The sequence below is a fragment of the Mytilus edulis genome, chromosome 2 (assembly GCF_963676685.1).
Source record: "Mytilus edulis chromosome 2, xbMytEdul2.2, whole genome shotgun sequence".
Lineage (NCBI taxonomy): Eukaryota > Metazoa > Mollusca > Bivalvia > Mytilida > Mytilidae > Mytilus > Mytilus edulis.
Genome location: NC_092345.1, coordinates 90,663,731 through 90,735,819, shown reverse-complemented (window position 1 = coordinate 90,735,819; position 72,089 = coordinate 90,663,731). Strand labels below are relative to the sequence as shown.

Genomic DNA, 72,089 nt, shown 5'->3' with positions numbered 1-72,089 from the left:
GGATGTCTAACTCAGTAAAACTTTAGCATTTTCCAAATTAAGTAAAAATTCTATTATATTAGGAGAAGGAGTTACTGGTTTTTTGTTAAGATCTTTAAAATATTCAACCCACTCTGTGCAAACATGAAGTTTTTTTTTTAAATTTAGCAATAGTTTATAGTTGGACAACTTACATTTCTATAATCAATAGTAATCAATAAATAAAACATATGTTATAAACGTGTAAATGCGTAATTAATGTCACAAACTTGTTTTTCTATATATAATGTTATGTAGAAACAGGTGTACATTCTGTTATTAACGTTAACATACTTATTTGTCGTAACTCATACAGGTAAGATACTTTCAAATTTCTTTTTTTCTTTTTTCCTAAAAAATAAAACCAACTATATTAGAAAAAAATCTCATCGTCAGCAAAATCTCTTTTATTAAATTTCAGAAGGACTGAGACAATTATTTCCAGAAAGGATAAATATATAAATAGAACTGCTATTGGCGATTTGCGGTCTCTTTAGCTTTAAAACGTATATAACAAGTTTTTATCAATAGTTTTCAGCAATATAATTATTAACATTGGAACATTTAAAATCAAATCCTATAAAAGAGTAATCTTATCTACGAAAATTAATTCAGATCTTACATAGTATGCAGCCAACGGATATGTCGGGTTTAATATAAGACATTTTACATAACTTATAATATAAATTGAAATTTTCAGGCATTTTCGTTTAATTTAAAAGAGGTATTTTGGGAAGTTTATAATAGAGTAGCTTGGTTGTGAATAATGGGTTTTAGTCCTTTGTATGTAATATGCGAGATGTTGGTCAAGAATGTCTTCTATCTCCGTTTTTATTTTAAAATTTTGGTCAACAAAAATTCTTACCATACACATACTCACATGTAACATAAATACCACACAGAGGCTGATAGATAGTAAACATATACATTAAAAACTAACAACCAGCTGATGAATGAACAATTTTTGTTTAGGTTAACTTAAATGATTAGGTTAAAAAAAGCTAAACATATTTTAAAAATCTTTGTAAAGATGATTGAAACCTTGCTTTCTTAAACTGAATCTCTCCTGATTGGTAGGAATACATTTAACAGAAATGTTAATGAAGCAATAAAATTCAGACTTTTTGATCTATATTTTGACAAATTGTAAATATGAGACATCTGTCTTTCAAATATTTGTTCTTTAATATATATTCCCTCGACATATCAAAATGGTTAACGGCACATTATCATGACATTAATGTAGCCCCGATTTTCAAATTTGTGTTTCGTTCTGTAAGTAGGTGGTTAGCTTATTGATAAAAAGTCTATGATTGCTTTTTTATTTGATTTTTTTATTTGAATTTTTAATGTTTTTTGGTGTTTTCAACTTTACAAAATATTTTCTAGATAGGTTAAAGCGGAAGGTTATATGTATGTTCACTGGTTCAATCCCATCAAGTTTGTCCCGCTTATTTTCGAAACTAATTTTTATTTTCGTCACAAGACACTTGTTGAATCTGTCTAACTTAGATATTATGAATATCCAGAGACGAATGTGTTTTATAGATATTTTTCAGATGTTACTCATGTCAGGGACATGGTGGTTTACTGTTTTCATGTCTGAAAAGATTTTGTCAGATAATGGTTTACTGTATTAATATCAGATGCTTGATTACACTAATTAGTTGAGTGAATTCGCGTCTGAGGAGGTTTTGTTAGATGTTAGTTTAGTGCATTCATCTCAGTGGCATTGTGGTTTAGTGTATTCATGTCAGTGGCATTGTGGTGTAGTATATTAATGTCATAGAGAGTTTTATAAGATTTTGGTGTACTGTATTCCTGTCAAAAAGAGATTTTAAGGTGTTGATGAACTGCGTATTCCTACCTTATAAAAAAATGTCAGATGTTTAAAATTTAGAAAAGAAATGGGGAATGTGTCAAAGAGACAACAACCCGACCAAAGAGCAGAACACAGCCAAAGGCCACCAATGGGTCTTCAAAACAGCGAGCAAATCCCGTTTGTTTACATTCATGTTAGATACTGGTTTACTGTTTTCATGTCTTAAATTTATGCGTTTGACTGTCCCTTTGGTATCTTTCGTCCCTCTTTTATAACCACTGGGTCGATGTCTCTGCTGGTGGACATTTTGTCCCCGAGGACATCATTCGTCCAGTAGCAAAACTACAATTGCATGAATTTACGAAGATCTAACAGGAAACTGGCTCGGACGTCGCCCAGTATCAAAAGGTCCGAAACAGACGTCATCATGGACACGGTGTCATCTGATACGGTAGGTGTCCCCAGACATGACAAATATCACAAACATGACTCATTCAGATCATCGTCCTAGTGACAACAGCAATATTACACATATACAGGCATGTTCAGTTCTCCTTAAAGACATTTTGGTTTTTGATGACACAGTACAACACTGTCGCATTTCGAAATGTGAGACCAAAGGCTGCAAAACTTGTGCAATTTTAATTACAGATGCTGAATTCACTAGCAATTTGACCAAGAAGTCATATTTTACCAGAAGTTACGATGATCTGAATTGTAAATCGATAAATGTCGTCTACGGATTAGAGTGCAACCTTTGCGGATTGGTATACGTCGGTGAAACGAAAGGAAGGCTAAACAAACGTATGCGCGGTCATAGATCAGACATTATCCTCAATGCTAACGACATTCTACACCAGCATTTCAATCAGCCCGATCATTCCATCGTTTCCATGACAGTTCGCATTATCGAAAAGATATACCATAGCTCTAACAATCCTAATCTTTCAACAACTCTCCGTAGACAAAAAGAGGACTACTGGATTAGACAATAGGGAACTGCGACACCTTATGGTTGCAATGACAAAATTGATGGTATAGGTATTCTATCTAGTCCTTCGTGTAACTCGGTGAATGTGATGAATATTTTCAACTCGACTCCTCGACGTAGACGCAGTCATGGTCATCGTCATTATACATCACCTTCTCTGATGTATCTATTAATGACTTGCTGCCATTTATACAAAAGCCGTTAGGTATTCATCTCATTCGCACGAAACTTTATTCATTACCCCTTTCAAAACTTCATTCTCTATTCAATTTATGTTTGGAATCCACTGTTACAAACCCTCATTCAAACCATTACAAAATTACAGCTATAATTTCGGATATTGCAAGTCACAGACTTTTCAAGCCAGTCCGCATTGGCAAAGATGAAAAAGAGAAAAGATCTTTCCTTAATCTTTCCTTTGCCAACAAAGGTATCGATGGCGTCAACTTAGGCAATATCCTTCATCATAACTTAGTTCAATCGAAAATACCTTCTTATTTCAAAGACCAGTCTGTACCAATCATTTCTTATACCTATACCAAACCTATTGCAACTAAAATTTTCAATTACAAACACGTTTTGCAGGATCTCGATATTGACGACTTCAAGTCTAAACCTCCTGATTGCACTTGTGCTAGTTCCCAATTCACATATAATCCTGCTGGCCACGTTATTACCGTTGACCTCAACATTGTTAATAACACTCCTCTACGAAATGTGTTATCGAAAGGTTCGAAATATCGTGAGCCTAAATCCATCAATTGGAAATACAACTTTAAAATTTTGATGGATTCAGTTGAGAATTATGCCAGGCAATGGGCTAAGCGCGAGAAGGAAGACGTAGACACTCTTTCCGAATGGATTAAGGCAGTGAGGTCGTTGATACAAATCAGAATTAAGAAACTGAATGGGTCTATCAATGCCCATGCTACGTCAATCTTTAAAGACCCAAATGTTGCAAAACACCTATCCTACCTCCATGACAAATATGTTGTTGTCCCCGCAGATAAAGCCCCAAACAACATCGTGTTTGTATGTAAAACTCATTACATTAACTGCTTGATAAACGAATTAGATATTGACAATTCACTTGGAAACTCAACATATACCCTCACGACACTTACCAAAGAGGAAATCCTAGATAATCATAGGTCTGTTCTGTGTTCCTTTGGAATTTCAACCAAAGATGAAGAACTGGATCTGCCATCACTGTATTGGATACCTAAACTACATAAGTGTCCTTACAAACAACGGTATATTGCTGGGTCTTCCAAGTGCTCCACGAAACCTCTTTCTAAATTATTAACATCTATTTTATCAGCAATCAAAGACGGGCTTCAAAGTTATTGTGAAACTACCTATTCTAAAGGGGGCGTGAATCAGATGTGGATACTTAAAAATTCCAAAGATCTTTTAGAGTACATACAATCTAACTCTCTTTCATCTTGTAACAGCATTAAAAACATTTGACTTTTCTACTCTGTACCCTAGTATTCCACATTCCAAACTAAAAGACAAATCGAAAGAGTTGGTATTGTTTTGCTTCGTAAAAAAGAATGGGCAACGTAGATACAAGTATCTTGTCTTAGGGAGGGATAAATCCTACTTTGTAAAGGATCACTCTGATTCGAACAAAAAATTCTCTGAAACTGATATTATCAAGATGCTTGATTTCTTGATAGACAACATATTTGTTACATTCGGAGGACGTGTTTTTCAACAGACTGTCGGCATTCCAATAGGAACAAATTGTGCCCCTCTACTTGCCGACTTGTTTCTTTATTATTATGAGGCTGACTTCATACAGGAACTTCGTAGGAAGAAAGATAAGAAGTTAGCAATATCCTTTAACTCTACTTTTCGCTATATAGATGATGTTCTTTCACTAAATAATTCAAAATTTGGTGACTATGTGGAACACACATCTATCCAATCGAGCTAGAGATAAAGGATACTACAGATGCAGTTAAGTCGGCCTCATATCTTGACTTACATCTAGAAATTTACAATGAGGGTAGGTTGAAAACAAAACTTTACGACAAAAGAGATGATTTCAGCTTTCCAATTGTGAACTTTCCATTTCTAAGTAGCAACATTCAAGCAGCACCTGCATACGGGGTATATATTTCCCAATTAATAAGATAAAGATAGAGTTATTACTGGCCTTCTTGTACTTATGCACAGTTAACCATTACATCGATATGATTGAAATACAGAAATTTGGTGATCTTGACTAATCTTGTCAAAGCAAAGGGTTATCTATGTTACTGTGCAAAATATGTCTTCGCAGTCATATATCTGGTCTAAATTTTAACGTTGAATCTGATGCCATGTATTGGCCAAGTGGCTGGATATTTCCGTCTGAAAGAACACCAGTCTAGTAATCTAAGTCATTTATGAACAGACATGAAGGTTAAAGATAAGGTTTGTTTTTAAATTTATCGATAATTTATGGTTGAACAACTTACATTTCTATAACCAATAATAATCAATAAATAAAACATGTCTGGAACGTGTAAATGCGTACTTAAGGGGGTACAGAACATATAAGGGAGCTAACTCTTTAAACTCAGCTGAGTGTTTAAATCAGATACTATTTATAAGGAGAAATCAAGCTTTTCAACGATCAAAATTAGTGTTATTCAAACTGCTATATAGCCAACCACATTATTCCTATTAATTGAACGGTTCCAATTTTTAGAACTTTTCATATTTTTGTAAACAGGTCAAAGAAAATATGTTGTAAAAACTTTATGAAAATTAAAAGAGCCAAATCTATTTTAGTCAAAGTGTTGGGTATCCCCTTAATGCCACAAACTTGTTTTTCAATATATAATGTTATGTAGAAACAGGTGTACACTCCATTAGTAACTTTAACATCCTTATTTGTTTCAGCGTACCTTACACAGGTAAGATATATTTTTTTCCTCAAGAAATGAAACATATATTTCATATTTCTTTTGTTTTTCTTTGTAAGAGTACTTGTATCTTTGAGAATAAAATAAATCAGATTTTTTATGGTTTGTAGCCAACGGATATAAAGTGTTTAATGTAAGACATTTTACATTACTAACTATATAGATTGAATTTTCAGGCATTTTTGTTTAATTTTGATGAAGTATTTTAGGAAGTTGATATTTGAGGAGCTTGGTTGTAAATAATGAGTTTTAGTCCTTTGCATTTGATGTACGAAATGTTTGTCGAGGATATTCGCTATCTCCTTATTTTTATAAAAACAAAATGGTCAACAGAAATTCTTACGATTCACATACTCATATGTAATATAGATAACACTCAGATATCCGATAGATAGAAGACATATAAATTAAAAACTAACAACCAGCTGATGAACAAACATTTTTGGTTTAGGTTAAGATTCTGTTGAAAATACTCTAAAATACATCTGAAGAGATGATATAAACATGATAGTTCGATAGAAACCTTGACTTTTTTTTCAAAATGAATCCGTCCTGATTGGTAGGAATAAATTTTAGGTCTATATATTGACATTTTTGAATATGAGACAAATGTCCATCAAATATTAGTTCTTTTAAAATCCTTGGATATATCAATCTGTTTTAAGGCACATTATTATAATATTAATATAGCACCGATTTTCAAATTTGTGTTCCCTTCTGTAAGTTAGCTTATTTATAACGTGTTTGAATGTTGTGGTTTTTTTGTTTTGTTTTTGGTGTGTTAAACTTTACAAAATATTGTCTAGAAGGTTGTAGATATGTTTACTGGTATCAATTCCATCTCATTTGTCAGGGTAACTTTCAAACTGATTGTCTATTTCTGTCTTTTTTAATAGGAAGATTCTGGTATTGTCGGTTGTTTCTGCTATTTGAATGTCCAATATTTTTGGTAATTTTTTATTTTGGTGTATGAAGTTTTTATGTCCGGTACAAGAAACTTCATGAAGCATTGTCTTATACCTATCGTTTATAAGTAAAATGTGGATTTGTTTAATTTGTCGATCTTAGATTTTATTAATATCCAGGTAGAATGTGTATACATATATTTCAGATGGTATTCATGTCAAATATATGGCGGTTTACTGTATTTTTGTCTGTGCGAGTTTTACACAATGTCATGTTTGTTTACTGTATTTATGTCTGAAAAAGTTTTGTCAGATAATGATTTACTGTATTCATATAAGATCCTGGTTAACTTTAATCATGTCTCCGATGGTTTTATAATATGTAAGTCACTATAGTCGTGTCAGATGTTGGTTTATTGTTATGATATTCTGAGAGGTGTCAGATGTTTGTTTACCAAATTCATGTAAGATATAAGTTTGCTGCATTTATGTCATACTGTATGTTAGTTAAATGTATTCATCTCAGATGTTGGGTTTATAAATATTTATATCAGAATAAAGTGGGTTTTTTTCATGTCATATGCTGGTTTACTAAATTCATGTCAAATGTTTTTTATTGTTTTCATGTCTCAGAGAATTTTGGCAGTTGTTGGTTTACTATAGTCATATCAAATATTGTTTTGCTGTATTCATGTAAGATGTGTTTATGTCAGATGATAGTGTAATGTATTCACTTCAGATGATGGTTCAGTGCATTCACGTCATGTGTTAGTTTAGTATATTCATGTAAGATGATAGTGTAATGTATTCACCTCAGATGATGGTTCAGTTTATTCACGTCATGTGTTAGTTTAGTGTATTCATGTCAGATGATGGTTTAGTGCATTAATGTCAAACTTGAGTTACTGCATATAATTCAGTATTCATAATAAATGTTGTTTTACTGTATTTACTGTATTCGTGTCAGATGTTGGTGTACCAAGTCAGGAATATGACATTTATTATCATTTTGTTAAATGTGTTTCCGTTTTAAATTTTTTTTGTTCTATTACCTTAGATGTATCTATGTCAGTATTTGAATTACTGTAGTTACTGTATTTATGGCAGAAGCCGGTTTACTGTATGTATGGCAGAAGCTGGTTAACTGTATTCATGTCAGGTGATTGTTTACTGTAAACATGTCAGATGTCAATTGCCTGCTTTCATTTACTGTATTCTTTTCAGAGAATTTTATCAGAATATGGTGTACTGTCAGATAGAGGTTTGTCAGATGTTGGTTAAGTGCTTTGGTGCCAGAGAAAGTTTTGACAAATTTTGTATATTGAATTCGTGTGAGAGGCATGTTGGTCCTGTCAGAAAGAGTTTTGTAAATTGTTAATGTACTGTATTCTAAGCCAGTCAGAAAGAATTTTGTCAGATGCAAGTGTTATGCATTCCTGACAGAAATAGTTATCTCAGATGCAAGGGGGCTGTATCCCTGTCAGAAATAAATTTGTTTGATGTTGGTTTAGATTCATGTCAGATGACGATCAACTGTATTTATGTATAAAATAGTTTTGTCAGACGTTGGTTTACTGTCTTCTTGTCTGAGAAAGTCCTGTCAGATGCAGATTAACTGTACTCGACATGTCAGAATAAATTAATGCAAAACGACTTTGTGATACTATAAATTGAATTTTGAATCATTTTATACTTTGATAATTATTTTAAAAATAAAAAGATCAGCGTAGTCGGATTATAAAATATGTTACGTGATTAATTGGGTTGTTAAAACACACCATCACAAGTTGGAAGTTGACCGTTGAGTTAAGTGCATCATATCATACTTTGTTTTCTAAAAGTGTACCTAGATCAATTAAGGTAAAGCAAACAGTTATCTTGTAAACACAGATACATGTTCTATATTAATTCCCCATGAGTTAATATATATTTATCATTAGCCTTCTTGAAATCATGTACAATTTATCAGTTAATCGATTACTGAAACATATGATTAAAACGTATTAAAAATCAGTACTTCCCGCATGTCATGATACATACCTATTAATATTTCATGTACCATGTGTACACATAATTTGTTATTTTGACCGAAAACTAGATTCGGTGAAAGGTAACCAACATCAGAAGGCAGATATTGCATGATTTCCAATCAAACACCTATCCTCAAATAGACCCAAGAACTATGGCGTAAACAAGCTTTAAAACCCCGATTAACAAAATTATGGAAACATGCAGCAATAAAAACTCATGATTTACCACTAACGTGTAAACCTTTAAACGGTTCAACATATGGCAGCAAACGACGATTCCTAGACCAAAGATGTATGGTCTTGGACAGGTACACAAAACATGTGAATGGGCTAAACAATGGTGTACCTCAGTGAAGTAGCAATCAATACACCTGAAATAGGTTTATTGTAAATACATTATAATCAGCTTGAAATAATGATATGTTCATTTCATCCAAAGATTTTAAGTATTAGCAGCATATAGGGTCATAGATACATGTATCAATATTCGGACATAAAAAATTCTCTATGTAATGTATCAAATCTCCGGCAACAAAACCAATGTAATATCATCAACAACGTCAACACCCTCAAATATCTCAACACAATGTGAAGTTGTAAACAGGTACGATACTTTATTGTTTCTTTAAGAAATGGCAAATGCTCTTTATTTATTCTAAAGTTATTATAACATTGTCTACGTTCTCAACTTGAAGTGGATGATGACGAAAAACAACACCACAAACATCGATTTCATCTAAAACAGACCGAAAAGGTTTTCAATTTTTCAATATAAGTAATATAATAAATCTATGTACATGTCTGTATTTCCAAACTTTTTTCCTTTCTTGTAGAAATCGTAGTCCGAAAGTCCGAAATATGTGTGGTAAACAGTATATTTTGCTGATCCTTGTAATGTCTGGAGTTCTATCAGGTAACACAAACTCTAGATAATTATACATAATTTGTCTAATGGCATGCAAACTAATTAAATACCGCAAAACAGTATCCCAAGTAAGAATAAACAAAATGTTCTCAGAATAAGGTTTCCCTGTTTATGTAATATCGTCAAGTGAAGAGAATGACCATAGAAACAGAAGGCAGAGAATATGGAATTGCACTTGGAAAAGTTTAGAAAGTTTCTACATCTAAATAATTAGGCATATTGCATTTCTAAACTTAAAGAAACGAAAACTCGCAAAACTAAAAACTTAAAATTATGGAAAAAGGTGGTATTAATGTTGAACTTTTTTTTACAAATGACCTAAATAAGCGAATTAATGAAACCAAGAAGTATATAGTTTTCTGTTTGATACTTTTGATTGATTTGAGTCCTAATTTGACCACCACTTACTTTTCTGCTATTTAGTATTCCATGTTGTTTTCCAAGTAAAAAATGTGGTATCATTTCATCACTTCACGATTATACTGGGTTTTTTTAACGAGTGTTAATTTGACCATTAATTTATTGAATTATCATCAACCAGCATGTATTTTACTGTATGTTCTTGACTATTTAGAATGACGGTGACTTTAATAATATTTTTGCGTTCAATTCGAAGTTTACAATCCTTGACTTGTATTTTTTTATATTTTATTTTCACTTTTAGTATTCCTGATGATGGCTCTTTGTACGCTTACATTTTATTAAGTGTTATTTTCATTTTCTTCTGTGTTTTTTTGTTTTTGTTTTTGTTTTTTTTTAACTTTTTTACCAATTGTAGAATCAAAGCGTCCTTCTTGTCGAAGAATGGGAGGAACCTGTATGAAATCTTGCAGTGGTAATTATATACTTCTACCCGGCGGAACATGTGGTGGTAAAAAAGTATGTTGCACCGAGACATGCTCTAGTGAGTATACCGTAGTGCTTTTCGAAATTTTATACAATAACTGTCTTTTGGTGAGGTAAATTTGTGGTTTTATTGACTTTTGAAAATTTGATATTCACTGAGGCCAACGGTTAAAATGTATATCAAGTCAATGAAACTAAATACTTACCAAAACAAACTACAGTAATTGTTTTATTTTATTTTCTGAAAAAAAACCCTTATATGTATCTAATGACAATTATTTACCAAAACCAATTAAAATAAAATTGAGAATGGAAATAGGGAATTTGTCAAAGAGATAACAAAAGGCAATAGTAGTATACTGCTGTTTGAATCCCATAAATCAATAAGGAAAAAAAGAAATCCGGGTTACAAAAACTGAACTGAGGGAAACGCATCAAATATAAGAGGAGAAAAACGACACAACAGAAACACAACATTAAAATGTAACACACACAGAAACGAACTATAATATAACAATGGTCATTTTCCTGACAATCCGACCAAAACAGCCGGCTTTTCAACACAGCGATAAATTCTGCACCGGGAGACGTGCTTCAGCTGACTTCTTAACTAAAAGTGTGAAGTAGCATGTGACGTTTAATGCAGAAAATATCACCCTTCTTCTGGTGAATATGCTGTTTTAGTATGAAAAAAAAAGGATTCGTAACAATACAAAATGATGGTAAAGGTATATGATGAATTAAAAGTTAACACACACACAAAAAAAGGTTGTCACTATTGATTTGTCAAAAATTAGTGGCCAAAGTTCATTATTCAAAATATGTGCAATATATTTTTCTTTTCTGAATGACCAAGACCATTTATAACCAACCGTAAAAATAAAACCAAAACTCATTTTCAAACTGTCAAAGCGTTCAAATTGTATGTTTTATATGTGTGCAGTTCACAATATTTAGCATATATTGTGTATCTTCACGTAAAAAAATACAAGTAAGTAGAGTTTTTCCGAACCAAAACCAATGTTTAATCGAAAGCAAACCTTTGTTTTCAACAACAATATTATGTGCAATGAATAAGTTCTTGGAACTCTATAATGTTTTTTTTAGTTGAATATTTGGACCCTGAAATTTTGCCATATCTCTTTTCACAATTCACAAAAATTTCATTTCAGATGTAGGCACAGACTGCGAGGTGGCTAATTCAGAAAGGCAATGTGCCAGTAGGCCGGAAGATTGTCCTAACGGTTTTTCTGCGGAAGATGCAACCGGAGATACATTGGGATGCTGCTCAAGTACATTATTCCCGTACTGCTGTGTCCCACAAAATAAATGAGAACGTCAGAAGTCGGAAATAAACACATTGATTTAAAATAAGTTGTTTGCATGATATATATTTATTGTTACACGGTACTAAACCCCTGACAGGAGGGATTATGATTGATTGTCATATGATGAAGACATTAGTTTTAGTGTAATTGAGGTTTGGAGCTGGCATGTCAGTAACTAGTAGTAAGCTTTTGTTAATTTGTGTTTTAACATAATTGTCATTTTTCTTAGTTTCTTCTGTTACTTACTTATTCTAATATCAGACTCGGACTTCTTTTAGAATGGAGTTTGCTCTGCGTATTGCTGTATATTTTGTTTATTCCACATTTGCTAATCTTAATGTGTGTTTAACAAAAATGTTCATTTCTATGTTTCGGAGTTAAGTGTTGCATCCATTGCGCGGAACTAGTATGCATTATTGTTTAGGGTCCAGCTCATGTCCGCCTCTATGTGCAGGATTTCCCATCTGTGTTGATGACCCATTGGTGGCATGGGTTGGTGTCTCTTTTGACACGTTCTGTGTTTCCATTCTCAATTCTATGACATAATGTTTTTCTATTTCTATTTTCTCTTTTAATTTTAGTATTCATTGTCAAAGTCATTTTTTTTTTGTGTTATAGTTTGTTTGATTTTGGTGATCACATAAGGGTTAACGAAGGGCTCAAATGTTTTGGCAAATATTTCTTCTTTACACCCAGAAATATTCATGATATTAGTATTGACACAATATAATTTTTTTATGGTTTCAAAACTAAGATGGATCGGTTGAGCAACACAGGCTTGCTGGGAGCCTCCATGTAGCTAGTTAATTTTTATTACAATTTTGTTTCCAATAGCATGGCATGCATTGATATGTGAATTATCTAAATACTAAATATCTTTATCAGAGGTGATTCAAAGGAAAATTGTTTAACAATAAATAGCCTAAAATTTAATTTTAAAGCTTGCCTAGTAAATCTATAGCACCTATCATCATAAGTAAGGAAGTTAGTATGACTCTGTGTTTTATATTTGTGTAACGTCAGTTTTGTTATAATTTTCCTGTATTTAGTTCATTTACATTAACCATCATGAATCCCTGATCCTTTATTTTTTTGTGTTTTTTTTAATTCAATATTAACCATGGCACATTTTACATGTTTAGTTTACAGAACATTTCGCATTGTAAATTACGGCCACGGAAATCTCTAAAATGGTTTTCTAGAAGAAGATATTTGTATAAATTTCATATAGAGTTTATTGAGCGTTTTTAAGAAGACATTTGTATATTTTTCCAATTGCAGCCGTCTTGGTTGATACAAATTAACACTACTTGGTCAGCACCTCATAAGAAACATTCATGCCATGTTTGGTTTCATTCCATTTAGTGGTTCTCTAAAAGAAAATATTTGTATGTATTGTCTACAGGGTCTTATATTAAACGAAGTCCCCCGCTGGCGGACATTTTTGATGATGCATCGACTTCAAAGTTACAACACTCATAAGGAAATGTCAAGCCATGTTTGGTGTCATACCATTGAGTGGTTCTCTAAAAAAGGCATTTGTATGTATTGTCCATATAGTTTTATGTTAAAAATAAGTCCCCCACTGGCGGCCATCTTGGATAATTGATCGCCTACAAAGTTACAACATGTGGTCAGCACCTCATTAGGAACATTCATGTCATGTTTTATATCATTACATTGAGCGGATCTCTCAAAGAAGACATTTGTATTTATTGTCCATATAGTCCTATGTTAGGGGTTCGTGTTGCTTATTCATTTGTTTTCTTTAGTGTCATGTGTTCTATTGTTTGTCTGTTTGTCTTCTTTTATTTTTAGCCAGGCGTTGTCAGTTTATTTTCGATTAATGAGTTTGACTGTCCCTTTGGTATCTTTCGTCCCTCTTTTAAATGATGTCAACCACTGACGTCCATCTTGGATGATAGATAAGCTACAAAGTAACAACACCAGGTCAGCATCTCAAGGAACATTCACGTCATGTTTGATTTCATTTCAGTTGTTTAACCAGGTGCTCCGCAGGGCGCAGCTTTATTTGACCGCAGAGGTCGAACCCTGAACAGTTGGTGCAAGTATGGACAAAACATTCAAGCGTGATACAGCTCTGAATTTGGATTGTGATAAAATTTTTGACATTATATGTTTTTTTTTTTACACAAAACAAATGTCAAGATTTTACAAATCAATTAAAGATTTCTTCTTCAAACTTTTTTAAATCTAAAATTAAACAGTTGACACAGCATAGGTTTCTGAAACAGAATGAATGTGGTCTAATGAACTTAAAAATTTTTTTGCCTTTGAGCAATTCACTTTGCTATTGAATATTAATCCTCTCAAAAAAATGTTTGAAGAAATTTTCTTTTTATTTATGAAATCTGAAATGAGAAAAATTTAACCCCCCCCCATTTTTTTTTCACATCCCCCTTTCCCTTTTTCCAAAACTGATATCAATTCAAATTTCTAATGGAGTTTGCAACAATAACTACTCTTAAATACATCATAAAATATTAAAATGAAAAATAAAATGCTTGTTATCACTGAATGGTAATGATTGGTTGGTAGTTAAAGTGAATATAAATTGTATATTGTATAAAACAATGATTTAAGTTGATTCAACTACTATTCTGAACAAAGAAAGATAACTCTAATTGAAAACTTCTTGCTATTGCACAATATAGTGCAATTAGATATTTCTTGCTATTGCGCAATACTGTGCAATTGAAAATATTTGCTATTGCACAATACTGTGCAATTGAAGATTTCTTGCTTTTGCGCAATACTGTACAATTGAAAATGTCTTGCTATTGTACAATACTGTGCAATTGAAGATTTCTTGCTATTGCTGAATACTGTGCAATTGAAAATATCTTGCTATTGCACAATACGTAATATAATAATTTTGGATCCTGATTTGAACCAACTTGAAAACTGGGTCCATAATCAAAAATCTAAGTACATGTTTAGTTTCAGCATATCAAAAAAGCCCAAGAATTCAGTTTTTGTTACAATCAAACTTAGTTTAATTTTGGACCCTTTGAAAACTTGACCAATAATCAAAAATCTAAGTACATTTTTATATTCAGCATATCAAAAAACCCCAAGGATTCAATTTTTGTTAAAATCGAACGAAGTTTAATTTTGGACCCTTTGGACCTTAATGTAGACCAATTTGAAAACGGGACCAAAACTTAAGAATCTACATACACAGTTAGATTCGGCATATCAAAGAACCCCAATTATTCAATTTTTGATAAAATCAAACAAAGTTCAATTTTGGACCCTTTGGGCCCCTTGTTCCTAAACTGTTTGAACTAAAACTCCCAAAATCAAACTCAACCTTCCTTTTATGGTCATAAACCTTGTGTTAAAATTTCATAGATTTCTATTTACTTATACTAAAGTTATGGTGAGAAAACCAAGAATGATGCTTATTTAGGCCCCTTTTTGACCCCTAATTCCTAAACTGTTGGGACCTCAACTCCCAAAATCAATCCCAACCTCCTTTTGTGGTCATAAACCTTGTGTTTACATTTCATTGATTTCTATTTACTTATACTAAAGTTATTGTGCGAAAACCAAAAATACTGCTTATTTGGGCCCTTTTTTGGCCCCTTATTCCTAAACTGTTGAAACAAAACATCCCAAAATCAATCCCAACCTTCCTTTTGTGGTCATAAACCTTGTGTTTACATTTCATTGATTTCTATTTACTTATACTAAAGTTATTGTGCGAAAACCAAGAATACTGCTTATTTGGGCCCTTTTTGGCCCCTTATTCCTAAACTGTTATAACAAAACATCCCAAAATCAATCCCAACCTTCCTTTTGTGGTCATAAACCTTGTGTAAAAATTTCATAGATTTCTATTAATTTTTACTAAAGTTAGAGTGCGAAAACTAAAAGTATTCGGACGACGACGCAGACGACGACGCCAACATCATACCAATATACGACCAAAAAATTTTCAATTTTTGCGGTCGTATAAAAATGTTAAAAAAGATAACGACCACTACGACGATAGACAACGGCGGAGGACGACAACAGATGACGGACGCCAAGTCCTTTGGCCTTTCAAAATGAAAAAAAAGCAAGAAATAATCAAAAAAATGAAAAATGGTCAATAAATGACAACTAAAATTAGGAGTCGACTTTCGATTTCTGCTACATTTGACTTATTTGTAAATCTTTTCTTGCTGCTCAATTTTGCTGGAAAACTTTTTCTCTCTCTAATAGTTTTCTAGAAGAAAACGTTTTCTAGAAGCAAACTTGATAAACGTCATATATGTTATTTAAAGCCAACAATTCTTATAAGAAGTCGTCTGGCACAACTGGTGTGATAAAAAAGGTAAAATCACACAAATACTGAACTCCGAGGAAAATTCAAAAACGGAAAGTCCTTAACAATAACAAAATCTTAATGAAACTTAAAGGACAAAACACATCAAACGAATGGACAGCAACTGTCATATTTCTGTCTAGGAACAGACATTTTAAAATGTAGGAAATGGTGGATTAAACCTGGTTTTATAGCTCTTAACCTCTCGCTGGTATGACAGTCGCATCAAACTCAATTACATTTACAACGACGCGTGAACAAAACAGACATAACAGGTAAAATTGTCAAAACAGGGGTACATCAGTCATCACTGTGTCACAGTCTCAATTAATACAAAAATTTAACAAAGAAGCACAAAAGGCTTCTATCAAATTTAACAACCATATTCATTGCTAAGAGTCGCGATTTTGGCGTCAGAATGTAAACGTCAAAACTAAATAATTTTGTCGTTCAAAGTAATTTCAATAATTTCACATGGGGAATGGTGGTAATTTATACAGGGTTGAAAAATCAAAAGTTTTGTTAGAACTTAATTCAGAAAAAGACCGAGATTTGAAATTATGCAAAAGTTCTTCACAATTTTAAAGAATCCACATATGGTTAATACCATTACACGAGTAAACTAATTTTGTCATTGAAAGTATTTTCAAAATCATAACAACATTATGGCATTATAATAGAACAATTAACAAAATAGCGGCATATTTAAAAGTACTGACCCACGTCATATGCACCAACAAAAAAAACCCACAATAAAGTCACAGGTACCAAACACACCAGCAAAAATAAAAGATAATACAACCAACACATTAAAGGGACGTATAAGTACTGAACCACGTCTAGTTGATATCACAGAAAACAGACCAATCAGTAAAAGTAACATTAGTAATAGAACAAGGACAAATAAAGGAACATTTTAACACGTTTGTAAGATGATAAATAACTACAGTACGCAAACAGAAGGTAGATCTCAACATTCTGAACTTAATTGATCTGCTTGATTTATTTCTCTGACAACAGCAGTTTTCAAGATAATATCCAAACATGCATTGTATCCCTATATTCTATTTTGAGCCATGTCGTCAATGTAAGTTTTGAAGTTGGATTTTTGGAAGGTTTTTTGTTACCTTAACACCCCAATAATGATTGAGGCTATGTTTGGATCAATTCGGACAAGAAGTGCAAGAGGAGAACATTTTTTAAGGCATACGAAAGACGACGATGGACGACTCACGTAGGAAATAAAGTGACGAGATAGCTCATATCTATTTTTACAAAACTGTTTTCAAGGATGCCATTGACCCAGGAATTTTACATGATGCTTTCATCAAATTAATTGTGTAATAAAAAATCCAGCATCGGTTTATTTCTCTCATGTTCTGTATTTAGTTGGTAATCAACGCATTAATAAAATACACTAATATTCAATCAAAATGTATTTAGTTTATAGATTCAAAACAGTGTATACGAGTACATAAATACAAATAATAAATAAAACAATATCACAAAATGAAATAGGACTGATTCGATACACTTTCAATAAAAGTATCCTGGAATGATGATTGTTTGATGAGATCCAGGAAACTTAGTTGTTCGATTATGGAAAAGAATATAGAAAATCGAATACATAAAGCAAGCAGGGGGCTAGTTACCGATAAAGACCTTAATTTTTACGACTACTTTTGCAGTCATTTTGTTGGTAGACAATCTGCTTAAATGATTGACCACACCAGGTTTGCGATAATTAATGTTATTGTTATCAGAATTTTGGTAGCCTAAATTATGATCATTAAAACATTGACTTGTTTGTTCGGGGTTATCGTACGATAATTATCGTGAAATGAGAACCGAAAGATCGACCAAAAGTGGTTTCCTATTTGCATTGTTTGTGTCTTGTAGAGTTTCTATCTACGTACTATTCACTTTTATTTACACACAAATCTATTGCATCTTACGGCATTAAATTAGTTTAGGATAATGTAATTTATTCGTTGTTAACTGAACTTGACAATTTGGAAAAATCTTCAAAGTAAAGGCTATGATAAAGAGTGACTTTGTGTGTACTCAACTCCTTCAGTTTTAATCCTAAACGTTTGGTGAAAATAATCACATTTGTACATTTTATATTACATGAATATCATTTTTTAATTTGTATCTCTGTCAACATGTTGAATTTATGCAACTTATTTTATTGGTGAATTGATAGATATGCACAATATAAAGGGCAGTCAATTTTTTCTTAACGAAATATATAAAATTTCTGTATTTTGTGAAACCATTATTTGTATGTCATCGTTTTGGAACAAGAAATGTTTACAGCTCAGTAAACACTTTTGCATATTTCGATATCATTTTTTTAATTAAAACACATTCCTTAAAAGAAATAAAATTAAAACTTGGAAAACGTAAGAAATATAAAACATTCTAAAAACAACTACATGTATATTAAAGGATATACAAGTGACACACTAAATAACGAATAAGGAAATACACAATTAATCCTGAGGGTATATATATCAACTTCTTTGAACACGGGCTTTTTACAGTTTTGTCTTGTTTTTAATTTTTTTTAACAACAAACCCACCAGATTTACCTAAAATTGAACACATCCATTTTGTCTTCTAGAAGCTACATTGCAATTAATTGTTTTGGGTATAATTATCCGATTTCAAAACTGTTCAGACTAGTGTCAATGGCATAATTGTATAAAATAGAGTTTTTAAAAGCAAAGACCAATTTGCGTAAAGTGGGTATCACTATTTGCAGTATAAATCTACACGAATTAATCATTTCAAAATATTTTTTCTTCTTCTTTTAATTTTAATAATCTATATCTCAAAAATAATTCTTTTGCAATACTATATAGTTACGTGAAAATAAAACGAACGCATTTTACACATTTATGTAACTGATTTTTGCTTAAAATTCCTAGAGTTGATGAAAGATGAGACACGAAAATCTTTTACGGAGAAATGTTCTCCCTATGTCAACGACATTACATGGTATCAATATTAATCATTAACAGAAAGGGGATCACGACAAATAATGTCGAGTCACTGCGATATACAACAAAATATGTATCAATTCAGCTTAACCGCCTGAGAGAAATAATGAATTTTCAATTTTCAAGTATCGTCAACAGGAAGTGTAAATGCTAGATCTCACGTCACAAGTAATCACTGGCAAACCACAGACCAAATATGAATTCTATTTGGAAATTAGTGACATAAATATGAACACCATTCAGCATATTGAACAAATCAAAGTATGGACGCTTGTTCTCCGAGTCCTAAGTATAGTTTGGTAAGCTCAACCATTACATCTTACTACTTAAGTATTATTCAGTATAACGTAAAAATAAGGGTGACGAATTGTTTTTGGACGAACGGACGGACAGACATGGTGATTACACTATAGACTCTCTCTTATAAAGGAGTAAACTATGATTACTTTCATTCCATTGTTGATAACAAACTAACAGATCTACAATCCTCATTAGCCTGCATTGCTACACGATCTGTCAGTATACTTAGTCTTTTCTGGTTCTGGTTTTGGCTGTTACTTTCAGACTGTGATTGTCATATCTAGATGTCGCAGCATATTGTCGCCACATAGTTTTTCTCGTCCGAACACATAAATAAATACACTACTTAAATCACATAGTTCATCCGTTTGGTCTGTTAATATGATGTTCTGAATTACTTAAATGATGCTCAATCATTGGCTGGTATTCATCTTGCCAATTAACGTGACCGTTTGTTTTATGATTTTCATTTGGATCGTTATGAACACTTTTATTAGTTAATGGTTTAAGCTCATATTCTGATAATTTTCTTATGTCCCGCTGTTCGGCTTCTGAATTTGAATTTGAGGCAAGTGATCCTCTACCACGTGATACATATGACATCATTGTATCTCGATGTCCATTCAGTGAAGCATGCCCATGCGTGAGTCTAAATCTTCTCCATGTTTTTATTATTTCAGTTTGCACCTGCAATATTAAACGTGTTTTAAGTTAAGTTTGTCATGTTGTTACACCAAGTATCATTTTAACTTTTCACTATATGATCAAATAAAATAAATCACTTTATTTGAAAGCGTACTGCTTGTCATAGTACCCATAGTAGAATTTAAAGTATTAGATGTTGTATTACCTTTTATTCGACAATTGAAACGAATACTTTATATATACAACAAATCTGTGTGCAACATTCAGTCACGATTTGTTTTTTTTATGTGAGTTTTTGCATTTAAAAAATCTATTTAGATACTATGACTTTATTTCAGGACCATAAAATTATTATTTCATACATTAACTGTTTGTAAAAGTACGAATTATTCGAAATGCAATGATTTTTTTATCCCAGGCATAGATTATTTTTATTTGAAAATAAATGTTTTTAAAATTAATTCCGTTCTAAAAGGTGTTTTGATACAATGTTTAGTATATACATACCTCGCCATTTAAAAAGCAAAATAACAAAGTCACAACGAAGCCCTGTAAATTATAAATGAAAAAAATATATCAAGTTTTTATAGCCTAATATATGGATCCGTTTTATTTTTGTCAAAACCATATAGATAATGATATCCTTTTTAGAATCACATTAATGGTACACATGTTCACTTTTTTTTTAAACACGATCAATTACTTACTCACCGAGGTATATTCATTTTGATATAGAAACATATATTGGTATGTTTGATGACCATTGCCTTTTAAGCTAGTTTTATAAACATCAGTCGTTATTGCATTACGGCATAAGTTTAATGTCTAACTTGCGAAGTACACGACAATGTATTATAATTGTTTTTGACAAATTATTTTGATAAATAAATTTTCGTAGTATTTTGCCATTAAACTATTAAGTAGTCACATAAACTACCTAAGCCGTATTTGGAACAATTTTTTGGCATTTTGGGTCCCCTAGGCTCTTCAACTTTATACTGGTTTGTCTTTCTATCTATTTTCATATGAGCGTCACCGATGAGTCCTATGTATGAAAAAAAGCGTCTGCCGAATCAAATTAAAAGTCTGGTGTACTGTTAATGCGTCAGAGCGTATTATGAAGCCATACTTTAGTTACTGTATACATGTTTAATATATTTTTTCTAAGATTTTAAAATTTGACAGAAAGAAAGACAAAATTGATCATTAACCTTGAACATTACAGTCCAACAAAGAGAACAAAGAATCAAAATTAAAAACATTCCTCTCGGCGAAGAAGAAACATAAATCTAGTGTAAGAATTACACAATAAAGATGTATTACACCAAGCCAATGGAAGCAGAACAATAAAGAAAGAAAACAACCGACAAGTAGCAGTTCACAATGACAAGATATAAAATTAACCCACGAGTAGGAATTCACAAAGAGACCTATAGTACACAATAAAGAGATAGAACACTGACCCTATGGTAGCAGAACAAATGGCAATATTCTTTATCATCAACACACAGGTATTACTCAATTTATTTCACTTGACTGGGCGGAGTTTAACCGGTTCGCTCATAATAAACCAGTCCATCTATAGATAGGTGTTTTAGGATAAACTCATCTATGAAGTGTCCAGTCATTCTTTTGTAAATTTCTTTGATGACACTGATAGGTGATTAGAAATCAGTAATAATTATAACGGCAATCATCCTAAACACACACACATCTTCAAGTAGACTGTCCATATGCAAATTAAAACGTAAGCTCCGCCTGATCAGTTGAAATAACATTGGTAATACTAGTACCTAATGAAAGGATATACCACCAACACATAGGTAAAAATTTAAAAATGCAAAGATATTACACCTACTCAATACTAGATATATACAATTGTAGGATAAAACACCGAACTCATGGGAGATGTACAAAAATGTTAAACACCAATCCTTAGGTAGTAGTGTAAATTGTTGAAATATAACACAAATATAGACACAAAGGTATAAGTGCACAACGAGGAGATATCACACCGACCTTGTGGTAGAATATACCATAGTGAGAAATTACACAGAACCACTGGTAGAAGTACAAATAAAAAGATTTAACACCTACTCAATGGTAGTAGTATAAATAGTTAAATATAGCACCGACACACAGTTAGAAGTAAATAATGAAGATATGATGCACTGATCCTATAGTAGAAATAAACACAATATGAATTTACATCAACCCATACGTAGAAGAACACAACGAAGAGTTGTCACACCGACCCAATGGTAGAAATATAAATTACATCAATTAACATCAACCGACACGTATTAGAACACTCTAAAGAGTTGTCACACCGACCCAATGATAGAAATAAAAATTATAGGAATTAACATCAACCCATACGTAGTAGAACACCAGGAAGAGTCGTCACACCGACCCAATAGTAGAAATAAGAATTACATGAATTAACATCAACCCACACGAGGTAAAACACTTTGAAGAGATGTCACACCGACCCAACGGTAGAAATACAAATAACACGAATTAACATCAACCCACACGAAGTAGAACAATATGAAGAGTTGTCACACCGACCCAAATGGTAGAAATAAGAATTACATGAATTAATATCAACCTACACGTAGTAGAACACTATGAAAAGTTGTCACACCGACCCAATGGTAGAAATATAAGTAACACGAATTAACATCAACCCATGTGTAGTAGAACACAATGAAGAGTTGTCACACCTACCCAATGGTAGAAATACAAATAACACGAATTAACATCAACCCTCACGTAAACTAAAAACACAATAAAGAGTTGTTACACCGACCCAATGGTAAAAAAACCCCACAGGAATTAACAGCAACCAATACGAAGTAGAACACAATAAAGAGTTGTCACACCTACCCAATGGTAGAAATAAAAATTACACGAATTTATATCAACCCACACATAGTAGAACACAATTAGATTTGTCCCACCGACTCAATGGTAGAAATACAAATAACACGAATTTACACCAAGCCACGCATAATAGAACACAATGAAAATTTGTCACACCGACCCAATGGTAGAAATAAAGAAAAAACAACTCAATGAACAAAAATATAATGCAGATACACATTTGTCAAATATAATGGAATTCTAAGCGACTATCATGCAAGTGAAGGGTTTATGTAGCTATCAAACCGGGGTTAAATCTACTATTTTCTACATAAGTAAATGTTGTACTAAGTTAGGAATTTGACAATTGTTTTCCATTTGTTTGATGTGTTTGAGCTTTTGATTTTGCATCTTGTTAAGGGACGATCCATTTTGAATTTTCAAGGAGTGTGGTGTTTTTGTTTGTTTTTAGCTTTCATTTAAGTAGTACACACTATAAAGATATTACACCGATCAAAATACCATCAAGCCAATGCTTAAGTACTATTTACTGCGCATGTTTTATTTGAACTTAAACCACAGTTTCATCAACCAAGATATTAACTATTATACTAAAATTTTGAAAATTCGAAGCTCAATTGACACACGAAGTGTATTACTCGTAACCGATACTCCGAGTCCGAAAAAAAGATGATGAATAAGAACATACTTGTATTGAATTCAAGAACATTTCAAAGTATAACTTGACTAGTTCTGCTTCTTTGCTGACATTATCAGGTAGACCGATAAACACAATATAATGCACGCCAAATAACGGAATCAACACCATTGTTGATTTAGCCAGCCGCCTGAAAGATAGGAAAAACTCATGATTTATATTTATATGTACAATGTTTAAATATCAATTCCAAATTTATAAAATGTAAAGAAATAAATAATGTTACATATAATATGCCAATCTATGTCATTAACTTGAATGCGAAGGTTACATTTTTGGATTATTGTTTGTCAGAATTGGCAGTTTGAGATTTAAACTTCAAAAAACAAGATATTTCAATTTTCTCATTTCGATCTTTCGATTGTTATGCATAAACATTGTAGCAACGACTGCACATGGAGTATACGTCTCCGAGTTGATACGAATTTAAGGGTTTTTATCTGCCCTCCTGATAACCGAATTGATTAATATTTATTACTAGAAAGCCTTTGCACCAAGGGTTTAAAAATGAAAGTAATTCCTTCGAAAGATTTGCTGATGATCATTTGTTTATTATTAAAGAAATCACATATGTCCGTTTTAAAAAAAACTAAATGTATATCGTCCTACCCTTTTAAAATCATCAATGACCTAGGTAATAGTCGATAAAAATGTCTTTATATCGTCTTATGACGCTGGAAAAGCTTATCGCATAAACACAGTTTTTTTATCACTCTTCGTGCAGTGTGTTGCAGACTTAACATTGTTGTGCTGATATTTAGAGTATACTTAAAGTTTTATATAGTACTATACATACATTAGTTAACTAAAAAGTTGTAAACGGACTAAAAAGAGTTCTACAGAAATAACAGGCTTTTGAGGATGAACTACTTATGAGCAAATTGTCTTACTTTGTTAAACAATAGCACCTCTGCAACTACCCCATGTACCAGTAATGATCTAGATATACTTTTAAATAAGTGTTTTGGGGAATTTTTCACTTTGCCAAATACTAATAGCACTTTTATTGGTATGCTTAGCGGCATACTATTTAGATAAACGAGAAGTTAAAGAATAAATAGTTGGAAACAAAATACAAAAATGCTTACCAAATAGCAAATTAACATCGGTCGTTTCTGCCTTTCAAGAAACGAAACTTTACGTTCAAAACATGATTGTAATCCATTTAAAACAACCATTTGTATTACAGTCGAAGAATATAATTTTCGAATCATGATTCAGGGTAACACCCGATAGACCAATATATAAATATTTACTCTCAACCGACAAACCAAGTAAATAGAAAATTTTAAATATATATCATAATGAGTTATTCAACGATCAATAGTCAAATAGAAAGTTGATAAGGCATATGTAACAAAACCTTTTTTTTGCCAGGTTTCTGTATGTTTGCTCTATAACCACCCAGATAGTATTTAAACAAACATCATAAATGGGAAATATAGTATCTTATAACAGTGGGTTTTATTAGTTTCTTTAATTTACAAACGCCGTCTGTGCATACCATATGTTGTTAGACATAATAGATATATGTCCGATAATTTTAAGTTAACTAAGGATTTTCTTATCCAAGGAATAGATTACCTTGACAATTTTTGGCACAACTTTTTGGAATTTTGGGTTCTCAATGCTCTTCAACTTTGTACTTATTTCGCTTTATAACTATTTTGATCTTAGCGTCACTGACGAGTCTTATGTAGACGAACCGCGCGTCTGGCGTATCATGTTATAATCCTGGTACCTTTGACAATTTTTTACACCACTGAGTCGATGCCAGTGCTGGTGGACGTTTCGTCCCCGCGGGTATCACTAGCTCAGTAGTCAGCACTTCAGTGTTGACATAAATATCAATTATATAGTCATTTTTATAAATTTCCTGTTTATAAAACTTAGACTTTTTCGAAGAAGTAAGGAATGTCTTATCCAAGGAATAGATTGCCTTAGCCTATTTGGCACAATTTTTTGGAATTTTGGATCCTCAATGCTTTTTGACTTTGTACTTGTTTGAATCTATAACTATTTTGATCTGAGCGTCACTGATGCGTCTGGCGTATTAAATTGTAATCCTATTACCTTTATTAACTTTTTAACTATCATTCTTAGTTGTGTTAAAACAATCAGAAACATCAGTTAGGACGTTACATCATCGAATTTGAAACTACCATCAACAATATGACTTATAGCACATGTGAAACAGAGTACTCCTTACCTTTACGGAGCACCTGGGATTACGCTTGTTTTTGATAGGGTTAATGTTCCTCTGTCTAGTGTCTTGTGTTGTTTGTTGAAGAATGTCATTTCGTCGTTTTGTGCTTTTCGTAATTGCTGTTATTGTTTTTTTTCGACCTATGAATTTTGGTTGTCCCTTTGATATCTTACACTCTTTTTATAATATGATTATCGACAACGATGTCGGAAGATCCCAAGGTAACATTACCAATAATCAATTAGAAAATTCGCCGATATCGAATGTTCGATATGAATGAAGGTGCTATGACAAAGAAAAGGACAAAAATTATCAACCAAGAGAAAAGAACTTGAGGAAAAAGCATATGCTGTTATCGAGTGTCAATATTAAACCATTCCAACGAAACATAAGAAAAGTACAATGTACATATTCGCTTCATTTGGAATTCAAGCAATTCCCTAAGATTTTGTTTTAATTTTGTCTTGATTTGTATATTCTAAATAGATTTACCTGTTTGAACTCCAAATGAATAGTATTGGCACCAAATACAAAAATTATGTGTAGCAGGTAAAAGATATGATCTCGATCAATGTAATAACAACAGGTGCTTAAAAGAACTCAATCACTGTCAAATAGTGAATATGAAATAAATCAGTGACACGAATGAACCAAGGATAATCAACAATCATATCAAATGCCGTACAGGGAAATATTGATGACATTAAAAGCTTGTGTATTCTTCATATAAAGTCTTTCATGTTTGCTCCTTCGTTTTCTTTCATTGTGACATTATGCCATTCTACCAAACTATATGTTCTATTCTAAAGTAACTTCCTGTTATGATGTCTTGTATTTATGTATATCTTGATTGTCTTACAGTTATACTGATGGACAGTTGATGACTGTAATTTAACGGTAAATAAATTTAGTCGTGGTATCTAGGATGAGTTTATTTAGTATCATCCATTTGTATAGCCGTGATGTTTCTCTGTCAAAATGTTTCGGCTATAATTATATTATGACAGTTTGATGTGGTTGCTGTCAAAAATTTGAAGTTCTGACTGTTTAGGTGATGTTATCAAATAATATAATGTAGCTTCGACCCTTGAATAGCTTCAATGTCCAAAATAAATTTGTATGGCCTGATAGGAAGATACATAGTGCAATGGTCTATGGTGTAGAGTTGGTATTCAAGAGCCTGCAGCTGCTACTCAAATTTTGTAAAATGTCATAATGTCTGAGCAGAAAGTTAATGAGCCAGGGGTATGTCAAAGAACATTTCAACATTTCCTCTTTTTTCTAAAACAGTTTACCAGAACGTACCAATTCCTTGTTGATAAATATTCCGTATCGACATCACGAATAATACACAATGGTCTTGAAGTATAGATTCTGGTACTGGTGTTGTTTATCATCTTAATAGAATGTTAGAGTATTCTTTTATTTGTCTTTTTGAATATTACTTTAACTGTTTAGTCTATGCTTTAGTGACATCCCGTCATTGTGTAATGGTCCAATGATAAATTTATGTATGCTTGTCTTTCATTTGTGCTTATGTGCTTTTTCTATAAGCCTTTTTGTTTTACTTTGTTACATATTTGTTTGTTTTTATAGTATTCACACACTATTACATTGTATTGTTGTATCCCAATTTTGACATTTTTACCTATTATGTCTGGTTTATTTTGTTCAGCCATCAGTATAATGGATTTTTATGCAACTGTCATAAAAGTGATAGGTTTGGCTAGCTAAAACACAGATTTAATCCACAATTTCCTACATATGAAAATGCCTGTACCAAATCAAGAATATACCCTTAGTTCGGTATTTTTGTGATTTCCCTTTTTTCTCACACTTCCTTCGTAATAGATTGAATAATTGGTATTTTTTATGTAATATCATGTCCTATTCCATATATAAGAAGGAATAGGAACGGAGCAATTTTATTCCAAATTGTGATTCACACAAAAGGAATGAGGTTTTCTTTTTGAAGGAGGAACGGTCTGAATGTAAAGTTACATGAACCAAAAACTGTATTATATTTGTTTCATCGCCGTTGAGATATTGGCTTAACCTTCAGTTACTATTTTTACGTTTATCTCCAAGCTCTCTGTTTTCTATCTACCTCTGAGTGTCGTTTACCTTTTTTTTAAATTAAATTATTGAATGGCTTTCCTAGGGCAATATATTGTTCCTCGTCCTAGTTTGGGACAACATTCTTGAGAAATCTTACTTGAGTGTGTGTGAAATAATATTTTGGGACTCAATAATGCCTTTCAGTTGCTAAGCTTTGATGGGATTGATTGATAGATTTTTGGTCTTTTCACTCCACTTTTAAGTACCGCTTTTAGACTATTTCGTGGCGGCCAGTTTTTATTGGTGGAAGAAGCCGGAGTGTCCGGAGAAATCCACCGATCTTCGATAGGAAAACTAACAATCCTAGTCAAATGAGATTAGAGTCGAGTGCATCCGCACGAGCGGGGTTCGATCTCACAACCTCAGTGTTGACTGGCTAGTGATAACAGTAGTAACTACTTAGAGCACTCGGCCACCGAGGCTTTGATAGGAAGATTTGTTTGTTAAATGATGCGAGATATGAAAACATCCAAAAAGGGTACATGTTATGGTGACCTGCTAGTGTTGCAAACAAATTAAATCTTTTCCTACATAGGTATTGATATTGTGGTCTATGAAATTAAAACCAAATTTTGCGTTTATTACGAAACATTTCTAAATATAGTACAGACAAAATGGTATGAATAAATGCAATGTCCTGACATCGTTCCGATTTTGATGCACCAGCCTGATATTAAATATTCCCCAATGAATGATTTTTGGATTGTTTAATGAACAGTGGTAAACTACTATTGCTTTTATTTACATGTACATATACTTTTATCTTACTGTTACTAGATTTTCATAAGTTAAAAACTGATAATTCTTCAAACATAGAACAATAACAAATAACAAACCACACAAAAGCAGGGATCCAACACAAAGTGCATTGCAGCATATAGCATATGTGATGTGTTAAATAAACTAAGAGTGTGTTAGGTATTATGCAGCATAAATGACATCAAGATAATTATATCAGCAAACATTTATATAACTTAATATATTTAGTTTTGTCAATATGTGTAAATTCATATGAGAAATATTTATAAACTTCTTCTCATTTTAGGTTAACATGTGATGAACATGTCCAATTCAATCATTCATTCAATATTTGCAAAATAAATGGTCTTTTCAAGAATTCCTAAGTAATTCATGGTCGGTTTAATGCTTTGAATGTTTATCATTTTCGTTTTGAATACCCTATATCTTGATGTCATTTTATTTATTTACAAACCAGTCTAAATATGGGAAAGACCTGCAAAACAATTTATATAAAATGCCTTTATAAAGAAAGATTTCATTTGTAACTTCATTTGCACTAATATCCAATAGCCTAAAATGTTGCAGAGAAAAAACGTATATAAATGCTAAACATATACAAAGAAGTGTATTCAAGTTGCAAAACTAGTTCATAGATTAGCTACAGACTTTTCCCACTAAACAATGAACTCCAATGTTCGCAACACACAGCCATTTTTAGTTCTATTTGAAATGACTTGAATAAAACATGTAAATTCAAAAGTCAAAGCGCTTTCAATGTATCGTTTCATGTAAAGTGCTTCATGATAAATGCTCTATTTATGTGTTATATTGTTATATATTTTTTTTTGATTTGTTAGTCTCTTTAACCAGATCAATTTTTTTATGGAATATATTTTAATCGTTTTTCGTGAAAAATTTCTTAATTCTTATCATTACTCAATTGACGAATGTCAAAATCAATTTGGTAAAATAAGCGTGTCGCGGTTTTATGAGAGAGAAAAAATGCGAAGGTAAAAAACAAACTTTACTTTATATATAAATAACGATGATTTATAAAATAAGCAATTCAAGCCTCTAAACACTCTAAATGGTAATGTATGTACTGAAACAAATTCTCATTTCATTATTTGATTTAATTCATCATTGTTGAGATACTCATAGAAAAACATATACCTGAAGGATATAAATAGGAAAACAAAGAAAATTCTATCGTCAAACCCGAAAACATATAGAAAACTTATACTGATGCACTTGGATACAACATATAATTTTAAGAAATTTAAGGAATGGTCCCTCTGAAAGCAATTATGTTACCAATCAGAGCTTACTAACTAGCATTTCCTATCTGCAATAACATAGCATGTATGTACTCACCTGTACCTGAATTTCTTCGTTTCAAAAGAATTGAATGCAGTTAATTTTGTAAATAAAACTCTAATTATATTCAAAAAGATCATGAAATTTATCTGAAATGAAAAGAAAACGTTTTTAATATGACGAAAGTTCCTATTATAAAACTAGCCCTACCATAGAACCAATACTGTCTCTTTTGCTCAAGACACTTAAACTAATATCATGACTTAGTGTTTTTTGCAATTATTATTTTTTATTTCATCTCCACGATTTATATGTACATGTATGTGCATTATTCCTATGTCTGCTCTTCATTTTTCAATATCATGACTTACAAATTGACAATTTAATTTTCTTAAATTTTCTGTGGTTTTAAGGTATTTGAATAACATATAGATCCCTTTACAAAAGTATTCTGTTATAATTGATGTTGTATATATGTACTGCATATCTTTTAGTATTTTTAGTTTATTTATCTTTTATAAATCACTAATAAGTTTCGTAGATGAAATACTGATTATGTCTCCTTTGCCGATACTTTCAAAACAGTTTGAGCATATTTATTGAGTGTATTGCCTTTTTAGCGTGCAGTGATTTTGTTAATTGTCAAATGGGATGAAGAATAAACATTATGCACCCTACTTTTATCTTGCATTCAATTATAAAATAATAATGTATCAGAATATAAGTCTATTAAATTGTAACTTTGTATATAGACATTACGGAATTTCTACTTACAGCTACAGATAAAACAATTGGTCCTCTCATGATCCAGAAATATCCTGGTCGAGTGTGAGTGTTCCAACAGCTGATAGATATAAAATAATTTAACGAAGTCAATGATAAAGATTATTTACTGATTTCAACCCTTCTTAATAATTAATAAAAGGATATGTGTGTCTGTTTTATTTCATCTTTTTTGACTAAGTACTTATTAATTTATAGGCACAATTCTTCAAAGGTGTTGCATAGTCTTCCAATGAAGGTGTGTTTGCAAAGAGCAAATATGCTGAAGATCTGCAAAATGTTCTACATTCCCCTATAAGTAAAAACTCGAAATAAAAGACAACTTACTAAGTATTTTCGTATAGTATCCGGACTATCACCCATGGACCAACAAACAGAATAGGTGAAACTGAAATATAAAAAAGATAAGACTGTTTGAACAATATCAAAATTAAGAAACCAAAACGTAGTGGGTAAGTTATGATTGTCGCTTACAAATATTTTTTTAATTTTAATCCTTTTTAGTTAAGAAATGTTGAGGAATGTAAGAGATTGAATTAAATTGTAAACAACATCCATGTCATCGCTTTGGAAATTTCTGCGAATTGACATGTTTATATCTCATGCAGATTACTTCAATTAATTTTTTGAAAATTATAACTTTGAAATCAACAATTAAAAAAACTACCTCATATTTATTTATAACATTAACATATTAAATAAAAGCATGAATGCATCTATATTTAACAATTTCAATGTTGTATAATCGGTTAAAATTCCACGATATAAGATTAAACATGGTAGTTTCTATAAATTGGAAATAAATTGAGAAATATAGTTCAAGATTTAATTCAATTCATTTTAGGTGAAAACGCTGAGTTAAGAACTTAGTTTTTTGTATCGACTAAAAGGCATTTAAAAAAGGCAATTAGTTTCTCCTTTATAGATTTTAAAACTTCTACAGAATGCATTTAAACTGGATTAAGAAAAAGACGACATGCTACAATACTAATAATCTTTAACTAGACAACTATTTCGATTTTCGACAGTTTCCATACATAAATGGTTTTTTTATTTTCCTTTTGTATCTTCAGGGTCATTTTTCGATAACGCACTGAATAAAATTATGCATATATAAAAGCTGAATATTTATTACGCTTTTTTTTTATGTTTTATCATCTTTTTATCTATGACATTTTTCCCATTTCCATTCTCAATTTCACTTAATTGCCTCTCTACGTTAAATACCCAGCCGCTCATCAATCCATCTATCATTAAAATTGAGAATGGAAATAGGGAATGGGGAAAGAAACAACAACCCTACAAAAGAGCAGTAAATAGCCGAAAGCCACCAATGTGTCTTCAATACAGCAAGAAAATCCCGCACCCGGAGGCGTGCTTCAGCTGACCCCTGATCCAAAATTTGAACTATTTCAGTGATAATGAACGTCATACTTAACTTCTGAATATATAAATGAACTAAAATTAAAAATCATACAAGACTAAAAAAGACAAGAGGCTCCTAACAAAAATGCACCGGGGTTCAACATGTTTTGTTTTTTTATATCTCACCCCCGTCTTATATCTCTAGTAAATTTAGAAACAACAAACACACAGCAATTCATTATATGGAAACCAATGTATGAAAAAAGGAAATTTAAAAAAAACGTTTCGCTTGAAGGTTTGTTTTATTCTTGAATTTGTTGTGCATGTATACTCGTTACCCCATTTTTAAGCAAAAAAATCAGATGAAACAGCTTTCAGTTATTATTCTGTCAGTAGTATTATATTCATTGATTAATTGCAGTTCAAAATTTTCTAAATATAGAATTTTATTCCATGATTTTGCATATATGTGTTAATATTGACTGACATATCTATAAGAGAACTTAAATTACTGATTACTAATTATTGCTAAAGTTTGGGCTTGCTTTATCTTATTTTCTGTGTCAAATATTGTGTTTGTAGAATGTAAATTTATCTTATATAAGGTAGAGAAATATCAATTTTACGGTAACTTTTTTTAGCAATTTGTAATCCGTTTTGTTCATATAATGGCGTTATTTTTGTTTTCATTGTGTCTGACATATAAGATAAAGCTTTTGTGCTAAATAAAATGCACGTAACTAAACTTTCAAATGGTATGATTTAGATATTGTAAATAAATAATGAAAAAAAAACGTGGTTAAAAAATATCATAATGTTAAAAGAAAACAAAATTGTGTCCCTAGTACATGGATGCCCAATCCGCACTATCATTTCAATGGACCATGAAAATGGTAGGAAATATCTAATCGGGCATTAAGATTAGAAAGATCATATCATAGGGAACATGTGTACTAAGTTTAAAGTTGATTGGACTTAAAATTCATCAAAAACTACCGCGACCAAAAGCTTTAACCTGAACCAAAAACTTTAACCTGAAGCGGGACAGACGGTTGGACGAACGAACGAACGGACGAACAAACGGACGCACAGACCAGAAAACATAATGCCCATAAACAGGACATAATAAATGGGGCATAACAATCAGTGTCGTTCTTAGATCTATTCTACATAACCTTACAAAGACACATCAGAGCAGAAATTAAAGTAAGGCGATGTTAAAGGATTGGCTATTTTCTTCGAATATTCAAATGTGACATAACAAATGTAACCTTTTGATGGACACCTGCAGAGGGAAAAAGAGAATGTAGGAAACCAAAACAAACATGGCGAAGCACAATAGAAAGTGATCTGAGAATATGGGAATGATATGGGGGGATTAAGGCAATTTTCAAGATAAAAGGCAGAAACGTTATAAATCACACATAGTTATTTATAAGCGATAGATGATATTTTGAATCGTTAGTGGTTTCAGTTATTTTGGTATTTTTGAAGGTCTTATATTGCTGATATATTACAATGATGAAAAGTGTTTCAGTTTGTGTGTGTATAATTGATCATTCTTTTTTTACATATAAGTATCTAGAAAAGGAAAACAGTCATTAAGTATTGGCATTTATATCACATAAATAATACTAGAGAAAATCATGAACTTACCCCATCCGAAAAGGGTGAACCATTTTATTCCACTTTTCTCTGAGAACACAGCTACAGTTATTAACATGTTTAAGTATAATCCTTCTACAAGAATCCACATGTAATTTGTTGCCAGAATATAGTGAAATGTTGTAAAGAATAATTTACACTGCCAATGCTGAAAACATAAATATATGAATATTCAAAATTAAAGAAACGTTCATACGAACAGAAATAATCAAAGTGGTTGTATGTTTTATTAGATAACCTGAGCCGTATTTAGCACAACGTTATGAATTTCGGGTCCTCAATGCTTTTCAAATTTGTACTTGTTTGATCTTATAACTATTTTGATCTGAGCGTCACTGATGAGTCTTACGTAGACGAAACGCGCGTCTGGCGTATTAAATTATAATCCTGGTACTTTTGATAACTATTATCATGTTCCCCGTCATTATGTTTACTACATGTACTCGGATGATGGGTACTACTTAGTCTAGCTCTCTACATCAGGTGGTTTTTGTACTGATAATGCTACTGCAATCAAATCTTTCAACCACATGCCATTCCTCAGCTGTGTCCGTCGACTAAGTAATGCGACTACATGTTTGTATAGTAAAGACGGGATCTAACCTCTCTGAAAATCTCATTAGAACTGTCAGGAGAACTTTTCGAATAGACAGTGAAAAAGCTCTACTGCTAACTTTAGAACTGGGTCTGTTTCGCGACATCGGGAGTTTTCTTTCGTTCTGGAAGATCTGTTTCCCAGATGGCAACGAATATGTACCAAGTCAGAAATATGATATTTGTTATCTAATAGTCCGTTACTATGTATATTTGTGTTTGTTTTTGTATAATAGTTCAGTGTGCCTGTTGTTCCGTCGTTTTTCTTTTATACTGCTATTGGCTTTATTTATGAATTAAGAAAAATATACATTTAAAGGTAACACTCACGTTCCCTTCGGTAATAAACTCTAAATTGCCATTAATTTCTCGAATATCTGATGGAAATCCAGTTCCATTTACCAACAAGTTCTCTTTCATGAAAGATATCGATGCCCTCAGTATAAAGGATATAAATAGATGTATGTGAATAATATTCCTAGGACATCGTAATCGTCTACAAATAAAAAGTAAAATATATAAACATTTGATTTATTTGGTTATAAATTTTTGCATTTCTCAAACACACTGAGTTTACGGACGAACTTATTATATTGTGCAAATCAAAATACTTACTAAATTTGTCAGCGTCACTGAAGAGTCTTTTGTTGCGAAACGTGCGTCTGGCGAACAAAATTTCAATCACGGTCTTTATGAGGAGTTAATTTAAAACCAATATTTGTAACACTTGTTGTTTATGAAAATTCTTTTTCTCTGTGTTAAAATGTAATGGTTATCTATCATTTTGATAACACGTAAACAACAAAAGAAGGAGGAAAAATAAAGCATAATGCTTCGCTTCTTTGGATTATACATTGTAAAGGATGATTACTTGAAATATTAGAAACATTAAAATATCTCAATTTTGTATTACTTTTTTACTTCAATATACGGGACAATATACTACCACAGGCAAACTGGACCTTAAATCGTAAGGTCAATTGCTGCCAAATAGTTCCTCAATCATTTAAAACAGTAGTATTACAGAGGTTTCGAATAAAGAAAAAGGGATATTCGATAAATAAGTCGAAAAAAGAAACTGACAATGCAACTTCTAAGTTATTGTATTGTGTTTGTCATTTGGCTGTAAGATTGAAATATATTTTATAGAATTATAGGATTCCACATTTTAATTAAAGGGATGAAAACAATGATTTTCCTCTACATTTAAAAAACCCGAATGAATTTTGTATTGAAATGAAAGATTTAACCTCCAAAAAGATGAATTTAATAACATTACAATACTACTGAAAAATGGACTTGGTTATTTTGGGGGCAATGCATGTTAACTTCTTATCGTGTATATTTCGATTATTTCAATCCTATTATGTATTTCTTGCTTCATTTGCTTAAAGGTCCGATGCTATTCTGTTCATGAACAGCTTGGAATTTACGACCAACAATTAGTGTGGGGAAATTTATATACGTTATCGTGCTTTTCATTTGGGTTTGCACTTACTCAAATTATTATGATTTATTGCTTATTCTGCATAATTCGATTGTTACTTTATTTTATTGCTGCCATTACCTTTTTATCATTTTCAAATTCACAAGCAAGATGGAGAGCGGGAATATACTAAAACAAACCTTCAACAATCAAAATTCTTGATTGGTGGATTTCTTATATTATGTCAACATTTTTGTATGAAGGATTTATTTTAACTAGATCCTTTTCCATTTCGAAATGGTAGGCATACAATGGCGAATTTGATGAAGAAAATATCTTTGCACGGCATCAGAGTTGTATCGGGTAATCATATTAATATTTTTGTTTCTTTTTCATCAACACATTACGAAACATGCTTGAATTATCTAGATTTCCAATGTGTATAACAACATTCCTAACACACAATCGGATTTATTAAGGCCAATTACAGTTGTATTTCTAAATTGGGGTCAGATTATTAGATCATAACGCAAGGTGCAATTTAATTAGGTTTAATAAATGTTTTATAATTTACAGCTGACCCTCATTTAATTACTTTCACGAGAAATGTTGAAATAAAGAAAATCTTGTTATATTTGATAGGCACATGTACACTTGGAAGAAAATGCTGTAATAAAGTCAACTGCATACGAGTTGGGGTCAAGCAACACTTTTTTCTATCTAGAGTTAGCTAAAATAATATGTTTGAATGTACCATTTCGAGTTATGTCATTCACTGAAAAAAAATCGTCAATTATGCATGCGCGCCTTTATTAAGTCATTTGCCAGATAGAAGGAATCTCCAGTATCTCTGCACTTTTAACATTAATCAAGCGTCTTAGTGATCGGCATTGTACAGGATAAAGTAGAAATAATTTTTGTTTTCATAATGACAGCATTGCTGATTGTAAATTATAATAATTTAATTTGTCGAATAATTTATGCAATAAAGCATCAATACTCGCCAAACACGAGCACGGAAGTGACGATGCCAATTAACGGACTCATGATGTTCACTGAAACCTAAGTTTATTGGCGGAATGCCTCGAACTCGAAAGTTGTCCATTGCTTTTAGTATTCAGTATTTGAAATAAGAATGAAATAAAGAATACCTGAATGTTAACATTAATGCTGTTGCTAACACTAATGAAACCAGTGAAATTCCATATCCAATGTTAAACATTAGACGGATGTACGGCATGTGATTCTGTAAAATATGGATTATAAATAATATATTATAGTACTTATTCTAAAGTGATAATAAACGAGTAAAATTTAATACAAGTTGATAACAAATTATTTGATCACATTTTACTAGCTTTCGTTATATTATTTGTAAAAAGTCTTATGTCGATGAATTCATTTATTATGTCAGGAAAGTATTTTTTGCCTTCCCCCCTTTTAAAGTTTGAACTTTGAGTTTGTGATTTTGGTAGCAATTTTTTGTACTGATTTTCAACACCTGTTTGGAGCTTATACAAATATGTCCTCCGGTATCGTTTGTTACTGTTTAGAGCATCATTGGTGAGTATTTTGCAAAAAAAACAAAAACATGCGCGCGTCTAGCATACTAATATTAAGCATGTTATCGATGATGATTTTATATGAACAAGTGAAAATGTTATTGTGCTGTATTAAGTTCTTGAATTCGTGTCGTTCGTTTTTGCTAATGTGATTAGTCTATGTGCCTTTTTGTTTTTCTTTGTCGACATTTGGTTGTTTCTATAGTGATTAAGATTATAAAACGATATTGATTGCAGTCCCTTTTTTGATTTTTTAATATATCATGTCTGTTTGTTTTGCTCGCAAACTGTTGTCAATATAATAAAATTAAATGAGATTGTAGTGGTGTCATTTTAGTGTTATATTTAACATTGCCATTAAAGTGCGAGGTTTGGCTAGCCACAAAATCAGGTTCAACCCACAATTTTTTTTATTAAAATGTTCTGTATTATGTAAGGAAAATGGCAGTTGTTATCTTATAGTCGGTTTCTGTGTTTGTTGCATTGTCCGTTGGGTTCAGAGTTTCTGTTGTTTCGTTGTATTCCTCTTATAGTTGATGTGTTTACCTAAGTTTTAGTTTGTAAACCTGATTTGTTTTCTTTCAATCGATTTTTTACTTTCAAACAGCGGTATACTACTGTTGCCTTCTTTTACCATACAAATGAGATGTTACGCTAGCTATAAAACCAGGTTTAATCCAACATATTGAAAATGCCTGTAGCAACGGAGTAATATGACAGTTGGTATGTGTTTGATGTGTTTGAGCTTTTGATTGTGCTTTTACAGTTTTGAATTTTCCTTGGAGTTCGTTATTTAGGAGATAACTGTATTGTATTTTAAGCTCCGACGGCATTAATTGGGGATTTGATGGTCGCAAATTAAGTTTACTGGCGACGCGTTAGAGGAGACAGTAAACGGGTATTTGCGACCATCAAATCCCCAATTAATGCCGTCGGAGCTTAAAATACAATATTGTTATCTCCATTCTAATGAAACTGACAGAAAACAACGTTAAAACATGTATTTAAAAGCTGTCATATGCCGTCTGCGTTTGCGCGTACGTTCCATAGCAGTTATTGTCAATTGATGCCATGTAAGAAAGTGACGTTATTCAATCAAAATGAACGTTACAAACGTTGTTGCATTAGAATTATTATTATTTTACTTTTTAGACGTAGATATAAGACAAACTCACATCAACAGATATGTCATAAGCTTCGTAAGAAATGCAACTTAGTAAACTCATTATTCACAATCTTTATGCGATTTGAACAACTTTATTTACAATCATTCGTGTCTTGTTAATTATTTTTAACTTATGAGACCGATGGTGGTTTTTTTTATAAAATGCCTACTCTTATTAATTCTGGTATCTCTTCTAGTGTAGACACGTATGGACATTCTCTATAATCAGTCCACGTAACATTCAAACCTAGGTGGAAAAACCAGGTCCCATTCATTGTGCAGTACTTCTTGGCGAATTCTACAAATATATCAATAATATTTATCTAATAGTCATATAAATCATTTAAAAAAAACTAACAATGATGAAGTTTGAATATGATATATAAGTGTAATAAGTATGTTGTTGTTGATAAACCTATATACAGTCCTTGGATGGTGTAAACTTCCCATTAACACCATACACCATTACACCATACACCTTGTACCATTACACCTAAACGTTACACTTTTGCACCATACACCTTACACATTACACCATACACCATTACCCATTCTATCTACACGATCCGAAATTACCCATAATACAATTTAATTTCAAATATAAAGATTATCATTAGTGTTTATGCTTACAATCCGAAAAATTATAATAAAAAGAACTTTGTTTTCAACTAATGAAATGTCGTACACCATTTATTCACACCATTCCCAATCGCACGTTACACAATCATACCATGTCTCATACACCATTACACCATTCCCGTTACACCATACACCTTACACCATTGCACCATATGCCATACAGCATTACACCATACACGTTTTTTAAGGAGGTTTACACCATCCAAGGGCTGTACATGTTTAAATTCTTACTTTTTGTATTAAAGCCATTGAGGTAATTTGGACAGGGTATTGTTACCATGCTTCCAGATGGTGTAGGAGGCCAACATGCTATTGTATCCCATACTCTTCCACATACACTATCTGAAAACAGAACAAATAAAATAATACAGAAATAGTTCCTTTTATGATTGTCCTCATTTATACAAGATATTCTTCACACCTAGCCTATTTTTATCGCATAATTTTTTGTCAATTATTACAGTTGAACGTCATCTCTTCGATTTACAAAGTAAGCATGATGGTTTATAATGTGATAATGCTAATGAATACTAGAATAAATCAATAACGGAAAACACTATAAACTGCAAACTCATTGAAACCTGAATTACTCCTATGGAAACAGTGTTGATATTTATATTGGTATACATAACCATCTTTTTTGTAACAAATTTTCTTTTCAAATATGCAGTATTTCAAATGTGTTCAAGTGCAATCAAAACCAGTGTTTTGATTTTTTCGTCGGTCATATGTTATTCCTTTATCATGAAAACTGGACAAACCTTTTTACAGAAAAATCAGAACTTAACGAGAAATAACTACATCAGAAAATAACCTGATAATTTTGATGGATACATTTTTCTGATAGATTTTGAATTTCTAATCATTTATATCTTTGTTAAATTTTCTCATCTTCTAGGGTTCATTATGTTCATATTCAGATTAATGTAGCTAGATTTAAGTTTGTAGGCTAGATTAAAGTTTGTAGGCTAGATTAAAGTTTGAAAACTACATTTTTGCGTATGAATCAACATGACCGCCATGACTTAATACAAAACACCAGAACAGAATCAATCTGTATATCAATCTACGTGATCGACTCATTCTAGAGTTACGATTAGACATTGAAATTAGGACAAACAGACAATGGTAATCCATAATAAAGACATATCTTTCGGTCAGTTTAATTAGGGTCTGGGGCTGTCATGTCAATAACTGCTAGAAGTTCATTTTTTTTTATATAAATAAGGCCGTTAGTTTTCTCGTTTGAATTGTTTTACATTGTCATATCGGGGCCTTTATAGCCGACTATGTGGTATGGGCTTTGCTCATTGTTAAATGCCACACGGTGACCTATAGTTGTTAATGTCTGTGCCATTTTGGTCTCTTGTGGACAGTTGTTTCATTGGCAATCATACCACATCTTCTTTTTTATATTAACTTATCTATCATTGTCATTTTTCTTAGTTGTCTCATTGACAATCATACCACATCTTTTTTATATTAACTTATCTATCATTGTCATTTTTCTTAGTTGTCTCATTGACAATCATACCACATCTTTTTTATATTAACTTATCTATCATTGTCATTTTTCTTAGTTGTCTCATTGACAATCATACCACATCTTTTTTATATTAACTTATCTATCATTGTCATTTTTCTTAGTTTTTTGCTGTTACATATTTATATGACATCATGCTTGGACTTTTGACTGAGTTTTAATCAAATAATGTTAGCCGTTTTTTGACACAACCTTTTGGAATGTTTGGTCATCAATGCTCTTCAACTTTATATATAAAAAAGAAGATGTGGCATGATTATCAATGAGACAACTGCCCACAAGATACCAAATGACACAGACATTAACATCTTGAATTGGCAAGAGGTAAATGGGGAGGGTTGAGATCTCACAGAACGTGTTTAACCCCATCGCATTTTTGCACCTGTCACTAGTCATGATCCTCTAACCGTTGATAGTCGTGTACGGTTTTTTTTCCCATTAATTTTAGTTCATTTATATGTTTTACAGTTCCGTGTGACGACTATGTATGCTGCACTGGTGAACTTTGTTGCTTAAGGGTCAGCTGAAGCCCGCCCCAGCTGCCAGATTTCTTGCTGTGTGAAAGACCCATTGGTGGCCTTCGACTGTTTTCTGTTGTTTGGTTGGGTTGTTTTCTCAATGACACATTCCCCACATTTTTTTTCAAAATATTTCTTGAAAAAACGTCATAATCAAAATATGGTCATTTAGAATTACTGTCACAATATCCTTATCTGTAACTGTCTTTTGGTGGATTAGATATGTTTATTAGAAATTATAATTCTAGTAATGACGACTTTTGTATCCGAAAGTCTTCTGTAACTTCTTATTTAGACTCGAATATTTCAAATTTGCTGAGACTATACAACCATTAGCAAATGTCATCGGAAAAAGATAATATAATTAAGTTCATTACCGTAATATTGAAACATTGATTAGAAAACAAGTCCGGATATATTTGCAATGTTATATTTATTCAATCATATATATCTGTCTATCCTTCAACCTTGTTTTCGTACCTGTTTGATCCGGCCTGTGTATGAATGGATAATGCGCTTGGTGATGTTTTAGCAACTATGGTTCCGTTTTTGTTAAAAATTGTAGTACCAAATAACATGCCATATTTTAACTTTATATAAGAAAATGGTTGTTACTTGTAGCGACCACTGTTAAGCTTTTCAGGGCACCTTAGGTCAATGAGTTGATGGGTGAGTTTTTTTTTCCTCTATGGATTATGATTTGTTTTATGTAGATAAGTTAAAATAATTTGTGTTTCCTTTTCGAGCTTTTGTTTTTGTCTGTTTAGCTCGTCAATCCGTGGCTTAATGTATTAACCAAAAGAACTACACCCAAATTTAACGATGTTTATAATTAGATGACCAAAAATTCAATTTTGACTTTGTTGTGTTGAATTTGGAATTTTTGGTTAGTTATATTTATGCATTTGTCCCTAACATTTTATTAACTATGCATTTGTATTCAGGTATCGCAGATCAAATTTATTAGTCATAGTGTGTTCGTTTACGTTTTTTGATTGAGTTTAGTCTTCCAATTGATATTTTATCGTGTTTTTCTATGTTGTGATGTTATACTATTGTTTCAGAAAAAGGGAGAAGGTTTGATACCATTAAAAGGTTTAATCCCGCTGAAAATGTTTGCACCTGTCCTAAGTCAAGAATCTGATGTACAGTAGTTGTCGTTTGTTTATGTAATTCATACGTGTTTCTCGTTTCTCGTTTTTTTTTTATATAGATTAGACTTGGTTTTCCCGTTTGAATGGTTTTACACTTGTAATTTTTGGACCCTTTATTGCTTGTTGTTTGGTGTGAGCCAAGGCTCCATGTTGAAAGTTGTACATTGACCTATAATGGTTTACCTTTATTTATTGTTATTGGATGATGAGTTGGCTCATGGGCACTCATACCACATCTTCCTATATCTATTGTTGACAAAATTATCAATAAAAAGCATAAAATTGTGGTAAATTTCTTCTGGTATAGATGTAAAAGTATAGAATTGATATTGAATAAGTAGGTTACCTATACTAAAAGATATTTGAAAACTTATATCGATACATCTCTCCTACTAGAGGTTTCCCGATTTGCTACGTATCAGGTACGGTTGGTAAGTAACACAACCGTTGGTGCACTTTTGGAGGTATCATTTAACGCATGAAATATCTTATTAATCACGATGAAATTTAAAAAAGATAATGAATTTGAACAACTGAATTAACCTACAATTTGAAATAATATCTAAATGGAAAAAAATCCTCCTGATAATTTATTAAAATCCAAGTCACACCATCAAAGCTGTTCCGTTGTGTTTATAATTATTCACTGTGCAGTACCTTGCATACACTTTCTAAAAACATTTCAGCGACCTCAATATTGAAACAGGTTTTGTATTTACCTTTAACATTTTACAGTTTGAAAGGGGTCAATTTTGAATGTTAAAAAAGCTCTTATTCTATTATCTTTTCTTAAAACCTCCCCTAAAGTATGCCAACCTTTTCATTTTATACTATTACATTAATATAACAGTCACACATAAGATAAATTATGAATGTGCTATATATATATATATAGCTTGTGTTTGCCTGTGGAATTTCAGGGGAAGTAAATCTTAATTACAAACCGTTCTTTGCAACGGTTACTGGCAACGGTTTGTTGAAAGCATAATCGAGTACACACGATATCGTTTGTTATGAATAGGTAAGATATCTACATAAAAAATATACCAAGTTGTAGCTAAAAATCATTCAAAAACTTTTTATATTGATTCATAAAAAATACATTGACATTAAGGACATATATGAATTAATTTCAAAAGATCAATGACGGCTCCCAGTTCGTACTACATATGGTACGGTAGCAAATCGGGAAACCTCTATTATGACATAGACTATTTATTTCATGTTTCACGTAGCTGTTATTGAAGTATTTAACATTTTTACTTGTTGAGCTTGATTCTGTAATGAACTGCGTGATAAAATGATAAAACTTCAATAGAAACGTTTTAACATATAAGCTCTAGTTTTTAAACTTTAAATTTACCATTTTTCTGATTTCCTTCATTTTCTACTAGTCCTTGACAAATCTGACTAGCTTCGGCAATGCCTCGATTTTGTTCATTCAACGAAATGTCCACAATTACCTATCAATAAAAAATATTTTACTGATTTAGATATTCATTTCTATATTATACATACTCCAATGCAGTTAAAAAACGAACATTATAATTATAAAAATATACATGTATATTTGTATGCGTGTGTATGAAAACAACCCCATAACGTAAATGATAATTCAATTTCCCAAACTATTTTACAAAATGCAGTGATCTTATCCCTGAAGGTAGAGTAAGCACAAACACACAGACGTTTTTGTTGGTAGCTCCTTGGCCAATTTTGTCGTAAAAGTTCTATTTTTTTGTGATTTAGTTCATATTCGTTTAATATTTTTTTTTATTTTGCTGTTTTCCTCATGCAAATGATAAACTTTGATTGTCCCAAACTTTTGGATCTGAGAGTCCGAGATCAAGATGGCCGATAATAATTAACAACAAGATTATTGCTTCGGAGAGTAGGTAATTATAATTGGTACCAGTATTGTTCTACAACTCCAGTTCCCGGTGCATGTCAAAACAAAATGTAAAAATAGATAATCCATTTGTTAAGAACTCGTTCTGGGTTTTCTATTTGCTTAAACATTGATGCTGAATTGAAACATCTGTCTGTATGTTGGGACACCAAAATAAGAAAATGGGATGATATCGTATAAACTCCCACTGTTAGGGACTAGTAAAAACAGAATAAAGAAAGAACAGAAAATATGAAAAACAGCTTTGTCTATCTACCTTTAGGTGTTACTTTTAATGATTAGGATCTTAGCACAATGTTGACTCCTTTGTTATTGACTTTTTTACCTATTATGTCATTTTGTTAAGTTCACGCGTCGTTGTCAATGTAATGGAATTTGATGTTACTGTCATACAAGTGAGAGGTTTAGCTAGCTATGAAACCAAGGTTCAATCCACTATTTTCTACATAAAAAATGCCTGTACCAAGTCAGGAATATGACAGTTGTTATCCATTCTGTTGATGTGTTCCAGTTTTTGATTTTGCCATTTGATTAGTGACTTTCTGTTTTGATTTTCCTCGGAGTTCGGTATTTTTGTGATTTTACTTTTTATACTACAGTAGATTTAAACACCTAAAGCAAAACTATTTTCCTCTATTTTTATTATAGTAATAAATTGAAGTAATGATTAAATGTTATTTTTTTTAAACATTAAAATGAAACATTTTCAATTGTAAAGAAAGTACATTCTTTGTACGTTATTTGTGACCCTCATTATTTTAAACAATCATGCACTTTTACATGAGTATATGCTTTGGAAATATAACGCACTGCATAGAAATTTTGCCTAAAGAGCGTAGTTTTATCGCAGCTGCAGCATGGTCTTTAATATTCAAGCTAATGAATTTTATAGATTACACCATAATATATACTCAAAAAAGTAATGAATTTAAAATGCAGATTTCAAAAACAATTCAATTAGAAAATAAAAGCCAGTCGGCGTAAAGGAAGTACTTTGTAATCAGCCATAGCGGCATAAAGTGCATGTTTTGTTTCACTAAATTTTAAAAGTATTTTTGTGTTAAAAATATAATACAGAATCGAAAAAAAATATTTCAAAAGATTCATGGTAATAGAAGTTCTGCATTATATATGCAAATTCAATTTACGGTTGGAATCTTCCTTAATGTTTATCATTATGGATTTTAATGACGGCGATCGTATATTCAAAAGACTATGATAGTATTTTGAAGCACATGATATGACTCATGAATTTCATCCGATTTAATTTGAATGTTGATTATTGTGGGCCATTTGTAAATCAGTTCTGATCATTGGACAGCTGTCCTGGGTTTGTAATGTCATTAAGGGTTTTCAATATTTGAAACTGTTTGAAAGTACCGCTTTGGTAATCTTCTTCTTCTGTTTAGTTCAATAGCACTAACCATTGAATAAGATAATTCGTTAATGCAAACGACATATGAACCCTATAAAATAATACTTAAAAAACTTTGCAACATAATATATGGAGATTCTTGCGCGTTCGCAAAACATAACTGAATACAAACATTTTCACACTTTCAGACAGATAGATTAATGAAGTGGTGGTTTGTTGCAATCATGCGTATGGCTAAGGGAAATCTTAAGCAAAGGCTAATAAACAGCAATGCGAAACAAAAATGCATGAATCAATTTAGACATGAAAGGTCACTAAATAATAAACATATTCACAGCTTTTTCTACGCATGCATGGGGAATGAATTGTCGCCTTTTTGGAGCTAGAAACATACGTGTAAAAACGTTGACGAGGGTCAATAAGTATCATTATTTAACTTTAATAATACGAAAAATACAAAAAAAAAAACCAATCAAAATGAGCAATACTTGAGATTTTATCAAATCGAAATAAAACCGGACCCATGTTGGTAGTTTGCCGGATGAATGCAACAGTATTGTCCCTTTGGTGAACTCTCCAACCAAATATACAAAATAAACCGGGAATACATTTAGTTAAACGTAAACGAAAAGACAAATAAAAACCTTAACAATCAGGTGAGTATGAGTGAGTTATGAAGATACAAAATGTACTTTAAAGAGCAGCCATACAGACACTCTAGTATCAGGTATGAAATAACTATTATATTATTAACAGACAGCAAGAGGTTCTGTTTGAGAGATGATTGTAAACAGCAAAACTTTCCGATCGAAAATTGGTCTATTACTGGTGCAATAACAATCCCACTGTAGGATTTACTGGAAAATCATATTGAGGACGCATTCCAACAGCACATGGTTTTTTTGTATATACTATAAGGAACAAGTGACTTGAATCAAACAGGAATTACATTATTTTAGATGTTGCACAAATTTAGTAAGTCAAAAGAGACAAAAGAAAAAGAGTTTCTGATAGCTATATATAAAGTAGACAACTTTTCATCAGAGACAATAAAATGTATTGACCCCTTTCCTATCAATTTCGACATAAGAGAAAAGGTAACACAAATCTAGAAACTTAAACCAAAAAGACACGGCTGTCTTCATATACAACAAATAACTCCTCTAAACAAAATCATTCGGGTAACTAAACTCAATTCTCAGCAAACTCAGTGATACTGCGAGGACAAACTTGTCTTGGATAAGAATATCGTGAATCTAACAATAGGTTTTTAAACAAGGATGTGTCCAGGCTGATTCAAAATTAAGTTTATCGATTTCAACACATAGACCCCTGGATACATACGAAGAGTGTAATTAAGAAATAAACGAACCTACTGGTGTTATATATATGTATAGGAATGGCCGATAAACTCATTAGTATTTGGTTAAAAATCTGTAGCACACAAACAAAGATCAATTCACAAGGCAACATATATCAGAGGAATCCCTAGATCTGTCACACCTTTATTCAATTAAAGAAGAGATAAGAAAGAAATGCAAAGACACTTGGAATGTTATGCCACAGTTAAAGTTATCTTTGATGCCCATAAGGAGGACAAAAACCAAGCAATCGTCTTCAATGGATATTTTCTCACCAGTACAATATAATATTCAAAATTTCAGGCAGAACAACCAGTTGAAGCTATGAGGTGTTAAAACTGCATCAAATTTTGACACAAAGCCATAGTCATGCACCACCTACATCTAGCAACCTGTTTTAACTCTGGGAGAACAGACTAAATGTAATAGTTCCATGGACACCATGATATGTCAACATAAATTGCAAGAGTGTGATATCTTTGCAAGATAATAACAAAGGAAGCAAAACAACAACAACCGGAGAATAACATCATTACACTCGAGCGCGTCATACAAGCAAGTCGAGACTTTTTTTAGAATTCAACATTCAACCATTGATCAGTTATATATTGGCACAAGATACTGTGATTCGGAGGTAATGTAACATTTCAGTAAGAACTTGATATGTAATATATATCTGGGGATTTTACAAAGTAATTCACAGCCTCATTGCCATACCATCTGAAATTTTGATACCAACAGTCAGTAGAACAAGACAAAATTATTCAAATACTTATAGACATATACGAACCACAAAGGAAACATAACCTTACACAAGGTGTTCCCTTCAAACTGATTTAAATCAAGTCAATAAATTTTTGTATATATTTTTTTTTTATTTTAATCAATAGTATTTGTAATATACATGCACAAATTGTCAAATTTGTATATATTTTCTTTTCTTTTTGGCATTCACACGAAATTTAAGTTTTAACACGCATGCGCAACAGCAAGTAATCCTCCGTATCCTGAAGGTTTGTTGTACAACTGAAGAAGAAGGAGAACTTGTATTGTTGAAAGTATTATCTTGCAAAGGTTTAAAAAAAAGTAATATTAATAAACTCAACATAGATTAAAACAGGGAGGTCCGTGCCCCATAAATAATGTACACCATCATTTTCAAAATGCGTTATTATACAGATAACAATGAGAAAAGTTGGGTCTTTTTTTCTGGGCAGGGCGTTGGTGTTTGAAATAATATGTTCGTACATATACAATATAAGTTTGGGGTACAGACTTCGTGCATTTACTCGAAGATCACTCAGGTCGTCAAATCGTGTTAAAAATTGTGTAACTAGAACGAACATATCAATATTAAAATTCAAGTAAATAATTTAAATTCCAATCATCCAGATTTTCCATTAAGAAAACATAGTTTGGCATTTTGTCTCAGAGCTTAATTAGTTTACTCTTGTAGTTTAATTATGTTTCATTGAACTTCAATTACCCAATATAATCGAAATGTAAACGAGTTTGTGTGCACAATGCCATTTACGGAAGCCGATACATGATGGAAACCTTACTTTTATTTATGAATTCGTTATGTACAAGGATTTATACAGAGCACATATTGCATAACAATATAAAGCTGGATTAGCAAATTAGAATAGAACTCTTATAAAAACCAATTCCGCTAACTTCAAGTTAAAATTATTTAACTCGGTTTCCATATTGGTAAGAAGAAAAATAAGATGAATGAAGCACATGCTATAGTATAGGAAAATTGTTATATAATTACGATTGCTACTACAAAAAAAGTGTTTCACAGATTTACATAGAAATAAAGTTTGTACCACAAATAAAATACAGTCTTTTGTGAAGAAATTACATGTTGAAATTCGTTTTGGAAACAGTACGCGAGTATCTGACGAAACACGCTTAGTCCTTGACATTTCAACTGAAAATGTTCAGTTCAGTTCATTTTTTTTTTTTTTTTTTTTGTAAAAGTAGATGCAATTTGAGGACTTATAACCTCCTGTAATGGAAATGTTTGTTAAGATAGATGCAATTCATTCTTTATCTAAATTTGCGGGACCATTGATATTGATTCACATATCTAATTGAAATCTACCTGCTATGAAATTGTTTTTAAAACCAAAATTTTATGACCAGTGATTGAGTTCAAAAGTATGGTTCCAGGATTTAAAAGTTGAAACAATTTCTGCAAAACAGTTTTGATTCAAATATAATTAAGTTGTGGGATTATTCAATATGTTTTCTAAGTGTAATATTGAATTTAAAGAACGATGATGTCTAGATATTTAAGTTCTGTTTATATGAGAACAACCATACATTGATTGATTGATGGATTGTTGATTGTTGACGCTTAAGTAGAAAACTGAGACTCTACCGATGTTAGAAACAGGAACTGAGAGACATAATATGAACACGAAATGTTGACAAAATATGCTAGTATTGGGCAATGAGATGGGATGGGTTTTTTAACAGCCCAACAATATATTCAGAAAATGCCTGTACCAAGTCAGGAATATGACAGTTGTAATCCATTCGTTTAATGTGTATGAGTTTTTGATTTTGTTTTTGGAGTTCAGTTTTTTTGTGATTTTAATTTTTTATTGCATTTGTAGGGATAGCAATTTTGATTGTTGAAGGTGTAATACCACCAAATCATAGTATGTCACATACGGCTGTATACGAAAAAGGGTCGAAACAAACATTTTTCTTGAATTTGACAGTTATGGGTAATGAATCCTACGTTTCATTGCAGTAAACAAAATTATGTGTCATCAACATACACTAATTTTTATGTGATGTTTCCATAAATTGGAAAATTGAGAAACATACTAACTAAAACTGGTACACAGGTAAAAAAAGAGGTGAACATTTGATTGGTTATCATCCAGTGATTTTTTTTTCTGTTGTGCAATGAAACGTTATGCACAATTTTGTCTATTATAGTACTGCACAGGATAAAACTTTACTCATGCCAAGTATTTCCTTATTTGTAACAAAGATAAATTCTGCACATATTTTTGAATGAAAAGTGCAAATTTAACAAAGACTAATAGGAAAAATCAATAATGGTATTACAACTGTATTTAGTGACATACTCTTTTCCTTTTTATCTAAATAAATGTGCACAAAACGTGACTATTTCAATCATTTTCCCCCATCATGGTCCACCCCTATGTTTTACGTGTACATCTTGGCTGTTGTTGAGACCAATCTTGGCATTTTTCTGTTCAGTGATGAGTTATCTTTCTTTTCACATTTTTTTTTTATCGATTCTGGTAAAATATTTTTTTATTTTGTCAATTAATTACTAGTGTGATTTTATCCATCTATTAATCGCCTTCTAAAAGTCTAGGTATGTCTATTGACTTCACGAACAGTTTGATATTGGTATTGCATAAAAACGAAATCTATAGCTTACCCCCATTGTTTCTGTCGACATCAGTAGTACAAAACATGATAAATGTAGACTCATTGCACCTGAAAAAGATATGTTTGTTTAATAGCATTGCAAGATTGCAATCAAAACGCTATATAGTGTTTGCACAAACTCTTTGAAAAAGTAATAAAAGAATCTTTTTTTTAAATTTTCCAGTTGACAAAATTCGAACTTAATCATACGACAAGACAAATAACGAAAAAGCTAGAAGTCATTTAACCATCATTGATATACAGTTAGTACAAAAAAGTGCATCTATTAAAGGCACTGACGATTGTACTGTCAAGCAGCATAACCTTCGATTGAACAGTTTCTGAAAAACTTAATGTACTGACAAATTTACTTGAAAATGCAAATGAATAATGATTAAGCTTCAGACAAAAATAAATAATAAAATATTTATATGTCTGAAAACTTGTGTGTCATTGATATTTTTCAATTATGTTTTAAAGGGATAATTCGCGAATTTTTAATTATCAGCTAATTATGTCCATAATACCATAAAAAACATATTCACCAAGTTTTATCTGGATATGAACAGCAATAAAGGAGAAAATTAAGAATTAATAATTTTATTTCATCGAACTTCCTGACTTATGTGACGTAGTTTAAGTCTTTAAGCATGCCGGGAGTGGAAATAATCTCATTTTAAATCTTAATCGTTAATCATCTTATAACGCTATTTAAAGCGCATCGACGACGTTTGGTGTAGCTATTAACCAACTAATAATTAAGATGGAACAGCGCTCAGCTTGAAAGTAGAATGTACGATTTATATTTTAATATTTTCTGAAATGATTATAGTGATACAAGTAAATCATATAAAATATGTTTTTAATGATTTTTTTTTCCGACGGATATTTTGAACTAACATGTATAACTGATAGTGTTTTAAAAATGCATGTTTGTACTTTTTACCTTTTACGTCAGGCTAGTAAATATGTGCTGCTAGTACATTTGTAGTGTGCAAATACGGCCCCGCAAATACAATGTGTATTGTACTTTGACACATAATGACTACCTGTTGAATGCGTGGTTAAATTCAAGTTAATTAAAAGATTAGCATTTTGTATCTTTTGATCTTTACTCAGTGAATTTAAGCCGTCACGGTTCACTTTTCTAGGTGTGAACAACATTTCGTATGATAAACGGGGGAATCTTAATATTTTCCATGAGCTCAGTTTTATTAAATATATTATTGACGCTGAATATTTTTTGTTGAAAAAAAATACTGAATTAATTTAATTGAATAAATTTATGAGGCCTTCAAAATCTTACATGAATACCCAGAGATTTGTTTGGTTAACCTGGAATTTCAATAATGGAATCACCATTGTTATAAATACACAAGCTAATCAAACTAATAGAAATAACTTCTACCTAATTTTTAAACAATATCAAAAGACGTCGAATTAACTAATAAGCAATTTCTTGTTTTCTTATGAATTGAATGGAGCGTGGTTGTTTTTGTAAAAAGAAAAAAAAGTTTTATATATAATCCTTTTAAATGAATATATACTATAAGCAAAAATGTCTAGTTTAGAGAGTGAAAGTTCTGATAGTGTATCCAGCTCCCAAATTGAGACAAATTTTGACGAGTGTGGTCAATTTTGGTACACATTAGAACCAGAGTACACTGAAGAAGAACTCCAACAAATTGAAGCTGAAGAAAATTCTAGACAACAGGATATCATAAATAACCCTCGCAAGTTTGACACCAATTGGTGTTCATGTACAAACTGCATAGTCATGCCATTGCTGGCGGAAAGTTTCTGCTGCCACGAATTTACGCTATTTGATGAAAAAATTAAATTGGGTGAATGTGTCACTGAAAATACATTTCACCGAATGTTTCAGATTCATTTCATTATTTGTGTATTAATATACCTATTTATGAATTATTTCACTTTGAGGTCTAATTTTATAGATTGCATGTTGTATTAACATGAAGGTTTGGTATACCACAGTACCACGGAGCGTTTAAATGATTTGACCCGAGATCCTCCCGAGTTATTGGTGGGGTTCTTGTTGTGCAATCTAAACCAGTTTTCTATGATGTGTTTTTTTATCTCTTTGTTTGTCTTTTGATCGTTTATTGGTTATTTTTTGCTATGACGTTGTCAGTGTGTTTTTTAATACTGAATAGGATCGAATATGACTATCTGTTTTGGTACCTTCTGCATTTTTACAAACAAGACCATGAAACTGAATATTGGAAATGTATCATGCTACTACAAAAGAAAAAGCACTGATGGATTGTCCTAGAAGCATATTTTATGAGAATAATGATGGTCTATAATCTATAAGCAGTTACTATAAAAAAAAAAAAAGAAGATGTGGTAAGATTGCCAATTAGACAACTATCCACAAAAGACCAAAATGACACAGACATTAACAACTATAGGTCACCGTACGGCCTTCAACAATGAGCAAAGCCCATACCGCATAGTCAGCTATAAAAGGCCTCGATAAGACAATGTAAAACAATTCAAACGAGAAAACTAACGACCTTATTTATGTAAAAAAAATGAACGAAAATCAAATATGTAACACATACACAAACGACAACCACTGAATTACAGGCTCCTGACTTGGGACAGGCACATACATAAATAATGTGGCGGGGTTAAACATGTTAGCGGGATCCCAACCCTCCCCCTAAATTTCATGTTGGAAGGGGTGCATTTTTAAAAATTTAATTTTACTTTTACCAAGAAATCCATTGTAGCAAAGGGAAGAGTTATTGTGGTCTAGTGTCAGATACTCGAAAATAATGGAATTTAACAGAAAAGGAAACAAATAACGGACTTTGGCAAAAATGGAGAGGGCTTTTGATACCTTTTCTCCAGACATAAAATCTTTTACAATAAATCATCCTACAACAGCTTAAAAGCTTGAAATGCCAGCGATTTCGCGGTAGTGTTTTAGTGTTCTCAAAATCTTATATTGATAAAAATGACAACTCCTTTAAATAATTGAATGTACATGTACAAGAAGACAAACGATTACCGCACGTTCTAGAGACAGCCACGAACTAAGTATCATCTTCGTGTCATAAATGCGCATGCTTGTCTCTTCACATACAAGTAAACGCAAATTTTCTAATAGGCAAAATATTTCGTAAATGCGCCCGCTTATATCGGAAATAGGACAAGAAAGTATGAAAGATAGTCATCCATAATCTCTCGGTTAAATTCTCTAGGATTTACTCCAAACAAATTCAATGTTGTAAAATGATGCAGTATGTTTTTTTCTTTCTTAATTTGTTCATCACAACTCAAGACCACATAACTTAAATGAAACATTTGATAAGCAAATAAAACAAGCTGACAAAACATTATGTAAGTTATTGTTTACAAAAGCATTGGCGGATCCAGGGGGAGTGGTTTCTGGTGTTGGAACCCCCGTTTTTTTCTTGGCCGATCAATGCATTTGAAGTGGGACATATAGTTAGAACCCCCCCTTTAATATGGATGGATCCGCCCCCGAAAAAAATTTGAAAAAAAAAAATCATTTTACATGGTACAGTACTAGATAATCTTCTACACATGAATTTTGAAACCGAAGTCAAAATTAATAATTAACGGTCTTATTATTTCTGTCTTTGCACATGTCAGAATTAATCAGCCTGTAGATATAAATTTTAAACTCTTAATTTCATGTTTGGACGGCTTTGTGTATTTCAATTAGGTTAGGGACATACATTGTTTACAGGATGTATAATACACCGGACAGCATTTTCGATGGCACTTTTACCTGTGCACACCTGGGTCAAACAGCTGGGAAGCGATGCATGTACCTGAATTGCGTAATGTCACCAGTTTATTAGCCCGCAGGAAGTCACTAGAATACCTGAATGTGACACTAATACACGACCTCTGGCAAAAGATCGTCGGTTTTCATATAGAAGTACCCGAAATGAATAAAATCTATTACAGATAAAAGACTTTTTTTGGGGGCAAGCATTTCGAAAAGTCTAAAGCCTTTACAACTTCCAAATTAGTGTCCGCCCCACTAGATGTAGAATGTAGGACAGAAAGTCACAGGACAAAAAGTCACAGACAAAAAGTCACGGACAAAAAGTCACAGGACAAAAAGTCACAATTCATTTTTTCTGATTATTTTCTTTGAATAAAAACCACTTATTTCTACAAAAATATTTTTGTATTTTTCTTGAACTATTGTATATAAACCAACTTTGTTAACAAAATTTATTTAAAAAAATATCAAAGATGATCAAATAATTGTTAAAAAAACAAAATGTCAAAGTGGTTTGGCACTTAAATGGCTTCATGGTGCCAAGAAATATATCTTTTGCCTGATTAAAATTAAATAAATCTTGATTTATCAAGTATAATGACACATTTCCTAAACTTTAATATGAATATATGTATTAAAAAGTAAATATTTCAAAATATTTCTCTTATAAATTCAAAGAATTGTCAACAAATTATTTGTGACTTTTTGTCCTGTGACTTTTTGTCCTATCAAATTTGTGACTTTATGTCCTGTGACTTTTTGTCCTGTGACTTTCTGTCCGTTTACCTAGATGTATTCCTATCTACTATCTTGTTATCCTAAATTTAAGAAGAAAAAATACTCCTACGATTGACCATTAATCATTACAAATTTCGTTAGCCTAGCTGTCGACATTTTATATCCCGAAACTGCTTAGCCTTAACTTGTAGGACTACGCAACTGCGTTGACCTAGTAGACAGCTATAAAGCATAACAAGGGGGCGGTAAGATCTATTAAGTTTCCACACGAATCGGGGAAGACATATGCTCCCATCTACCTATCACCTCTTCAACCTTTAAATATGGCACAATATGGAAAAGGAAAAAGGGGGGGGGGGGGTAAACAGCATCTGTAATTATACATGTAAATAAAGTCTTATTTTTAAACTATTATTATATTAAACAAATGACCCTTTTAATGTTTTACGTAATTTTTTATGTATACATAAGTTTTTTTGTACCTAAAAAATATATACTTCATTGAACTTGTGAATTTACGACAGAAAGTCACAGAAAAAAAACGTCATAATTCAGTTTCGAGTTTATTTTGCTTTAAACGAGAAAACGTAAATTAATTAATTCTTTTTTGGTTTGTTCTTGAAATATTATTTTTACAGCAAGTTTTATTTATTAAATAAATATCAATGACATCAAATAATTGTTATAAAATCAAAATGCCAAAGTGGCTATAGGTACCTTAAATGGCTTCATTGTCCCTAGAAATATATATCCTTTACCTGATTGAAATCAAATAAGGCTTGTAAACAAGTTCATAAACTTAATAAAATGTAATAAAGGTAATAAATAATATAATATTTGAAGATTTTTTTCCTGTATATATTCAACAATTATCAACAAATTTGTTGTGACTTTTTGTCTTTGACTTTTTCTCCGTGTACTAAACTTCTACTTGTAAACAACAAAATCTGTTAATAATGCATGAATGCAGAAATACTGTCAGAACTATATTAATCTGACAATTTCCTTTCAACCAGGCTTGGAACGAAATAGCAATAAAAACATTCATGAGAAAAAAATCATAAAATTACTATCAAATTTCCATCGAAACAAGATGCTTCAAAATGGTCTGCACACACTTTCTTGAACTTGTTGTGAGTGAAGCTGGTTGGTGTTATGTTAGGTTAATCATCCACGTCTGGTACAACTCTTTCTTTTTTGCAGGATCTGGGAAAGTGTATAAGCTTATGCCATGTGAACTCCGAGTTGAACATCCGTACGCTTGACAAGTCATTTTAATACTGAATATACGATATGCCATGCTTGTTTTTTGGATTTGTGGTATTCAGATATTTTATTCAAATATACTCATCACGTGACAATTTGTATTGGAGATGCCGTCAAAATGGCGATAAGTTGAGAAGTGATAGTGGGATTTTAATTTTAATTTTAATCACTTATCTTGAAGAATTGAACAATAATTTTAATGAATATATGATTATTTATATCAAATAAACATAATATAAAATTTTCATTTTTTTTGCGAAGTTTCCCTTTAATATAAAATCTTCAAATACAAATTTTAAAGAATTTCAGTTGTTTGAGACAACATGTTCGTGTGATAAGACTGGTACCAATGATCCAAATAGCCATACCTACTCTATATGCTACATTTTAAATCTGTATCAATAGAAATTTGAAATAAAAAATTTCGTGTGAGTTAAAAAGTAAAATAACAAACATACCGAACTCCGAGGAAAGTTATAACCGGAAAGTCCCTAAGCAAATGACAAAAAAACAGAAAATCATATTTCTGACTAAGTACAGGCATTGACTTATGTAGAAAATTATGTATTTAACCTAGTTTAAAAGTCAATGAGACTATAGTCCCAAAATATAAGTTGAACTACAATAGAGATGTATTTTAAGACGGAGAAGATATCTAGGGGCATCAAAAATAATTAAAATTATACTGAAATTAAGGTTGCAACTAAGGTATCTTAAGTTGAGTGTATACGATTAATGGCCATACGTTGTAAAATCAGTTTGGTTGCATAGTACCTGATGTACTTTCCAAACATTGGCACTGAGCCGTTTGGGTCAAATTAAATACATGTTTATGTATTGAGCGCACATACTGTTATGATTGACTTTGATGTAATACCTGACAGTTTATAATATAAATTGTTTCATCCTGTAATCTTCTATAGATGTTATTAGAATGAATAAATTGAGATTTGTGTAGACGTCAATGAGATACAAATAACCAAAAGACATTTAGGGGCCAACACAAACTTTTCAAATATTATAGACAGAGTGACGTCTTTATAATATCATGAACTGTTACTAACGAATGGAGTCTTCTTAACATCAAGTAATTTACCGAAACTGACAAAGATCTACCATCGACACCAAATTCTATCAGCACATAAAGAGATTACATGAAACAACAACGGACGAAGTACCAAACTTTGAACATCCATATAAGTATATGGCACGGTAAAACAAGATTTTGATATCTAATTCCTTATATGTTACTTTTGTAGACATTAAAAAACCACTCACAATAATATCCAATAAAACCAGTAGAGAAAAGCGCATATCTTAAAATGAACAGTTAAATAGGTAACAAAATCATCATAACTAATACATTTAAACAGTAATAAATTTTATCTAACCTCCTATATACATCTATTTATTATATCGTAGAAGGTCACTAGAACACTTTGTAGCTTATAATAGTATTTTGACACAGATAATGCTCTTTTTTACCGAAAGCAAAATGAAACTACGTAACCTGCTAATATTGTTATAGTTACAGTGTGCTTGCTAACTATATATAGTGACCTATTATCATGTATACGGTTTCATTAATTACCATATTAGAAGAGAGTAAGCGAATGTTGAGCTCTATTTAGAGCTAACTGGTCCGTATATATCGTATTAGGTCAATATGATATTGTGTAACGAATTTATTTTATTGACTATCTTTATATTGGAAATGTAGATGAAAACCTTTTGACAATAACATTAAACAGAATATCAAAGTATTAGCAATGAAAAAGTAAGCGTCTATATGACATAATTAAATCACAAAAATGCTGAACTCCAAGGAAAATTCCAAACGAAAATGGCAAAATCAAAAGCTCAATCGCATCAAACGAATGGATAACAACTGATAAACAAAGTGATAGTTTTTGTCTAAAAGCATGTCAAAATGATAATTATATCTACCACTAATCGTATATTTGACAAAGACCACACCCATTGACCGTGTACATGTAAATAAAATAAAACACGCCCATTGGCCTTATATAAAACAAAATCGACAGAAATTGTATGATTTGGGATTATATAAAATTGCTGCAATTTAAGGGATTATGTCTAATCACTTAAAACGTTGATTATGATAATACAATTTTCAGGAAATATGCATATAATTATCTAAAAATAATGCAGGGGATTATACATTCATGATAAGACAGTGTAATTGATTGTTTAAAATGTGATTTAAACATCTTCATAAACATAAACTCAAAGTGTTAGGCTCAACACTCTCTTACACAAATTATTATTTTCACAAACTAAATTGAATGACTAAATCAGTTGTGTGTTGTTATATTTTTTGCATCATCAATTTTAAAAATAACCTCTGATCTTATCGAATGTTGGTGAGAGAAAAAGGTGTTCATTAGCAGGTGTTAAAAGAGTGAATCAGTCACTTCAAAGTCATCTCTTGCTTTTGACCTGTTATGAAGAAACAAAACAATTCATTGTATACATTTGCAATTATCACTATCATTGAAATGTTGGTATTTAATTTATGATTAATTTTAATGTGGTTCATCAGCATTTCCCTGGAAAAGCTGTCCACTTTAGATTTGTTAATGACAGGGAATGAAAATTGTCCCCTTTAAAAAAGGGTAATGAATACAGAAGATTTAGTTTTAGCAAACAAAACAAAGCATCTTTGTGATATTTATAACCCCAAAACTTCTTTGTAAGATTATACTTTAATTTTTAATATGTAGAATCACTGGTCAGTTTAAAGAATTGAATAATCACTAATGATTTAAGTAATTATGCAGGATATCTGCAGAAATCAACGATTTTACTTAATCTTTTATCATTTAAATTCACCCTTACATTTATAGGTTTCAACGTTGTCACTTTAAACCAATGATACTCATAGCAGTGTAATTCTACACTTGTTAATGGATGACTAAAATTTCAAACAAAATCATAATAATCAGAATCAGAACATGAAGATACCATTCACAATTGGAACAAACTTATATCCATATACTAGTAGCTGATAACGTCTACCACATATAGACTATGTTGGATGGTTTTCGTATGTACAATCATACCACCATCCCTTATTTTATATCTTTTTGTAGATTCTGAAGTTAAATGCAGTAAAACAAACTTTGATTCAAACCATAAATTTGGAAATGTGTATGATTCCCTACGAAATGCAAAATTTAACACCAGTATAGGTGTAATTAGAAATCGGGGGAGCTGATACGTGTACTGCAACATTTATGATTACATATAACGAATAGCTATGAAACTAGAGGCTCTCAAGAGCCTGTGTCGCTCACCTTGGTATATGTGCATATTAAAAATGGACACAGATAAATTCATGACAAAATTGTGTTTTGGTGATGGTAATGTGTTTGTAGATCTTTCTTTACTGAACATTCTTGTTGCTATAATTATCTCTATCTATAATGAACTTGGCCCAGTAATTACAGTGGAAAATATTTTCTAAAAATTAACAATAATTAACAACAATTTATGAAAATTGTTAACAATTGACTATATAGGGCAATAACTCCTTAAGGGGTCAATTGACAGTTTTGGTCATGTTGTCATGATATATTTAGATCTTATTTTGCTGAACATTATTGCTGTTTACAGTTTATCTCTATCTATAATAATATTCAAGATAATAACCAAAATCTACAAAATTTCCTTAAAATTACTAATTCGGGGGCAGCAACCCAAAAACAGGTTGTCCGATTTGTCTGAAAATGTTAGGGCAGATGGATTTTGACCTGATAAACAATTTAAGCCATGTCAGATTTGCTTTAAATGCTTTGGTTTTTGAGTTATAAGTCAAAAACTGCATTTCACCTCTATGTTCTATTTTTAGCCATGGTGGCCATCTTGGTTGGTTAGCCGGGTCACGCCACACATTTTTTAAACTAGATACTCCAAAGATGATTGTGGCCAAGTTTGGATTAATTCAGCCCAGTTGTTTCAGAGGAGAAGATTTTTGTAAAAGTTAACGACGACGGACGCCGGACGCAAAGTGATGAGAAAAGCTCACTTGGCCCTTCGGGCCAGGTGAGCTAAAAAGATGAGTGCAAAAGAAACGTCAATTATTAAATGCAGATCACAGTTAGAATATACATAAGCATTGATGTTACTGTTGAGGAGTATACAAGCAAAATGAATTATGATGCATGTTCAAATTAGATAAAAAAAAAATTCTATATGTTCAAACCTTATAAACTACGATTTTACAGAAAGTAAATCAATGCCATAAGATACGAGTGTTACAACGGAAGTATAAGTTTGATTTCGTAATAAATCTTAGCTATTTCAAGATTGAGTCGTATTTGGTACATTTAATCCCATGTAAAGATTTATGCTGACTGCTAACGAAGCTTGATTTAACATCTTTATCATTAAATAATTATTGCAATCGGACTTATGAAATCTGTGGTTTTTGTTTAATCTTCTTAGTTAGTCTCCAATTTATCAAATAATAACAGAAAAGTAGATTTATTTTATGGTTAACAATAATAGTAAAAAAAAGTACATATTGTCCTACTTTTTAGAATTTTCTGGGGTTTTCCTTGTACTGGGGTTCGAAGCAATTTATTGATTTATTGTTATTGCCTTTTTCGAATTTCATTGCAGTCGTCTCTTTCTGATTGACGTGTCTTATCACCTTAGGTATCTTTGAACATTTTTTGTCTAGCTTTCAACATGATTTAAGACACTTTCTGATCCCTTGCTTACTAGATGTAACCTAACATCGCATGGCTAGCATTAGAAATAAGAATAGGCATGCTTGTTAGTAATTCTAAGAGATAACTTGAAATTAAGATCAGAATGATACGGTGTTACAAAGTGTCCGTTTTACTTGACGATGTTAACATTACACAAATACGTTTGTCACTTGCAATTTGGTCTTCAATCAGAAACTGGTTATCGTCAATTTTATCTCATTGATTTCATTGGATAAATGACGCTACTTTTATATCAATTATTTCTGTACTAAACTTATTCACTGAGGATTTACATGAATTTAAAGCAAAGCTTATTGTGAATTTTACTCAGATGTACCAATGGTCAGATAGCTATTTACCTACCCTATAACACTAGCACAAAATGATGTGACCTACATAGTTTTTTACATTGAAGACGGCTCAAATTCGGCTTTGCAAATAAATGTAAATAATATTTAATGTGAATGTTATTTTGAATGTAAGAAATGATTTTGGTTTATTCCAGCTGGATGTGTTTGATAGCATGGTTGTTGAAAACAATATTCATTAACTCCAAATAGATATAAGAAGATGTGGTATAAGTGCCAGTGAGACAACTCTGGAGCTCTCACGCAAGTAAAAATTCGTTAATTTTAAAGTAAACAATTATAAGTCAAAGTACGTTCTTCAAAAATGGAGTTTTGGCTTACACCAAACAGCAAGCTATAAAGGGCCCCCATATGACATGTTTTAAACCATTCAAACGAGAAATCCAATATAAAAACGATAACGAAAAACACTTATGAACCAAATCAACAAACGACAACTATCCAAAACCCATATTACTGAATAATAAAATTGAGAAAGGAAATGGGGAATGTGTCAAAGAGACAACAACCCGACCAAATAAAAAACAACAGCAGAGGGTCACCAACAGGTCTTCAATGTAGCGAGACATTCCCGCACCCGGAAGCGTCTTTCAGCTGGCCCTAAACAAATGTATACTAGTCCAGTGATAATGAACGCCATACTAATTTCCAAATTGTCACAAGAAACTAAAATTAAAATAATACAAGACTAACAAAGGCCAGAGGCTCCTGACTTGGGACAGGCGCAAAAATGCGGCGGGGTTAAACATGTTTGAGAGATCTCAACCCTCCCCCTATACCTCTAACCAATGTAGAAAAGTAAAAAAAAATAACTGTATTCATGCCGAAACATATTTCAACGTTACCCTGAGTATAATCATAAAGATGTTTATGTATGTATTGTTATATACATTTTTAAATGTCTAATCAAGACATATATTTTACTGTTGTTAAACATCTAGTAAGCGACGATTGTAATCGTTCCTTCAAGGCTTTGTCTTTTGAATCTTTCTTTGTTTGCATTTTATTGTTCTACTCATTGATTACGCCTGTATTGTATGGCATATACATCAACTCTGTACATCATATCTTGATATCCTAATAGGACCTAACCGTTTCTTGTATTCTTATCTGCTTTGAAATTCTGTATTTATTGATTCTTGGAATTTCTAAAAAAAGCACGGTCTTCCAGTAAAATTGATGACGTTGTTGTATGCAAACTACTAGATTGGGACATCGATAATAAGATTTGAGGACGTCATAATGTTATACCATTGACGTTTACACAATATCTACTTGTATTCATAGTTGTTTTCTGATACTTCAAAAGTACAAGAATCTGTTCTGAATTTGTACATCAATTTTGTTGAGCGACTGGAAATCCAAAATACGTCACTTTCTTGAAAAAAATGTTGAATGCATCACATTTGAGAACAGATAATGTTGTCATTAACTGACAGAGACATTTGATCGACTTTTTACAGTATAGTTTTCGAAATGACGACTTTAACTTTTGATAGGGAATTCTTGATTGATAAGCTTGTGTTCTCGTATTCAGTGACAATAAACTTAATATACAAGACGTTAATTACATCTCTATCCGCGTTAAATACATCCCGTTTCCGGATAAAGTAAAATAACAAATGAGTATTATTCAGAAATTTTCTTTTAATCTAAATAAAATTGATAGAAAATAAAAAAATTAATAATTTTAAAAAGTTCAGATTTGATAAGAGGTTAATTATTGACTTTGCATATTATGCAATGCTACCTACAACTGCAAAACTTGTCGACATATCAAAAACTAATTGCATGTTAACAAGATACAGCGGATGTTGAAATAAAATAGTCCCCTTACTTGTTCATTTCTGTCAAACCCTATCAGGCTTTAAAACTTTCCACTCTTCAGTGTTATGAACTTGAAAACGTTCCAATAAGTTATTTGCAAAAACCAATGTATAACACGATAATTTACATGCATGATCTAATAAACAATTAATGAACATGAACAGAAGAGAGAGAGAGAGGGACCAAATTGATAAACAAATGCATAAACATTCTCAGTATAAAACTGTTATCATGTCTTCTAAGCATTAAATATATAGAACAGTTTTGATGCACAAATACAAAAACATAACGCTTATTCTAATTTTGAAAAGTTTTGACCAACCATACCCCTTGAAAACTTAATCATTCTTGATCAAAGGAGCAGCAGTGTTTACATTATCAAATTATAGCTCATACCTTCATGCAAAAAATGACATAAGAGTTGGTAAACTCATCAAATTCTATTCATTTTCATAAGAATGTTATCAAGGAAAATATGTATCTCTTCTATGCCCAGAAACCCATACAAGTCAAGTTAATATCATACAAAAATAAGAAGACGCGATATACTTTTTAATGAGAAAAATCTCTATAAGAGACCAAACCACGTGGAAGTAAACAACTATGGGTCACTGTATGGCCATTAACAATCAGCAATACGCCTTTATGCCATCTACAACTTCATAAAACAAAGGTCGTATTGATGTAAAACAAGCCATTCTTTTAAAAATCCCAAGGAGAGTGGCGCTCGTTTTTCTTGATGTTATTTTTAAAGGAAAACAATGATCGATGTTTTGTTTTTTTCCTTCAATCTGTCAAGCTGGTATATTACGTGGGTTTCTTTTTATTAAGTGATCAATTCACTTCAATTTGATTACATGTATTAATGGTTTGTCACAATTAATCAAAATTAATTACTCGCAACAAATTGCACAACTTTTGTCATGGATTAATTTTTTAATGATTTTCGATGTTGTAACAAAACTGATTTTCTTCATATAATGTACTTTTGTATGCTATTTTCATACAGGCAAATTCAAAACAAAATATCACTACAAAAGAGACGTTTTTTATTTTTTTCCCTTATTTTAATTTTCCTTAAGAAGATGACTTTTGTTTTCTTTTTCTTTTTTAAAGTAATACATTTTCCAACTCTTTTTCTTTGTACATATTTTAGTGTCATTTACGATTTCCATAAACATGAGTTATGGATAAATATTGAATGGTAAAATATCTAGTCAAGGTTTTCGTAATCATATTATTTCAGAAATACAAACATTGGATTTTGAAGTTTCACTACACCTATAAATCTCTTATTATTAACGAAATATATATCACATCCTAATTGAAAACTAATGTTTTTATTAAGCACGTATACGTAAAATTGAGAATGGAAACTGTGAATTTGTCAAAGAGAAAACAAGCCGACCAAAGAGCAGAAAACTAAGATCAGAGGTTCCTGATTTGTGACAGGCACACAAATGCGGCGAAGTTAAACATGTTTTGCGAGATCTCAACCCTCCCTTTATACCTCTACCCAATATGGATTAAACAAACACACATTACTTTACATTTATAAAAAAGAGGATTCTACATCCTATCGAAGACCCTATTATGCAGTAATTCAAAGTATAATAAATCTCTACAGAGAGGAATGTACTCTTTTTAAAATACATTTATCGTATAGTTCTTGACTAACCTCGTTATGTCATGCAGTTCGGAGTAAAATTGTGAAGTTTTTTTTCCAAATTTCCAAAAAGCTTTGTTTCATAGAAAGACACAAATAGTCTAATGTTACACATGTTGAAGTTTTACGGTACTACACACGCTTAGAATATAAAATCTAGACTATTCAACATATTTAAATGGTCTTCTCATTGTGATTTAGTTCTACTATCGAAACCTAGTGTGAAATGAATATTAATATCGTTATCTTTAACTTTTGTAAGTCATATAAGTATATATTGAAAACTATGAAACAATGGAATTCATATTAAAATAAGACGGGTGGCATTAAGTAGTGTGACTGGTATTAAATAAATATAAGTAATTCATGGTACATATGAAATACTATAAATTCTCATTACTATATATCAGTGTTACTATATATAAACACAGTAATCAATGTTTCTAGTTTACTGGCCACAAACGAATTAGTAATATAACATATGTAATTGTTTATTTTGACCAAAAAAGTTTCAACTAAAGCACAGGAAATATTTGAAATATTTGTTTTCATAATTATTTATCTGTACCTTTTTATTACACTTATGTTACATATACCGCATAATTTGCCTAATGACCATCTTATTTTTAAAAACATTTTGTTAATAGTCGTATATGAAGTCACTTTGAACTACAAAACATACAAATGAACCCAACATTTAAAACAAAAAAAAAACCACACATAACTAACAATAGCTAGTCACAGAAAAGACTTACCAAAAAGACACTTATCAGTGCGTTCGTCCTTTCGTCCGTTCGTTCGCCCGGTCATCCGTCTGTCCCACTTGAGGTTAAATTTGTTTGTCAAGGTAGTGTTTGAGGAAATTGAAGTCCAATCAACTTGAAACTAAGTACACCTGTTTACTATGATATGATCTTTCTAATTTCAATGCCAAATTACCGGCAATTTCGCGGTCAACTGAACATTGCAAATGATAGAGCGCGTAGGACATCCGTGTACTATGGACACATTCTTGTTTAGATATAAGTTAAAAACTGCATTTTTTGGTTTTGTTTTGTTTTAGCCATGGTGGCAATGTTTTTTGGATACAGAAAATAAAACACAAACTTTATTTTAAATAACAAAAAATTCATTCATCTTAATTTTGTTTTAATTTGTTCAGATAGTTTTAAATGAAGATGTTTTAAAATTAGAAACCATGTTAAACAAATTGTGTAAAATTGTTCTTTGTAAATCTTTCTTCACTGAACAATTTTGCTATTTACAGTTTATCTTAAACTTTAATAATATTTACAAAAGACTGCAAAAAAAAGACGACAACGACAGACAACGGACGCCAAGTGATGGCATAAGCTCACATGAGCTAAAAAGGCTAAAACGCAAACTATTTAAGAAACTATCTTAAAAATAGATAGCGTGTCCAAAGCAAAGTTTTAGAAACCTTATTATTCAAAACCAACTGTGAATGGTTCGATAAAATATTTGAAATATTTTATTACTATTGAAACATATTCTGTTTATTATCTGGTATTTGAGCAAATAAAAACAATATAAATCAAAGTGATAATTGTAAAAGTTAATTCAGTATAACAAAATATATTAGTATATCAATACACTTAAGATTGTTTTTTAGAAGTTACTTTTTTTATTAAGTACTTAAATTGTTCACAATATTACATAATATTCAATTGCACTTTCTTTAAATTCAAAATAAAATAAAAATAATCTTATTTATTAAGTTATATTAAGGACTTTTCTTGAATATAGAGTATGTAATATCTACCTATAACATAGCGATACAAGATAAAACATATTTTTACAGTCTATGTTTTCCTTTTAAGGTTAAGTCAGGTTCAAGGTCAAAGCGAACCAGAAGATGACATAAATTCTTGACAGTTTGTCTAACGTGTTTAAATTCTACCAGTGAATATTAATCTTTTAGCATTGATCATACTCCCTGGAATCAATAATTACTATAAAGTTCTCAACCTTTAACACAAAACGTCGTGGTATTTTCTTAATTTTATCTTTATCGAGGAAATTAAATTATCTTCATTTATCAAACTCTCGTGTGTACTGTACACTGTCTTGTCTTGCGATTAAGGAAAAAATATGTGTCATTTATAGAAAGTTTCAATTCTATCGTAGACATTTTGTACCTTAGTGTAATAAAACTATAGACAAGTTTTCAAAAAGATTAACATGTTATTTTTAACAACAATAGATCGAAAATATGTACTTACATGATACAGATATGTTTAAATAAAAAAGTATAAAACTTTCCGTGTCAATAACTTGAGTATAGCTACTGTTATTATATAATCAATTTGAGGAAGAATTTTATACAAACAAACTTATCTGGTATGTGTTTTATACTCCGCCTTAGCAAAATAAAACAGTATAAAAGTGTATAAGATGGTTTTATTTACAGTATTGTTTGTATACAGCATATTAAAACACACATTAGAAAAAAACAGAAAAGGACGAGTACATGATTAAACTTAAAGATCTTCGACAAAACGTGTGTAAAAAAGTGTGATAATCCTGCATTATAGCATTTTTTCCACAGCTAAAACAAACCAAGACAAATAAAGTATACCATTATTTCAACTGAAAAGATACGTGTACAAATTAAAAGATACCATTATTTCAACTGAAAAGATACGTGTGTGATTAAAACTATTTTCTTCGTGTATCCAGGGAGACAAATAGTATGTCCGATCGTCTGTTACTTCAGCTGTTCACGCATGGTACGGATATTTGTAAAACAGGGAAAGTTTTTATATTCAAAACAAGTATAGGACATCAGATTATTATTTATAAATAGAAAACAAAAAACATGTTTTAACACAAACTACGAATTATAAAATAAAAATTAAATTTTTAATTTATTACCTAAGAAAAATAATAGAAAGATTTGAATGAAAAGGTCCACAAAAGAACAAAATTGTTTATTATCTTTCCAATCATCTGGATTTTTTACTGGCTTTATCAATAATTATGGTTCAAGCTTAAGATTAAATATATTTGGCCTTAGTATTTTAATTTCTTTCATATTCGGTTATCAAAATTTCAATTTGCATTTTCTTGAAGCATCATAATAAAAGAAAGGAGAAGACAAAAGACAAGGTGAACAATGTGTAATAATACAAAACAAATCAACCAAAGCTCAAAACTAAAATTAAAAAGCGCGAATTTATCATAATAAAGACTTTACTGGTGGACGATAGCTGAAGGTAAATGGTAGACGATCAATCAAAATTGAATTCAACGGGGATGACATTAACTAATAGTATGAACACATGTGTCTAAATTCTCCTATATTACGTGAGATATGATAAATACTTCATACTTTCTCATGATTAATGGATGTAATGGACACAAACTTTATGAATAAGTAAAAAAAAATTACGAAGAAAGAAAAATGACATTGCGTTCGAAAAAGTTAATCAAAAACAATTGCAGAGGGTTTCTCAGGACAGTTTTTTTTTAAATAAAGACACAATGCCAAAAAAAAAATGCACTTGGTTATAACAAGTATATGTTTTGTTGTCTTAAAAATTCATTTTGATCTTAATTTCACCAGTAAAGACTGAAACAAATTACAAATAGTCTTGCTAACAGATATTTTTCAGGTGTTTCCATCTTGTAAATTCAGAAATGTTTAGACGTTTTGCTTGCAGTCAATCCAGAACTGTTCATTATCCTATCAATTCAGAATGTCGTGTCGTACAGGTAAAAAAGCTACTGAAAATCTGATCAAAGACTGAACAAATCTGAATTGACAGCAAGCAAATTGTCTAACAACTGATGAATTTACTGCAGTGGATAAGTAACATAACTAAAATACGGAACAAATTATAATGACTAATTAATCAGTCTTTTAAGAGTTTTTCGGATCAAATGACGGTTTCAGTTCAAAATCGGTTTACTAGTGATGGAAACTAAAACAATAGCAACATGAACCCATTTAAAACAGGGGTGATGTCCGGTGCTCCGTAAGGGAAAGCATATCTTGCACCCCTTATGGTAGCCGTCATGTTGCTGATGGTAAGCAAATGCTACCAAATAATCGGAGTTCAGTCGTATTCGAAGATGTCGCAATCGACAAAAAGAGGACAAGTTATGGATTCGACAATTCACCGATGAGATAAATATTCAATAACGATCAACCAAACTAAGATAGCATCATTAGGATCATCTATTTTTCAAAAGCTTCCTTGAAAGCAGCAATCCTCTGACAAAGAAAGCATGATAGGAAATACAAGGTATCATTAAGGAGATATATACCTTCTACGGAGTTTAGTTACATTGAAATAGAAATTTCGCATTATGTAAAGGCAAATAATCTTTTTTGTCGTTAAGTTTACAACTGAAAACTAAGTTTTACACTCATCAATTTCTAGATGTAAGTAAAGATATGAAGCAGTCTTAACCGTATATGTTGTATCCTATATCTCATGTTAATTGGATAGATGCGTTCAGGATAGTCTCTTTGGAGTGTTAGTGAGAGGACATCATCTATGCTAGATTTTTAAGTCTCAATCTTTATGTTTTCTAGACTTGTTTTTACCGTTGTATTGTCTGTATCTTTTCCATCTGTGAATTTATATTGTGCATTATTATGGAAATTATTGCGACGGGTCGAGGTTTATTTTTTGTTTTTAATAATGATCTTTTTTTGGCGATGGAATTAATAGTAAGATATTTGAAATCTTTTTTTATTCCTATTTAGTGTTCGCTTGGTGTAATAATTTACTTCACAACTTTTTCAAGTTAGAGTTTTTCACTTTACAAGTTTGTAATACATGTATAGGATAAATCTCGGTCTTTTTCTGAAATTAGTTCCATCAAAACTTTTGATTTTTCAACCCTGTATACCACCATTCCCCATGTGAAATTGAAAAATCGCCTAAAAGAAATAATCCACAATGCCTTTCAACATAAAAATGGTAGCATACGCTATAAATTTATTACTTTGGGATTTCATAAGGCATATTTCGAAAATAGTGACAAACAAAAAGGTAAAATATGCTACACAGAAGAACAAGTTGTCAGTATGCTGGAGTTTCTTATCGACAACATATTTGTTGCGTTTGGAGGTAGACTTTTCCAACAAATTGTCGGCATTCCTATGGGAACAAACTGTGCGCCTCTTCTTGCCGACCTCTTCTTATTTTCATATACATCGGAGTTCCTCAAGACACTTGTAAAAAACAAGAGAATCAAAGAAGCCAGATTATTTAATTTCACTTTCAGATATATTGATGATGTTCTTTCCATAAACAATCCGAACTTTTCTGATTGGGTTCCATTAATATATCCCCCAGAACTAGAGATTAAAGAAACAACAGACACGGCTTCCTCCGCCTCATTTTTAGACTTATATCTCGAATTTGACTTACACAGTCATCTCAGTACCAGAATCTATGACAAACGAGACGATTTTAATTTTGAAATCATAAATTTCCCCCACCTTATTAGCAATATACCAACTTCACCTGCATATGGGATATATATTTCCCAACTTATTCGATATTCAAGAGCTTGCAGCTCCTATTCAGACTTTGTAATACGTCATCAGTGTCTGAGTAGAAAGTTGATGAAACAGGGGTATGTCAAAGAACGTCTCGTTCTTTTTCTAAAAAAGTTCATCGGAAGGTACCAAGACCTTGTTGATAAATATTCCGTATCAACTTCTCAAATAATACACGATGGTCTTGATGTATAGATTCTTCGTACTGATGTTGTGTAAAAAGTAAAATCACAAAAATACTGAACTTAGAGGAAGATCAATTGGGAAAGTCCATAATCACATGGCAAAATCAAATAACAAAACGCATCAAAAACGAATGGACAAGAACTGTCATATTCCTGACTTGGTACAGGCATTTTCATGTATCATGCATTTTCATGTATCATGCATTTTCATGTATCATGCATTTTCATGTATCATCTTAACAACGTGTTATATAGTTCTTTCATTTGTCTTTGTTCTATTATTAATATTACTTTTACTGTTGAATGGTTTAATGTGATATCCGTTTCACGTGGCTCGGTACTTATACACCTCGTCAATGTGTTTGTACTGGCTTTCATTTTTTTTGTGGTTTGTTTTGTATTTGCGACTTTTTGTATTTCTTTTGTTCTTATAACGTGACTCTGTACTTAAAAAGATCCCGTCAGTATGATATTGTTCTATTATATGTCATTATGATATATTTCTATTATGAATTACAATATACGTTGAACCTCAAACGTCAAAATTATTCAATCGCGTTCAATCGCGTAGTGGAATTAACTATTTTTGGATTCTTATAAATTCTATATATAACTTTTGGACTAGTTTAAATCTCGGTCTATTTCTTAAATTTATTCTTACATACTTGTGATTTTTTAACCCTGTATGCTAACATTCCCATGAAAATTTTAAAATTGTTTGTACGCACATTGAACGACAAATTTATGTGACGTATAAAATTTTCTGACGTCCGACACTCAATAAATGTGTTCGTAGATAGTAGATGTTTTTGTGTTCTGTTGAATTGTTCCTTTTAAAATTGTTAAACGATGATGACTGGTGTACCCATATTATGACTATTATATTTATTGTGTCTGTTTATTTAACGCATCAATGTAAAAATATCGGAAATTGATGAGACTGTCATTAAAGTGAGAGGGTTAGCGCTATAGAACCAGGTTTAATCCACCATTTTCTACATTTGAAAATGCCTGTACCAAGTCAGGAATATGACAGTTTTTGTCCATTCGTTTTTGTTGCGTTTTGTTATTTGATTTTGCCATGTGATTATGGACTTTCCCAATTGATCTTCCTCTAAGTTCAGTATTTTTTAAGGTCTTTCCCCTACATGGGAAAGACCTTATTGTTTTTCTAATGTTTTTTTTTCTTTTTCTTCCAGCATTTGTTTGGCTCGCCCTCCTACCGCTTCTATTGGAGTTATCAATACAAAAATTAAACCATCGATAGACCTCAACATTAACTTTTACCAGATGAACTTTTGTAGGATTTCACCTTCCCCTTAAGAAGTTATCTTCCTTTTATTGATTTTTTTCAACATCGTCCCCCCAAAATGTGTTATAAGATATCATGACTTTATTTGGACAATAGGTAGATCTCATCATGATGTATTACCATATGAGGCTGCATAGGATTTCATCATCTACTTT

At 31.5% G+C, this 72,089-nt stretch overlaps 1 protein-coding gene across 1 annotated transcript; it reads right to left on the bottom strand.

Moving 5' to 3' along the window:
- Nucleotides 1–17,539: 17,539 nt before the first annotated feature.
- Nucleotides 17,540–67,200, bottom strand: LOC139513388 (secretin receptor-like). Its single transcript, XM_071301809.1, has 14 exons — nt 67,145–67,200; nt 50,524–50,582; nt 43,809–43,908; nt 39,462–39,572; nt 38,762–38,889; nt 37,016–37,110; nt 34,769–34,934; nt 33,836–33,992; nt 31,142–31,202; nt 30,806–30,875; nt 30,095–30,180; nt 23,641–23,779; nt 20,574–20,615; nt 17,540–20,108 (listed from the first exon to the last, which is right to left on the bottom strand). Exons 2-14 carry the CDS (start codon nt 50,575–50,577, stop codon nt 19,782–19,784), a joined length of 1,536 nt encoding a protein of 511 aa, XP_071157910.1. The 5' UTR covers nt 50,578–50,582; nt 67,145–67,200; the 3' UTR covers nt 17,540–19,781.
- Between the last annotated feature and the right edge of the window lie 4,889 nt (nt 67,201–72,089).

Coding starts and splice junctions, on each gene's coding strand:
- LOC139513388 (XM_071301809.1), bottom strand. CDS start 50,577: ATGAGTCTACATTTATCATGTTTTGTACTACTGATGTCGACAGAAACA. Junction 43,909..50,523: donor TGTCGACAGAAACAATGGGG/GTAAGCTATAGA, acceptor TTTTATTGATAG/GTAATTGTGGACATTTCGTT. Junction 39,573..43,808: donor TGAAGGAAATCAGAAAAATG/GTAAATTTAAAG, acceptor TTCTGTTTTCAG/ATAGTGTATGTGGAAGAGTA.